At 38.2% G+C, this 57,535-nt stretch overlaps 3 protein-coding genes across 6 annotated transcripts; 1 reads left to right on the top strand and 2 right to left on the bottom strand.

Moving 5' to 3' along the window:
• Positions 1 to 15,765: 15,765 nt before the first annotated feature.
• On the bottom strand, positions 15,766 to 39,469 carry LOC108669881 (ornithine decarboxylase). Of its 4 annotated transcripts, none has more exons than XM_047884224.1 (12): positions 37,458 to 39,469; positions 25,105 to 25,369; positions 24,629 to 24,799; positions 24,164 to 24,349; positions 23,301 to 23,469; positions 22,614 to 22,786; positions 21,146 to 21,373; positions 20,562 to 20,699; positions 19,352 to 19,585; positions 18,906 to 18,968; positions 18,326 to 18,474; positions 15,766 to 17,231 (listed from the first exon to the last, which is right to left on the bottom strand). In XM_047884224.1, the coding sequence occupies exons 4-12, from the start codon at positions 24,239 to 24,241 to the stop codon at positions 16,895 to 16,897; spliced, it is 1,569 nt and encodes a 522-aa protein (XP_047740180.1). In that variant the 5' UTR covers positions 24,242 to 24,349; positions 24,629 to 24,799; positions 25,105 to 25,369; positions 37,458 to 39,469; the 3' UTR covers positions 15,766 to 16,894. The 4 variants fall into 4 exon arrangements, with proteins under 4 accessions (XP_047740180.1, XP_018012800.1, XP_018012799.1 ...); XM_018157311.2 differs by lacking the exon at positions 37,458 to 39,469 and adding an exon at positions 29,639 to 30,044; XM_018157310.2 differs by lacking the exon at positions 37,458 to 39,469 and adding an exon at positions 28,805 to 29,049.
• LOC108669880 (mitochondrial fission 1 protein) lies at positions 39,460 to 42,958 on the bottom strand. The gene is made up of 4 exons (XM_018157309.2): positions 42,825 to 42,958; positions 42,598 to 42,689; positions 40,253 to 40,433; positions 39,460 to 39,591 (listed from the first exon to the last, which is right to left on the bottom strand). Exons 1-4 carry the CDS (start codon positions 42,873 to 42,875, stop codon positions 39,460 to 39,462), a joined length of 456 nt encoding a protein of 151 aa, XP_018012798.1. The 5' UTR covers positions 42,876 to 42,958.
• Positions 42,959 to 52,245: 9,287 nt separating this feature from the next.
• LOC125179076 lies at positions 52,246 to 52,974 on the top strand. The gene has a single exon (XM_047884223.1). It carries the CDS (start codon positions 52,246 to 52,248, stop codon positions 52,972 to 52,974), a length of 729 nt encoding a protein of 242 aa, XP_047740179.1.
• The last annotated feature ends 4,561 nt before the right edge of the window (positions 52,975 to 57,535 follow it).

Genomic DNA, 57,535 nt, shown 5'->3' with positions numbered 1-57,535 from the left:
ATTGTTCAATAAATTGTTAAATAAACACAAGGAAAATTCTAATAAAAAGGTGGTTTGGGATGGTTGTAGGGGAGGTGGAGACCATCACCAATTCCTTGTTTTCTTGACACCCTTGCAGCAAACACCCTCAGGCCCAAATGTGGCTGGTAGCACAATAAATATAGTTCTACAACAGTACCTTTAAAATATCCCTGAAAAAAGTGTGTAAAGTGCAATTTTAGAAAGCCTGATGCGGTAGTAAGGGACACCCCCCCCCAGGGTGATAAGAGACACCCCTAAAAATGCATTTACAGTAGAACCTCAGTTAGCAAAGGATCCAGTTAACCATAAATAAATTAACAACAAAAATTTTGATTGCATTTACCTTGCTCAGCAAAAAAAAACACTTAATGAAAATTTAATGCATCATTGGTCATCACAAAATTGTGCATAGAATGTCATAGATAGATTTGCGCACCGGGCAACATAAAATGAAAAGCAATTAACCTAAACTATGGTTTATTTCTCAAAAAAGTATGATGGTTGTGACTAAATATTCCTTTCCATTTCAGGCATGTTTTTACAATCTTTTTTTTTTTATAGTGAATTCACTTGGTTCAATTAAAATGGTGTGAAATCACAAGCTGTCCTGAAAGCTTACAAGTACAGAAGAAATGCCGTATGGCTGCTGATACGGAGCTTGCAGTGGATGAGGACGTTGTAAATGCACAATGGCATGTCCATCAATAATGTGATAAAAATAACAAATAAAATTCACAGAAATATCATTTGTTCTGTGAGAAGAACATTCTTTCTACACAAGAAGAAGAGGAAGACTTCAGAGCACTGTTAGTAATGGATGAGTACACATTGCATGCTTCAAACATTTTAAAATGTAGTTTTATTTCAAGTGTTCCGGATTACTGTGTCCCCATTTGCAAACTATGACAGTTTCCTCAAGTTTGTCATTTGCATATGTAACTAGAAGAGTTCTACTACAATACACCAAAACCTGGAGTTAATTGAAGTTATTTTACCAAAAAATATAATTGATTTTACCACCCAGTCTAAGATACCCCAAGAGCTGGGGTAACAAAGACCATCCCTTTTTTTTAATTTCATAAAAACTATGTGAGGCAGGAGCCAGCAATTTATGGTGAGGGAACCTAGAGTATAGACCTGTATTTTGCATGTTTAAATTCAAGTTTAATTTAGCTAGTATTTTTTAAAAAGTGGTCTAAGTTACCCCATTTTACAGTATTTAATTTCATAACTATTGGTTATGAATTGAGGGGGAAAAACGTGGCTATGGGACTGAATTTGCTCATTTGCACCCGTTTAGCTTTTTTTTGCAAAGGAGATGAGGTAAAATTATAAAAAAATCATCACCACTATGCAATAAGCATGTGAAACTATGTATTCAATTTCATAATTATTGGGTACGAATTGAGGGAATAAAATGTGGCTATGACTGAATTTGCCTGTTTGCACCCGTTTTACCGTTTTATTTGAAAAGGAGATGAGGTAAAAATGTAACAAAAATTGTTGCCTAGTGCGCAATAAGCATGTGAGACCATGTATTTAATTTCATAATCTTTGGTTACAAATTGAGGGAATAAAACATGGCTAAAGAGAGAGCAGGTGTAGGGCAGGTTCAGGGCCTTTTTACAACCGGTTCAGTGCTCGAAGTCAACATGCACATTGCATGCATGTTTGCAAATGCTATTCACAAATTGTGAACATAGGTAAAAGTGCCTGAGCTGCACCAATGAAGAGCTTTTATTTGCATCAAGGGTAAATGGGACCTTGTAATTTTACTGTCTTATAATTGGCATTCTATAAATAGCCATATATTCCAATTATATTTCACTTTGCAGTCAACGAATATGAAAAAATGTACGACGCTTATTACATCAGCACAGATACCGTCAACCGGGGCTACTCGGGACGGTTTTGAGCGTTTTTTGTTAATAACTTCTTACGATGAAACATTTCATAAACAAGTTTACGCTCATTTTATAGCTCTTTGCGAGGGCTATCGAATGGCATCTTCAAAAAAATTCCATATGCTATTCGTAAGGTGCCAGATACATGCTATGCACAATTTTGTGATGACTGATGATGCACTAATTTTTCGATAAGTGAAATTTTTTTTCGCTGAGCAAGGAAAATGTGATCAATATTCTTTGTTTTTAATCAATTTTTTTCGTAATTGGAGCTTTTGCTAACTGAGGTTCTACCGTAAATGCGTTTTTGGAGATGTCCCGACTAGCCCCGGGGGGGTGGCCCGAGTAGCCCTGCCGTGCGGAAATGGCCGCCATTTTTTTTTGGAATGAGATAGGCAAAATCTGCCAATTACATTTTCAAGCCGACACCTGGGTGCAACTTTTATGTAAGTAAAATTTTTTAATACGGCGAATATTTTTTTTGCTACAGACCTTAGCATAAGTAACTTTTCAAAACAGCGTTTTTCACCATTTTTTTCAGGAATTTTTCAAAGCTAGTAAATGTCGTATTTTTCGACTGCCTTTATACTACATAGATAGGAAAAATGTTGACGTTTACGCCACTATATTTAGTTTTGCAATATTCCAATTAGTTTCGCTACTATAACAGTTTTACGCCGTGCCGGAGGTGCGTCCCGAGTTGCCCCGCCAGTCCCGAGTTGCCCCGGTTTACGGTACCATAAGTAATTATTTCATCTTTGAATTCATATATAAATTAAATAAATTAAAGCTAAAATGTTGATCATTGATTTATAAATTGATCAATTGATCGATAGCATCTTAACTACCGCATATGACTTACATATATTAGGTTAGCACAGTGGTTCTCAAAGTGGGCGATATCGCCCCCCTAGGGGCGGTGGAAAGATTTTGGGGGGCGGTAAGGAAGAAGAGGGCGGTAGGGGGGCGACGGTCTGAAGTCATTGTCAGAAGTTCCAACGTTTGTTTGACGATTTGTACACAACACGCGCAGCACATGACTCCCCGCGATGGTTTTTCACCCAGATCTGTTTCTTCAACTTCTCCTGGGTTTACGTCTCAGACAAATTAACGGCCGGACTAGCGGCCAATTTCCAAATTCAATAATCAAGGAATATCGCTCAAACTAATGAACTTAACGATTAAACTTGGTACACGTATTCATTAGGACCTAGCGGTAATGTTTAGCTACTGAATTTTTTTTAGTTTACCTTCATTTGTTCTGCCATAGTTATATGCAATACGGGCCGAAATTCACAGTGATTAAGAAACTTCTTCCAAACTATTGAACAGATTCGAACGAAATTCTGAATTTACAGTCATAACTACCAAACGATAATGTTTAGCTCCTGAAAATTTATTAGATTGTGCCTTTGTTTGCGAGTTTTTTTTTTCATTTCACCTTCATTCGTGATTTCAACAGCAAGATGTGCTGAAATTCGCAGTAATCAAGAAATTTCTTCCAAAACTACTGGATGGATTTGAACGAAACTTAGTATTTAAATACCTAACCTCAGCAACGGTGTGATGTTTAGCTCGCTAAATTTTTACATTTTGCTTTTGTTTGCGAGTGATACGGCTATATTTATACGGATATACGTAAACGGCTCTTGGTTAAATCGGCCGGTAGAAAAGCCGGTGGTTCCTCCTATATCTGTATAACTCACGAACGAAAGCAAAATAGAAAAATTGTCACGAGCTAAACATCACCATTGAGAGGTGTTTCGTTGAAATCTGTTCAGTAGTTTAGAAGAAATTTCTTGATTGCCGCGAATTTAAGCAACAAATTATTTGGCGATACGGGCCGAATGTAATGAAAAGCTGTGAAATCAAGAATGACGGGGTAATGAAAAAAAAAACTCGCAAACGCACTTAAAATCGGAAAATTATTTTAAAAGTAAAAAAAATCACCGTTTGGTAGTTAGGAATGTATATTCAAAACTTCGTTCAAATCTGTTCAGTAGTTTGGAAGAAATTCTTTGATCACTGTGAATTTCGGCCTTTATCGCAAACTCACGAATAAAGGTGAAATTTAAAAATTTTTTACGAGCTAAACAGCGCCGTTAGGTCCTAATGAATACGTGTTCCAAGTCTCATTGAACTGAGTTCATTAGTTTGGGGAATATTCCTTGGTAATTGAATTTAAAGATTGGTCGTGCAATTGGCCACAAGTCCGGCCGTAAATTAGCCCAAGACGTCATATGTTTCTATCCCTGAAACTGTTAAAACAGCTGAAAAATATATTAGTTCACTAAATGGGGTTCTATTTGTGAAATAAACATTTGTGTTTAACCTTTATCTTTCAAAATTGCAGCGTACTAAATTTCAAGAAAGAGGCGTATGTTTTTATATGTGTCTGTGGGGGGTGCTATAAGTTCACTAGGAAGCCAAAGGGGGCGCCAGCCTGAAAAAGTTTGGGAACCACTGGGTTAGCATAATTTCATTTTACTGTACAAACTTGAACAAATCATTAAAGGGTCAATAAAATGCAAAATTATATTTCCAGTCCTTATTTTTCTGTTTCTTGTATAAGTGTGTAATTTATTACATAAAAGCATTGCCATCCATGATTTAGAAATTGTAAACATTTCCTGAAGTACAATTCACTGGATCCAGCACAACAAGAACGAAGGTTGCAAGTTCACTACAAAATCTGTGTATGTTGGCCTTGCAATTGCATCATTATGCAACAATGTTTTTAGTTCTGTCAACTTCTGTGGAAGTGATAGTCTGATAGATGATATTTCAAGAGAATTTTGCCCAATTCCAAGAATGAATATAGATATTCCTATTTCCTCCCAAATCTGCACTGCACTCAACTGCCATAGGCTAATTCCAGGCAAGCGCATGTACAAAATTTTAGTAGGTCTGACCGTCTGACCATCTATGTCTGTCTGGAAATTGAAATTTCCACCTGGGTGGCTGGGCATACAATTGGATCTTTTATTGCTCCAAAAGGTGAATTTTTTATTCCCTCAGGTAGGTCAATTGGATCCTTTAGAAAGGATAGGGCATTGGGTCCTTGAGGCTTGAGCTTTTATCAATATGGTCTGAGTCTGACCACATCCACATCCTGGACTTTAAGCACAAAGAGTGGCATTAGTTGGAAACTCAACATTTGTCAGATTATTATGAGTGAAAACAGAAGCCCTTTCCAGTTGCAACCTATTGCTAGGCATTAGGCAACTATGCACCACATGGCTGAATACTTGGCCCTAGCTCAACCAAGGCTTTCACTTGACACTTGGTAAATCACTTCATCCAGATTTCTCCAGAGCCCAACATTTCTGCAAACACCAACAGCCTCAACCTCCACACTCCACAGTGGCACAGTGCATAGTGGCAAACCAGAGCTTTATTAGAATCAGTTCATTTTTAATTTCCTCATTTACTCAAGATTTAAACCAATTTCTTAAGTATGATAATGCTGGTACAGTATCCAGGATACTTTACTGTTTACTGGTCTACTTATAGGACTCAAAAATGAACTTGCTCTTGAAGGAGAGTCTAAAAAACTCTCTGGCACAGTGCCACAGATGCCCACAGTGGCAGCAGGGGTTGCTTCTAGTTCTAGGTATGATGCCATGCAGCCATCAGAGTCCAAATCAGTGAAATCACCAACCACCTCCACGGCTCCACCATCCATAGTCACCGTCCTCCTAATTGTCATAACTCCTCAGTTCTCACCATGTCATGTCCTCTTCAGTCTTCAGCAGCAAGCAGCCTCTCCAACGTTAGATGCTGCAGGTGGGGCCAGGCATGGAATATATCTACTTGGCGAGCCGCGACTGAATTTTTCGAGCCGTGGTTTTATGGATTTGCCAGCCGTGATTCCATTTCTATGAGCCGTGATTCTAATTCACCGAGCCGTGAATTCCATATCTCAGCCATGAAAAGCCATTTACAAGGTGCGAATTTATTTACAAAGTCCATGCACGTGTTACCCCAAATCTCTAATTTTACCTTTAAACAGTCAAACGGCCATGGTGGTTTTTCAGCATATCCTTGGGCATTTAGATCCAGCACTCCAGCAGGCACTCCGCAGGCACTGTGGCGCTCTGAAGCAGAAAAAAGCTAGATCTAGGTTTTTTGCTTCCCACTAGGTTTCTAGGTTTTTCATTAACAAACTGATCCTAATCTAATTTTTTTCAGAATGGTGCACTGAAAGCAGAAATCAGTCAACAGTTATAGCCAAGAAAGGGAGAACTGCTACGAGACTTACGCGATGGAGCCATTTACAGGAGATATGAAAGTAGATTACTGGATGCAATTACCTATTCAGGAATGATCACGATTCACGAATAAATATTACTTACTAAGTTAGTAAAGTTACTATGCTCATAAAATGACGACTAGCTTAGTCAGTTATCACTTATCATTAATCAGCTTGAGGAGAAACTGGAGATTGGAGTAAGAACAGCACTTAGCAGTCAACGCACTTCAAAACTGTTACAATTTACGCGAATTAATTAGGCGCCAGTCGTGGACTATAGATGTAACGGACTATAAACAAAAGACAATAAGGTAGACAACACTTAAAAGAATTTCGCACGCGTTAAAAGGGTTGAAAGCCTTAAATTTACATTAATATTTTCGCTTTCAAAAGATACATTTTATCTCCTATGTATATTGATTATCGGCGGCCATTCTGCAACAAAATAATGTGTCAATCAATCTAAATAGTCATGGCAACAACTCATTGCTATTTAAATTAAAAACTCATTAAGCAATTCAAGTGTTTTTTTCCTTCCTAATTTTTATTTGTTCATAATTCTCTCGTTTAATAATTTTATCACAACAGTTATACCCTTGACTTAAGGTTTGTTTGAAGAACTTCGAAAGGCGATGTAGTAAAACAAAGCTATTTATTGACATCTAAATAAGTATTGGGAAGTAGTCATTAATTAATTACTATCATTAAATAAAAAATCTAAGGAGATTATTTAATAATGTAAGGAATAATGTAATTCTCACATGAACATGAACAATCATTTCCAATTTTTTCAAGAGAACTCGATCGTCAAGTTGCATCCTGATCCTTTTATTTACATTAAGTGGTGTCAATAATCTTCTACCAGTGAAGTGTCATTAGAGTGGCTTTTCTATTTTTATAATTTGAAACGTGCCATAGGTAATGTTTAAATAATTTCTTATGAATTTTTGAATTATGAATTGCACCATGCAAACGGCAACAATAAAATTTGTTTCTACTGCAAGTTCAGCACGTGTTAATACAGTCTGACCGCTTTGACATGACGGCAACTATGCGCAATCTTCAACAAAACGTTTCGTTGATTGGTTTACATTACAATGTTCATGTTTTTTTTCTGCAAGATATTTTTGGCGGAAACGGTAAAGCAATGCGCAGGCATGGAATATATCTACTTGGCGAGCCACTACTGAATTTTTTGAGCCGTGGTTCTATGGATTTGCCAGCCGTGATTCCATTTCTATGAGCCGTGATTCCATTTCACCGAGCCGTGAGTTCCATATCTCGACCATGAAAAGCCATTTTCAAGGTGCGAATTCATTTACAAAGTCCATGCACGTGTTACCCCAAATCTCTAATTTTACCCTTAAACAGTCAAACGGCAACAATAAAATTTGTCTCTACTGTAAGTTCAGCACACGTTAATGCAGTCTGACCACTTTGACATGACCNGACAAGTTTTTTCAGCAGTAGCATTGGGCTTGCCAGACGTATGCACATTGTGATCGGGTGACAGATACAAGCAATCAAACAAGCTGAAGATGGGCGCGGTGACAGCGGGGCTGATCATGCAATCTATAGTTTATGGTCGGTCATGGCTGCCTGAGCCATAGTTTATGATCGGCCATGGACGCCAATTTAAGGTCGATGTGGCTGATGGAGAGCTTGAAAAGACGCCGATATCTCGAGCTAAAAGGCCCTACTCTACAGCCTGGATGCGGATTGCGGAAGTTGAAAATTTTATGAAATGACAATATGACATGTTTGTGAAGCGCAAACCGCGATTTTTTAATCAAACAAAAATTTATGACATTCGAGCCGCGAGATTTCATACCTACTGAAATTATATGATATTAGAGCTGCGATATTTCAGACAAAAATAGGACTTTTCCAGACTAGCTATCCAGGATACCAGCATTATCATACATAAGAAATTGGTTTATACCTTAGGTAAATGAGGAAATTAAAAATGAACTGATTCTAAAAAATCTCTGGTTTGTCACTATGCTAGGCAATGCGGATTGCGGAAGTTGAAAATTTTATGAAATGACATGTTTGCGAAGTGCAAACCGCAATTTTTTGATCAAACAAAAATTTATGACATTCGAGCCGCGAGATTTCATACCTACTGAAATTATATGATATGAGAGCCGTGATATTTCAGACAAAAATAGGACTTTTTCAGACTAGGGTGGGGCTGGCCGGCTGGTCGCTGCTCGCTGGTGGGCCAAATGACAAATCAATGCAGCAAGGGCTGCCGGCTGCAACCTGCAAGTGCAAGGCTACCAGAGTCATCCATTCATTACAATTACCAGGTATTGGCAGGCAACAAAGCCAAAATACGAACAAGTGGGGCCCGCCTGTGGGGGAACAAAAGCAGCAAAAAAAGAACCAAAGGAACAAACTACAGAACCAGCAAAACCAAAGCGCGAAAGCCAAGCTGCCAGCTGTGTCTTAAATGAATTTTAATTGTCAACATGTTGATTCTGAAACTTACGTCCCAAATACTGTCGAAAAAATTATTCTTGAAAAGTTGAGACTGATGTCCGACCATCTGAGAGCATTAATCACTATTCACAAACGTGCTTTCGCCACGAACGCCACATACGAAATTGTTGTTGTTTTGTCTGCTTCTTGAGGAAGTGGAGTCGTCCTCCATACACCTCACGGCTCAAAAGGCTCATACGAAATTGTACTTACCATTTATTTATTTCGTCAATGGATGAGTGAACTATCCGCAAACCAACTCTCCTAACTACATAGTGTACGTTCAACAAACTTCATCCGCTGCCGTCCTGCAGAAATAGCAAATTCATTTCTTTCTATTTTTTTACAAAATGACAAAATGTTTCTTACCCTTTGCAAATCTTTCACATACATTTAAATACGGTCTCCAATTTTCTATTTATTAATAAATGCTATGAAATTTTTCCAAGTGTCATCCATATTATCTCTTCATATACATAAATACAAGATATTCGACCATTGCCCTTTGCGAGCTAATTCTGGAGACAATGGGAGTAAGGACCATCGAATAGTTCGGAGAACATTCCACCAATCCATTGAGAATTATCTTGCATTCCTGAAATCACGAGTGATCACGGGCAGTGTGGCCCAGTGGTTAAGTTAAGAGTACCAGGATTGGAGCAGGGAGGTGAGGAGGTAAGGAGATGCGGGTTCTATCCCAGCTCTGTGCGACCGAATCGACACTTCAGCGAACTCGACTGCGCACTCGAACGCAAAACCCAACTTGATATTCAACTCTGCCAGCTATAAATCCATTAATCAATCGTCAGTTATGGAAAGATCGTGTTCCAAAGGCCGGATCCCTTGAGAATCAAGGGGAGCGCAGCCGTGCACCACCAATTTTGTGCACCAATGAGCCCTGAATCGAACGCCTTTGATCTCTCCGGACATCCACCAATCAGCCGTGCACCACTTGGCTTTGTCCTCTTCCGGCCTTGACCACCACCTGCCGTGCACCACCAGGCCGCGGATCGAATATGACTTCCGGGCATCGTTAAATTACGTAATTTTACGTTCACCGTATCTGAATCTGAGGTTAGGTTTCAGATAGCATAGTTCTGTTCCAAAATTTATCGTCCTTCGACAAGTGGCCGTTCGACCGAGGGCTGGTTCGACGGGATGCATGCCAGAGGCCAGCATTGCCCAAAACCAGCATATCTTTCATCCTCCTTTCCGTGCGTAAGCCTGCTAAAGGGCAGAGTAGACTAAGGGATTATATGTTAAAAGCCAAAGGTACAAATCCCCTTCATGGAAATTAACCAGGGAGCTCATGAGAAGTAAGCCACCAATACAATCGCTCTACGCCGAATTTAAAACGGCCCAACAGCTCTATATCATGCCGTCTAACCTCCTCACGATTTTCGGTAAGCAACTCCCTACGCCATACCGCTGTTGATACACAGCCAGCACTCCAGCCCGTCCGTTCGTCGCAGCTGTTTTCCCCCAGCATAACTCTACCTCCACGCTTACCCCGTCTCCCCGCCTTTTTTTCACCGACTGCCGGACGGCTTTTCTTAGTTTCTGCTCACTTGACTGCATTGCGCTATGAAAAGAGGATCTATACAAATTGTAACCTAACCTAACCTAATACGGATAAGCATCAAAGGTCTGCAAGAAAAGCCTCCAGTTAGCCATGCGATAATGGTGGATAGTCGGGGTAAGTGTGGGGGGAAGAAGATGCTGGGGGATAGTAAGGCAGGGAAACAGTGACGCGGGGTTAACGTCTTGCGGAGTAAGTAAGGTGATGACGCATTACCGTTTGGTACAGTTCACATTTGCGGTAATGCAGTGTGGTCAGCGGACACTTAGGACAACAGCATGTGTAAGAAGTGATGGTATATGTTATAAAGCATTGGAGAACAACGTGTTGACTCACTTCAGGCTAGCCGTTGCACCTGGACATGACAAATGTTTATGAAGTTTCTAGATTGTTTTTCTTCACTTCACTTTATTTCTTCTGGTCCTTGTACAACATCCATGTCCACCATTGACATAATTCTTTTCACGTTTTATTGATCCAGCCTGATAGGAGATGGCTAACGGTCAAGTGCTCGATAATCCAATCCCCCGGAATAGATTCCATTACCTTACTAACAAGGGTGCGCAGCCGTAGACCAGCAAATTAACGCTCAAATCAGCCCTGGAGCCAACATCAACCATCTAAATGCTATAGATATTGTCATCCTGGCACCTAAGCAGCTGTAGTCAATTGACCTAGCTCACCACACGAACTTCAAACCAACACTGCTTCAGCACACAAGCTGCTCCTTCACATAGTTAACGGTCAATACGTTGTTCTCCAATGCTTTATAACCCATACCATCACTTCTTACACATGCTGTTATCCTAAGTGTCCGCTGACCACACTGCATTGCCGCAAATGTGAACTGTAACAAACGGTAATGCGTCATCACCTTACTTACTCCGCAAGACGTTAACCCCGCGTCACTGTTTCCCTGCCTTACTATCCCCCAGCATCTTCTTCCCCCCACACTTACCCCGACTCTCTACCATTATCGCATGGCTAACTGGAGGCGCTTATCTCGCAGACCTTTAATGCTTATCCGAATTAGGTTAGGTTTGGTTAGGTTACAACTCGTATAGATCCTCTTTTCATAGCGTAATGCAGTCAAGTGAGTGAGTAGAAACTAAGAAAAGCCGTCCGGCAGTTGGTGAAAAAAGGCGGGGAGACGGGGTAAGCGTGGAGATAGAGTTATGCCGGGGGAAAACAGCTGCGACAAACGGACGGGCTGGAGTGCTGGCTGTGTATCAACAGCGGTATGGCGTAGGGAGTTGCTTACCGAAAATCGTGAGGTTAGATGGCATGGGATAGAGCTGTTGGGCGGATTTAAATACGGCGTAGAGCGATTGTATTGATGGCTTACTTCTCATTAGCTCGCTGGTTAATTTACACGAAGGGGATTTATACCTTTGGCTTTTAACATATAATCCCTTAGTCTACTCTGCCCTTTAGCAGGCTTACGCACGGAAAGGAGGATGAAAAATATGCTGGTCTTGGGCAATGCTGGCCTCTGGCATGCATCCCACTAACACCTGCCAGACTGACAGAGCGATAGTTACCGGGACTATCTTGTCACCTTTTTTGAACAATGGTGTCACTTCGGCTACTTTCCAATCGGCCGGTCATTTCTTTCGTTTTTTTAGAGAACTCTGTCAAAGGGCCGGCCAGGACGGTTGCTGATTACTTGAGCAATCTAGGGTGGAAGCCGTCTGGTCCACATGACTTGGGATTCAGAGCGCCCAAGAGCTCTATATGATTAAGCACGTGCATTTTTTCTGATGCATTCCGGACTGTAGTGACGACTGACATTTACATGCTACTTACATAAAAATTTGCCTTAGTAAACTTAGTCAAATTCAGTCATTCAATGCTCATCTTACTGTCAATAATGATCAATGCTAACCGTATTTAAAACGAGAATCCGTGAGAAACTAATTCTCTCTACAGTAAATATTTGAATAAATATGACTAAAATAGTGTTGATTGCAGGCAAGGGCGATTAATTTTAAATCTAGAATCAATGAGTATTGCAGAGGGTGCACATCGACGTAGTCTCTCGCCTCTAAACATTGCTAGAACCAGAGTCCTGGCAACCGAACCGTCTTCAGAACATTAAAATGCGTATCCTAAGGTTACAAATTGAGAAAATAAAATTATAATTGAAATTTTTAAGTTGAATATTGCTGCCACTATTGAAATTATTACTACCTGATTCATCAACACAATCATGTCGGTCACTCGGCAACTAGTCGCCACAGTCGTAGGAATACTTGTTAATAAACAGGGGTTCGTACCGTCGTAGTTGCTTATACACGGGGCTAGTAGTCGCGTATATTGGTTGCGTGGGACGACTGAAATAACCCAGCATTGCCCAATACCAGGATAATTTTCATACTTCACCCCGTGCATAAGCATGCTGCAGAGCAAATTAGCCAACATGATTACTTGATGAAAGCCACAGGGACTAAATCCCTTCATGGATGTAAATCAGCGAGCCAATGAGCTGCAAGCCGCCAAAACAATGGTCGTAACCCACACGCTAAACCCCCAAAAATTTCTATTCCATGCAGCCTAACCCTTTCCCCACTTTCGATAAAGAACGCCCTGCGCCACAGTGCTATCAGTACACTGCTACCTCTCCAGCCTGTCCGTTCTTCTGGAGGCTAAACCTCCACGCTTACCCCCTGCTCCCCCTCCTTTCGGTACCAGCTTGCTAAGGGGTTAGGTTAGGTTAGGTTAGGTTTGGTTAAACTTCTTCCGCAAGCTGGTACCGAAAGGAGGGGGAGCAGGGGGTAAGCGTGGAGGTTTAGCCTCCAGCAGAACGGACAGGCTGGAGAGGTAGCAGTGTGGCGCAGGGCGTTCTTTATCGAAAGTGGGGAAGAGGCTAGGCTGCATGGAATAGAAATATTTTGGGGTTTAGCGTGTGGGTTACGACCATTGTTTTGGCGGCTTGCAGGTCATTGGCTCGCTGGTTTACATCCATGAAGGAATTTAGTCCCTGTGGCTTTCAGCAAGTAATCATGTTGGCTAATTTGCTCTGCAGCATGCTTGCGCACGGGATGAAGTATGAAAATTATGCTGGTATTGGGCAATGCTGGGTTATTTCAATCGTCCCGTTTTCGATACACTGCGCCCGCGTCAGTACGACGTTGGGAGTTGTCGAGTAAGGGTGTGCACGGTGGAGGCATGCGAGAGCACGATAGCAGTGCACGCTTCAGTGAGCGAGAGAGAGAGAGCGACGCAGCTCTGCTCGGTATTACGGCCGGGCGGCTACTGAGCGCAATAGACTGCTATAAATAATATAATATTGCGCTCAGTAGCCGCCCGGCCGTCATACCGAGCATAGCTGTGTCGCTCTCTCTCTCTCGCCCACTGTAGCGAGCACTGCTGCCTTGCTCTCGCTTGACTCCACCGTGCACACCCTTACTCGACAACTCCCAACGTCGCACTGACGCGAGCGCAGTCAGCAGTGTACCGAAAACACTATACTCGTGTATAGGCTCGCGACCTGCAAAACTGTAGTAGACGCGGGACGCAGTATAGACCCCTACATAGCCCTTGCCTACAGTTCAATATCTATTCCTTTCCGCTCGTTATCACGCTAGAGGGCATATTAGCCTGTGTGATTAAGTGCCTAAAGCCATAGGTGTCATTTCCTTTCCTGGATATGAATCAATCAGCCAGATAACATCAAGCCACCGAAGCAACAGTCGTGGGCAAATAGCCAAACTGTTGCGTGCTTGTATTAAACACAGCCTGGCGTATTCGCGGCTTTTGAAAATAAGCGCCCGACATAACAGCGCCGTTACGTCACAGCCACTGCTTCATGGCGCTCTACTCCACAGGCAAAAGCGCAAACCGCAGTCCCTATAACGCCATGCCCCGGCTCTCCTTCGCAGCCAGCAGAAGGCTTTTCTCGTTGCCCGATCAGTAATGCGCCTGGCGCGATGGAGGGACCTAACCTAACCTAACCTGGCGCACAACTGATCAGCAATTGAAGAAAGCCTTATGGCTGCGAAGGGGGAGAGCCGGGGCATGGCGTTATAAGGACGGCGGTTTGCGCTTCTGCCCGTGGAGTGCGGCGGGATTACGCCAGTCCTGCAAATAGCAAAGCAGGTTTACGGTGATCCGGCGTGGTCTGCGGCCAGTAAGGCTTACGGCGTGTGTAAGAAGTGATAGTATGGGGTAAAATTTTGTGGAGTAGGACCTGTTGACAATTGACTATTTGATTCCGCAGGCTGTGGAGTGAGGTAGGTGTTCCTTAAAGTTGGTGTGGGGAGATGACTCAGTTACCTACAGCTTCTTGGGTGTGAGCTGAGTTTAGTTACTTATTGCATTATAGGGTAGGCGTTGGCGCTAGGGCTTGTTTACGAGCTAAATTTGTGGTGCAGGGCTGCGCTCCCGTAGACGCAACCAATATACGCAACTACTAGCCCCGTGTATAAGTACATTGAACTCTATTACTGCCGTTCTAAAGACGCAATTTGAATGGTAGAGTTGAGTACCAAGAAGTATTTTTAGTACTTACAAACTAGAATAGAGTACTACCTAAGAAGTATTTTCTTAAGTTTGAATAATGAACCGTGTCTCCTTTACATTTAAGTGTAATTAAAAAAATTAAGTGTAATTAAATTTAAACTCATAGATAAATCTGCATACACTCTAGTCGTATGACGACAAGGAGACGTCTCCATTACGAGTGATATCTTCACTTACACATCTGTTACGTTTGATTTGTTCAAATTTTGCAACCCAAAATCTAAAGCATTATATTTGATAAAAAATAATAGCGCGATTTTCATGTAGCGCAATTTTGGGAGCCTATTTTTTCACTAGATGTATCAAGACTTTTACTGGCTCATCAATGATATTGTGAGTTGTCAACAGTGAAGCCTGGATTTATTGATGAAGCCTTTTGCAATTGAGAAAATTAAGCTTACAAGTAAATTTCGCTGTACCATATGGTTTATTAGGAGGGAATTGATTGATTTTCCCCTCTCTCAGCCTTATGCGAAATCCTAATTGAGCTGAAAGTTATGTTTAATTTTATCTCTGCTGGCTGCGGCTGATAATCTGGGGAATCAGTAGCAAGGCAGTCCAGAGGACGGCAATGACGCCGTGCTAGGTTAGTACCCACAGATCTCAGAAGAGGTTGATTTAAGTAGTCAACATCTTCATGAAATTCACAAGAACCTTGTTCTCAGAAGAACGTTTGCATATATGAGAAGTAAAGGAATGCATGCACACGCTTTACCAGTGCAGAGTGGGAAAAAAACTCCGATGATTTTTCGTGGGTTACATTAAGTTGTGTTTTGTATTGAACTGGTGAGCACGGGCAGCAGTATGATCAGTACATTGACCTCAAATAGAACTATTCAGCAGAACTTGTTATAATTATACATCTTCGAACACGACAAATTCAACTAGGCCGTTTTTTTTAATTATGAACTTTTTGAAGTTCATTTCCGCCGACGGTAAGACGCCGACATGTGAGGGAATCTACAAAAGTAGCATATCAATTCGAAGGAAGGAATAGTCACCAAGCAATTAAACCCGTCATTTTACTCAAGTAGATTTAGTAGAGTAAGCACATACATCAGTTCGAGGGAGACGTCGGAGCGCTTTTTCAGCATTCTGATGTATCAGCTTGCGTTACTCTGCAAAACACACAAAACGGAAGCACAATTGTAGTCTACATGAAATCCCAAACAAATTGTGGAACACGCTTGGTATTAAAACGAATTTGGTTAAAATGTTGCCCATAACACGCAATACAATATCAAACTGATGAAATTTTAAGGATATACACAGAAATCATTCTAACAATATCTTATGGCGTCGAATTTGTCCAATGAAAGGCAACAGGTTATAACTTTGCGATCTCAAGTACAACCTAATACAAAGAGTGCTAGGTTGCATGCAATAGGGCGAAGTAAAATCAATGACATTCGACCAATACTCGGAATTCATGCATCCGACGATACTAGTTTAATATTTACAAGCGCTACATGGAGATATTAACAACTTGTATAAAGAAACAAATCGGATAGTTTGGATCACAAGCGGTCGATATCAAATAGAAGCAATTCTACGTTTACAGCATAAACAATGTCAGCGAGCGAAGTAACATATGCTGTCAGGTGAGATGCAAGAGCTACCTGAGCAGGCTCTTAAATACAAGCCGAGTTATAACCAGGTGTTATCTAAAGAGATAGGAGTCCATAAATAGTTTAAATGTAATAAATAACAGCAGTTGAAACCAATACCGAGAGGACAATTATACAATTAATGACGATAATTTTCAACGCAAAACTAACAAGAAACAGAAAAAAATGTGATCAACACCAAAATAAAGAGAGAATGATGATCGTGGTGCATACAAATAATGAGAGGTAGTATCTGATAACATAGTCACCTCTTCTGCTTTTTAAGCAATGAATTCCAATTTCTGGAGCGGTGTTATTGAATAGAAATGCAAGCCCCCTGAAAGACAACACACTACAGACAACTGACGCTTGGAAAATACAAATATATGGTAATGCAACTGATGAATGGTAAGCTCTCAAAGGAAGCCGATGTAAGCAGCAAGCTCGGGTTCTGCTAACTGAATAGCCTGAAACCTTCGCGCGCAAACCCATCGCAGAACCTGTGAGAACCTAGCCTGGCCCAAAGCTACGCATCACGGTCATCCTCAGACTCAGTGGGGTCAACGAAGTCAATGAAGGAGCAGTTGGTGGTCTTAAGACGACGTGGGGACGCTGCTCTTCTCGGCTGCAATGTCTCGGTGAAGAGCATATTCACCAGCTGCGTTCGGCGTACCTTATCCAGGTCCAGTGAGTCCATGAGCTGATAAGCGAGCTCCAGAGGCTCGCATTTGGTTCCAGGGAGGTCACCTGACGAGGACAAAGACGCGCGCGAGCTACAGTCATCATCGGAGCTCACGCCAGATGACAGCTCGCTGTCTACCGTACCTGAGATGAGCTTTTCGTACTCGGCTTCTAGGAGTAATCTGAAATGAGAATCAAAACCATTTTTTATCAATTATATCATCCGTATTATACATCAAAGGGAACAAATGCCACCATTAACACTTCGGACAGCGTCGCGCACCCTACATTCTATACGATTTAAAAAATATATCTTTTTCAACAAGTTTTATATAACATGAACCAGATCACCAACTAGTGAATGATTGATAGTGCATTAACAAAAAGGTAAATAAAAGCTAATATCAAAATCGGACAAATGAATCATCAGAATATTAGTACCTCAAATTGAGCACTAAATATGAGTCTGTATATAAACAAATAAAAACATGAACCAAAAAGATGATTCCCTAGTCCAAAGATTAAAAGTATTTTTAGCGCATTTTCTCATTTATGGAAAAATGCACTATGTGCTAGCCATGTCCGTCCGTCCGTCTGTCCGTTTGTGACTTCAAGTTTTCGTCAACGAAAAAATGCGCTCTCTTTCACTCACTGCAATGGCCAATGAGTACTGAGTTATACTTTTTAGGCTATGCTATGGATTATCAGAGTGGAACGGGTTCTTAGTACGGCAATTGCCAATGACGGACTAGCGTTTCAAATCTCTTCAGCACTACCTTCCTTTGTTGGCAATAATGTCGCCAGGACCCGTAGCATAGCCAAGGCAGGCCATCCCTCGTCATGGGCCTGCACCTCAAAGTTTGTAACTGACAGGCCGCACCTCGTCATAAGCTAGAGGTGCAGTAACATAAGCTAAGGTTTTGCACTAACTGAAGTTTAAGGTTTTGCACCAACTGAAGTTAAGGTTTTGCACTAACTAAAGCTAAGGTTTTGCACTAACTGAAGCTAAGGTTTTGCACTAACTGAAGCAAAGGTTTTGCACTAACTAAAGCAAAGGTTTTGCACTAACAGAAGCTAAGGTTTTGCACTAACTGAAGTTAAGGTTTTGCACTAACTAAAGCTAAGGTTTTGCACTAACTAAAGCTAAGGTTTTGCACTAACTGAAGCTAAGGTTTTGCACTAACTGAAGCTAAGGTTTTGCACTAACTGCAGCTAAGGTTTTGCACTAACTGAAGCTAAGGTTTTGAGTTTTGAGTATGTTACCGCCAGGCCGCACCTCGTCATGGGCTTGAGGTGCACCATAACCTCGGGCAGCGGGAAGCCGTTAAAGTTGCCAGCGGCGGCGAGTGTGTAGGCGCCCATGTCTTCCCACACCAGCCAGTCACCCACCGCCAGCGACTTCGGCAGCAGCATTCCTTCTATCACCTGCACAACAGAGAACACAAGGGTTTTATTTATTGCATGTAACTGACCTTCCAACGAGCCTGCAACCTCTCGGTATTAAGTGAATCTTGAAAAGTAGAACTAACAGCCTACTTCACTCTTCACGCTGTATTTTTACCCAAATTCGTTTAAAATGATTGAATGTCATTTCCATTCACAACGAAATTATGAAATGATGAACTATTGCATGTGAAAGGATATGGTTTATTGAAAAACATGCAATTTCACCCTTACGTGACAGTGAAAATTGTCCAGTCTTGCGTCAACTGTATGAATTCCACCATATTAAGTTAGTGAATATTAATAAAGGTAATCCAGTAAACTAAACCACATCCAAGTCAACAAATAAGTACGATCGCAAAAATTTTGAAGGAAGACTTGCAGAAAACTATCAGTGTCTAACATAAACTCACCCGGTCAAAGCCATCACAAGTTGGGCCCCACACGGACGAAAGACGATCTTCACCCAACTGCATCTGATCAAAGAGTAACAAGAAATTAAAAAAAAAGATCTGGCCATGTGATCAGCCTGTCTATTTATAAACATGATCAGAAGTGATCAACCAATACATTCGTTTTAAAAAGTAGGCAAAATAAGTAGCAAGCTAATGAGCTGCCATTATAAGCTACTGTAGTTGCGATGTAACTAATGAGAGAACATCAGCTACGAGAATATAACTGAGCAGAATGTAACTGCCAGTGTAAAGTATGGACTCTACGCCATCAGACTTCAAGTCTAAAATTTAAAAACTCGATCATTTATGGCAGAAGCGAGAGTTCTACATCAGCATCAATCTATCCTGATCGCCATCGGTCCTTCATTACCTCATCCGGCCTTGCCGTCCACAGCCTTACTCACCTCCAGCGGAGCAGGCTTCACGACTTGATGGTCGTACAGGACGCAGTTGAAAGAGCCGTAAAGACCATCATCAATGAAGTACATGACGGACTTGACGGGTCCTGACGTGGACGGAGGTGAGACCGAGGCGGGGTCGAGCAGCACCTTGCGCCTGTTGATGATGGGCGTGGCGAGTGTGAAGGCCGCCGACACCATGTAGCGCCCCGGCTCAGCTATCACACGCACGCCCGAGCTCTGCAGGCACAGCAATAGCCATGACAGGAAGCGAGATACGTAGACACCAGCTATGGCGGGCATGACTAGGACTCTAAACATAACGTGCATTGAGGAGCATAACTTATTATAAGCGCACAGCAAACGTGCTGCGACAAGAAAATGCTTGGGTTTGTGGGGCAGAAATATTTGGGTCATTGTTAAGAGCACAACTGAAGAAATGCATTGATGCGAAATATTAGACGCAAAGGAATAATAATGCCCGTGTTGTAACATGATCTTTAGATTGTCTAAAAAGAGGTCTTTAGGTGCACATATGCAACCAAGACCATGGATGCGAGCAATAAACTTTTAGTAGCAGGTATAGAGTTACATAGAAATGGAAATTTCTGCAGCTAGTACATGAAAGCTTGCCTAATGGTGTCAGAGCCAATTTGTAACAAATGCCTAATGGTGCAAAGACTATCAATTTTGGTGTCAAAGCCACAACTTCTTCCACTTGCTCATATTTGAATTTTTGGTAGGAACGTGAAGCCATTCATATCATTATAGATCATTATACCATGATAGAACGTGACGCCATTTTATGGAATGATCGGCAGTGGATTAGTGATAAACCGAGACATTGTAACTTAGCCACAAAAGCAAACCGAATGACATGGAGGGCTGTTAATGGCCAAGATTACAAGTTACAGTAGATGGTTATTTGTTCTACAAAGGGAAGATGCTCATAATAACGTCTTGATCACTGTATTGGTCGTGTCATTCCTCTGATGAATATCTGAATTCAGCCTGAATAATCTCCACGAGACACAGAGTATAACAGATATCATTCGTTCAAACATATTGGATAATTGAAACCGCCAATTCTCTAGTAAGTGTCTATACATTTCAGGGGACATAACAAGATATTCAAGATTATCGTAAAATGCGGAAGGCGTTTACTAGCCTGAATGGGAGACTGTTAGAAATAAAAGCAGCGACAGCAAGGCAATACCTCAGGAAAGTGGAGCTCGAGCGCATTGTTGATGCAGTTTGCAGCCTCGTCCAAGGAGGAATGCTTGTCACCGAGGAAGCCACCGCCCAAGTCCAGCAGATACGGTGAGTGGCCTTCCTCAACGGCCTCAATGAACACCTACACCACAACGGACAGGTCTCGTCAACCATAAAAAACTAAGAACTTGGCATGTGTTCTAGATAGTCAGCTCCTCCATTCTGGGTTATGTTAAGCAAATGGTATTTCAAATAAACTTGAGCTTTAACGTCGATTAGTAAAACGTTCCGTTTCCACAGGTAAAAAACTTCAATCAAGTTAGTGATAGTTTATGATATACTTTATTTAAGCAAGTCTTCGACAAATATATTTCCTCAACATTTGTTAAACACTTAGTAATTTTCGCTATCTATATTTAATTTTTGCACACAATTCAAATCGTCAATTAAAACTGGTGACAAAAAAAAAATAGAATAAAAATAGAAAAAAATATCAATCGATCAATCCCATAATATATATGACTAAAAACAAATTTTCAGCGAGGCTTCAACGAACCAGTTATCATAGTGATATAAGGGATAACTAACCTGTTTTGAGGCTTCAATGGCTCGACCAAAGACCTCAGGTTCAGAACACCCAGACCCGACGTGGAAGGCAACACCCACGACCTTCAGATTGAGTTGGGCCGCGCGCTGCAGCAGCGCACGAGCTTCAAAAGGTTGCGCCCCAAACTTCACCCCCAACTGGCACTGGACGTTGACAGCGTCGCATCTGATGCGCAGCACAAGCTCAGCATCGGGGTATATTACGGAGATCTGCACAAATAATTTCGCAATTATACATGTTTATTCAAGGTAAAATGATCAAGAATTTTAAGCAGAATGAAAAAAACAGGGAATATGCAAAACAAACTCCAACATATAAGTTTCTACCAAGATGTGTGGTGTATGCTAGCTTTCATACAAAAATTTGAAAACTTATGGTACAATAAAACAAGCAGTTGATAATTTCATGAAAAGATAAATGGCAAAAATTGACACAACTAATTGACGGTCTTTTACAAAAAGACAAGATCAATTAACACTACTAGTTGATGAATTGATAGCAAGATAGATAGGAGCCATTAACATTATCAAGGAACCACGAGCAGAAAATCTGCAAGTTATTAATATTCATATTGATGGAAAGATATGCACTGCAGGCCGCTCCGACGGAATAATTGGCAGCGGCCAATAAGAATTATTACTTAATTATTAATAATTGGAATGATTACTTTATCATGTTTTGGGGGGATTATAGAAAAAAACGATACAATACCGATTCAATTTTCTAATTTGTGTCCAGATAGAACATTCACAATCCATAGGGTTATTCTAAATGATGGACCCGATTTGATAAATTCGTATTCATTCATGTATGAATTTTGAATGAATATTTATACACCAATGGAAAGAGAAATACTTTTCCATATTTATTAATATTCAATATGTCCCCTGCAGCTGCACCACAAACTTCTAATTCTAAATGGTAGCCTAACTCGTCCCACACACGAGAAAGCATATCGTGTGTTATTGAAGGCACCGTAGCAGTGATACGGTTAATCAGACCAACCAGAGTTGCAGAAAGAGGCGGGACGTAAAAAGCTTTCTTGACGTAACCCCATAAGAAATAGTCACATGGGGTGAGATCAGGTGATCTTGGTGGCCAGAAGTGTAGAGCCAGATCTTCATTTCCTATGTGCCCTAGCCAACGCCCAAGAAGTGACCAATTCAAAAAGTTTCGGATATTAGAAAATTTTCTGTAACTACCACAGCTGCCACTGTCCAATTCCACGTTTCAGTACACTAAAAAAAACTTTGAATTGTTCGCTCACCAACGGTGACAAAATTATTCATTCCGAATTTATACTTGAATACATACAAATTTATTAATTTGGGTACATCATTCAGAATGACAGGGTACACTTCTCAATTAGGCTAATTCAACAATAAAAAAGTTGCAATAGAGCACAATCTTGTCTCTCCCATTGAGACAATAAAAAAATAAATGTCCTACCTTGTCGAGCTCCTCATAGCTGTCAAAAGTCATGAGGGAGACTCCATGCGCATGCGCAAACTTGAGATGGCTGGCGATCTTGCAGGGATGCGCATAGATGATGCGAGGTGCAGCCACTCCCAGCCCCAACACCTTCTTCATCTCCACGCGTGACGCGCAGTCAAAACCAGCGCCTGATGTGCCAAACAAACTTCAATATTTACATGGCAAGTTATTTTGTCACAAATTAAAAAAAACTATGAGAACAGTGTTGACAGGAGTAAATACGCAGATACTTCATGCTTTGCTTCTTTGTGTATCACTTTTTGTGGATTCACATCTTGATGTATTTTAATGGTGTGATCAAAGAGTCTGCTTGGGTTGGACTAATTTTAATACAGTGATGACATGACTGCAAACCAGCTCATGTAAAACTGAGGGAGAAAGTAGCAAAACTATTCATAACAATATTTAAGCTTCATTGCAAATATATATCGGTTCCAGAAGCCTCTGTGTATCTTTTGTAAACCATTCCAATCACATAAAACTGTAATCTCATGCTAAATGACTCCAACACAAATTGTAATTTAACCCAATGAGAGAAGGTTGACATTCTACATTTTCATTTCTCCCTAGTCTTTCTGGACACTCCGTACCACCTTTTGTTCTTATCACACTTACAGTGGCAGGCAACAACAAGACACTGACCGAGCAGCGCGAGAGCGGCTAGCACGGCGGGTGTATCGTTGCACTTGACGGCGTAATGCGGGTGCACGCGCGGCATCTTGAGACGCCACTGCTGCAGGCGCCGCACCACCTCGTCCAGGTCTACGTGGTAGAAACTGCGAGGCTCGCGGTCATTGCGTCGTGTGATGCTCTGTGATCAAACATACATATGAAGCTATGGTGCTCTGCAGGACAATGTAGTGCATAAATTAAGAGAATTTGGAGCTCTGTGTGCAGTCATACGTTATGAGGGTATTGCACTCTGTATGACAACGGAGAAAATTGGAGCTGCAATAGTGCAGTGGCACGAGACTTTCTCTCACACCCAGCTCCCAGATTCAAGTCACACTGAGCAGGAGTTCTTCCAGGAAGCTCAGCTCATGGAAAACTCAGCCATTTATCTTATTCTAGTTAATCAAAAAGTGCCTGGCTTTTACAGGGTGTTGTATACAAAAGTGGTTCTGGCGAGTCAGCAAGCCAGAGATGGTCATAGAACTACCTGTGGCCAAAGTGCCTTAAAAACTGACCTATCACGCTCTCCCAAGTAACAACCACCCAGATGGGCATTTACAACAACAAAGTAAATTCGTTACAAGAACTGATGCAACAAAATTAGTAACTACCGACAAATTCCCACAGAACATTGTTAAATAAAAATGTAATGAAATGCATGTCCTTTTTCATATAAATCATAATCAAAATTTTAGTTTGTCTAGTTTTCTGTACCAGATTAAATTTCAAGAAAAAATAATACAAAAAATCATAAAAATGTTCCAAATTCAACCAATAAGAAAATTTGATTGTGAAATCATAAAAATATTATAAATGGTTAAAATGATACCAACCTTGATGGCATCCATAGTGGTGCTCTCAGAGTCAATGGATGAACGGAAAAGGTTTTTAATATCCTTAGACATTTCCATGGTAGCAAATGTGACTGAGTGCACACGCTTACAGATGAGTTCACAAGCTATTGGTTGTGAGGGGTTGCTCTTGAGGCTGTGTCAGCAGTGAGCAGGATATGCAGTTGTCTGCAACATGATTACAGTTGATATTAAAATGAAAAATGATTCAGAAATGAACTTATTGAATAGAATAGGAATGAACTAAGTTGTCACATAGTAGTACCATTTGAACATGAACATTATTGTGATCAGATTATGATCAAGATCATATATACCGGTATGCTAAGCATTTTTACAGCAATTGTTTGAAACTCATGAAATTATTCAAAGAATTATGGATATAATTGATTGATTACTAATTGGATTGGAAAATAAATTACAGAGTTTGACCTATAATGGACTAACCTGTGTGTTTGTCTTCAGGAGGCTTGACACAAGTAATGTTTGTGGTGGGAAGGGATAAAATAGAACAAGCAGCTAGAAAGCCCAGGGCGGAAGTGCGTCAAGAGTGAAGCGCCAGTTGCAGGTGTAGAGGCCACACGAACTCTCGTCAATATGTTCAGCACACAAATAAAGCTGCACAAGAAAGCCATCAGTTGTATATTTGTAATGACTTATTCATTAGTCATTGCTGAATGCACAATGATTTTAAAAATATTAAAAATCAATCAATGAGAGCATTGATACAACTTACATTGAAAAATAAATCCTTTTCACCACATAGGTATGAAAAATTCTGAACAGCTGAGAGAATATTCATAATTTGCTCAGAAAATAATGCACGTTTATGATTCCAATGAGATAAGTGTATTGCAGTCAAGATCTATTGTGGGAAATGAGAGTGCAAAGGTGTATTTTATAGACAGTTATCTAACACATACCTTACAGGAACTGTTTGGAGTCCAGCTAGCCATCTAGGAGAAGCTCAAATCTGAATACATTAAAGATGTTTTGGATAATAGAGTCCTAAAAAAGTATTTTAATGGTAGCCTAGTTAGCAATTTGCTATTACTAGCGGTCAAAAGTTTCCCTGCTTGCCACTGAGCAGGGAAATGGCACCCATGCGGCAGAGGTTCTCTTTGTGCTTGTTATAAGATGAACCAGGACATTTGTCTCCTGCAACTTCTGAAGACAAGCTGGGTACAACTGCACAAAAAGGTAAGAAAATCTTTAATGAATGGGAATGCATAATTTTAATAGAAACAAAAAGGTGTATGAATATATGAAAGGACAAGCCAGGATACCTAAACATAACAAAATAAATTAATGTATCAGCCTACCATTGTATGAATTAAAAAACAAATGACTATGATTGACAATTAGATTCTACAATGTTTTAATATTTTGAAAAACTGGGTTATTACACATCAAGCCATCTAAAATAGAAAAAAGTTCCCACCACAATGGTATCTAATTTTCTCCAAACATTAACTATGGCTATAGACAAGTTTTAAATTGATTCTCCCAGATTTCAAGCCTCCAGCAGCAATAAATAAAGATCAAGACAACCATGTATGATGGCTGGTGAGCCTTTGTGTATGCAACAAAATGCCATTGTTGGGGTCTAATAAAATTGAAAATAATTCAGAAGAATTGCTGATAAGCAAAGATCCCCTTAAATTTTTTTTGTGTGTGTGCTTATTCAAACAAAATGAATTGTAACATTATTGATGCAGAATTTGGTCAAAGAAGTTGACTCAGGTGTACCTCTAAATTATTTACAACTGAAGTCTCAATGCCATAAATTCTGACCATTATTGGCTAGCGATCAGTGAGGGCTGCATCTGGCAACTGCTATGTGAGGGCGGCAATCATTTCCTCATAGATAAAGATAGGGTAAACGCGGTATATTCTGATATCGTGGATAATTCCGCCACTTTTCAACTTTTTCCTTTATATTAAGCTTTGTCTTAGTTCCACGCATTTGTTGATGACGTTGAAATAGTGACATCATACTATTGTACGCCATACTATTGTGCGCCATACTATTGCCAAAACACTAGGTCTGGGCCGTCTGGCGGGAAAATGTTAAGATCCAAAGAGAGACAGTGCAGGTCACCCAGTGAGAACATCGAAAAACGTGTCAAAGTTGATAGTTGACCTTGCTCTACCAAATAGTGATAAACTCTTTGTATAGAAAGAATATTATGGTTCGAGACTTTTAAATAAGTCTGTGAATATATTAGGAATTCTTTAAGTATACTTGTATTTGCTGATTTCAAGTGGTAAATAAATTAATAGATGATTAAGTTGAGCAACAGTTATAGACACATAAAAACTAATTCCGACAGAGCTTGGAATTAGACACACACAGCTTGTTCCAAGCTGTGTCCAAATATTAAAATTTTCATAATTAAAAGCTTAATAGCTCTTAATTAAAAGTTCAATTAAAAAATTAAAATTTTTTAATTGAGCTCGTTCCTAGCTGTGTCATATTCCCATACAGCTCACACAGACACAGGGCATCGGAATTCCAACACAGGGCGCCGGAATTACATATTAATAGAGTTTGAAGCACTGCCGGAATTAGTCTGACAATATGCCGAATTTAGTCACACACAGCGTCGGGATTCAGAGATTTTGTAGGTTTGAATTCTAAAGGCTTTTAAATAAATATGTCAACAGTTTGTGACATTTCATCATTGCTGGCGGGCAGTGTGGTGTTTTGAAAGTTGTAAAGCAATCAGAACTTGAGTTGCGCATATGGTGATATTTTCATAGCCGTTCATTTCTTGCTACGTCCTTAATGTGTTGGAATATACAGCGTTTACCCTATAGACTTGAACTTTCAATCAAGCTTTATATTCTTAGAGATGTATAATGGCCAATGGACTAAATTTCAACTTGGACAACAAAATTGCATTTTTTCAAATGATGAAAGTAGTAATATTTATTCAATTATCCCTAGTTACTTGAAAATGAAATGAACCTTGATGAAATTTAATTAAATTGAAATTAAACAGTAACCCCTAAAATTGGTTTATTTGGTTAAAGACCACACTTGATACATTCTTCAAATGCAATTTATATATGTGCTCATCCATTAGGATTATCAATCTGAAATATTGGGCAGAATTATCCAAAAAATTATGGTACATCTAATAGGTTAAAAAATTAAAAATGTGACCCACAAAAAAGAGCTATTATTTAATTTAATTTAAAGCCTGTCAGAGTACCCCCTCCAATTTTTTCATTTTTGGTAAAATAACTCCAGGTTTTGATGCATTGTAGTAGAACTCTTCTAGTTACATATGCAAAAGACAAATTTTAGAAAAGTGTCATAGTTTGCAAATGGGGGGCACTGCCCCCCAATGGGGTAACTTTGACCACCTAATGGCTCTCAATATTTTCCCACTAGATGGCCAAGACCTAGTGTTTTTGCAGTATTTCGACACGCAAATGTATGATGTCACCATTTCAACCATCAATGAACGCATGGAACTAAAACAAAGCTTAATATAAAGGAAAAGCTGGAGAGGTGACGGAATTACCTACGATATCGGAATATACCGCGTTTACCCTATGTAACTAGAAGAGTTCTACTACAATGCACCACAATCTGGAGTTATTTGGAGTTATTTTACTAAAAAATAAAATTGATTTTACCACCTGGTCAAAGAAACCCCAAGAGCTGGGGTAACAAAGACCATCATTTTTTTTAAATTGCATCAAAACTATGAGAGGCAGGAGGCAGCAATTTATGGTGAGTAAAGCTAGAGTATAGACCTGTATTTTGCATGTTTCAATTTAAGTTTAACTTATCTAGTAAAAAATGACATCATTTTGAAAAAAAAAGTAGTCAAAGTTACCCCATTTTATGGTAGCCAAGTTAGTAACTCACAGTCTCTGAGTCTCAGCCTCAAATCACCACATAATTTTGGACCAAATACAAAGCCAAAGGATACACCAATTTTTTGCAATTCAATAATTAAATTAAATCAATGTTAGAGACAAACACGCAACTTGACCCAAGTTGCCATTCACAAATACATAGCTAGGACTAGGTGTACCTAGGCTAAAGTCTAAACCTGACTCGTCAGTCACCCGTCGGCCGTCATCACTAAAAAACGAATATATCTTAATATATATAATCATAATGCTAGAATTACAGTTACTTATTATTGTCTATTCGATGGTCTGGCTCTGGTCAGACCGTCAGAAGTTACCTAACTTTAGTTAAGAAATAAGATTTGTTTGTAGAATGTAGAATCCGTTTGCGGTTTGCCACATAATAACTGAAGAGATTTTTGATCGCACTAGGAATATATAGTTCTGTTTTGTTAGTAACTTAGTAGAATAGGTGGTCCGTGGTTTCAATTTAAGGCCGGCGACTTATCATCACTTATGAGTTGTGACGACGTGATCGGCATTGATGGTAGGCTACTCGTAACTCGGTAGCACTACACAACGGAGAAGGCATTTAGGTACTTACTGAGTTGCTGCTTTCGCCTTAACCGCTTTGGGATTGCCTTTGGCAATAATTTAACTACTTAGTATAATATTTGATAAAATGTTGCATAAATTCCACCTAAAATGACTTTTATTCATATATAAAATAAATGTAGTGAGTTTAACACTTACCAGACTAAATTTAGAACACTTTTTAGAACGATAGTCCGAGCAACATACAAACACAACTAACCTCTAACAACCCAACTGCAGCACTGAGCAGTCAGGCGAGTGACGGAGTGAGCACTGAGGCTTGAGCAGTGAACACGAGGAGCAGCAAATTGTGAGTTTGTTACTACTTGAAGTCTAGAATCTAGATAAGCTTGACGAATAACCTAAAGAAGCTAAACTAAATACAGTTTGGCAATTTTTTTGCAATGAGGTCAAGGCTATAATTAGATGCAAATGTGACGGAAAAAAAAAATAAAATATCAATTAAATTTTAATCGTACTTTAAATAAATTTCGATTGGGAAGTATTCGGCACACCTACATGTTACAAGTTTACAACAAAATAATAATTCATTCAGATGAGGGGTAGATTAATGCTACACATGAGTTAGTAGTTAAAAATTGCCTAATATCCTTGGAAATATTCAAAATTTTCATTTTTGTATTCAACCAACTGATAGCAGAAATATTTTTCAAAGTAATTCCTAATACAATGTAAAACATCATTTGTTCGAATTAATTAAGTTCGGGAACTACAAATAATGTAAACACTCTATCATACAATCTTAAACTTTGATTAGGTTTCAGCTATCGCAATTTAAGTTAATGGTCGCACAAACTTATCGCGTGTAAATGGTAGGTACTGCTTCTTCTACCAACAACAGGCACCTCCAAATTGTTCATGTAAAGAAGATGAATGTACTACAAAGCATTCGGATTTATTTTTAAGGTGAAATATCCTATGATTATTATAAAAATACATTTAAATGAAGCGAGTAAAACTTCATAGGCTTACTTCGAGAATCGAGACGACACTGGAGCTGCGTAGCGTACCGAAGTTAGACTGCTCGTCGAGTATAAAATTAGATAATACGTTGTGATAAGAGGCAACTGAATTTGTGAACCCAGAAAGTGTCAATAAGACATTTGAAAATCTCAAATGTATTAATAATATTTATTGTATACTTATTTAAGTTATTTTTAATAATAGACTTAGGAAGAGTTCAAGTTCAGACGTACAAAATTTAACGGGATAATTAAGGTTTTTCTAGCACAACGAAGGCTCTAAGTGGATGGCCAATTCCAAGAACAGACTTAATCAGAAGAAGTAACTGCACGGCTTAATGATTTTATGATTCCCAGGATATTTAAAGTGAGCGACCTAGCTTAACACCTCGCGCGAGGGCTTCAGTCCGACTGAGCGCCAACGCGCCTGTGACACCGCAGATCAACTTGCTCCGTGTGAGGCAACACGCCTCGCATTGTATTGCCCCTGGACTCTCTGAAGGTCACGCAACCGCCGCTGTTTAGCATCGAGTGCTGCACAATGTCTCATGCTTTGCCCGTGAACCTGAAAGAATCACAACACAAGCTCCGTGATGCCTGATACAACAAACACCAAGACGCAGGTCGCAAGGCCGGGAGTCTTGGAGCAAATCTTTTCAAGGCCTGCATAAGCAAGTTTGTTTTACAGACTCAGATGATGTGAGATCAACTTTGGTCTTGATTTGAGCTAATAATGCTCGTTAACTCACTTTTTTTGTTTGTCTTAACCTGCATGATGTGAAATTATTGACGCATAATTAAATGCCAAACACACTTATTTTTAGGAAAACTTCTGTTTGGGCGTTTAATTGAAAGATGCAATCCACTCGTGATAAAGAAGCGCAACTTTTCAATGATCATACTCTTAAGTCACTTGCTTCAAACGGCCAATGATCGTCCCTCAGAGCTTTCACAGTCAACTTGTTTTACTCTCAAAAATAATTACGAGGTAGTAGCCAGCCGCTCAGCTAGAAAGATTATTTGTGCATTGGCCCTGCCATTCATTGCCGTGAAAGTAGCCAGACTTGCTCATCGTAAAATTTCTGACCGATCTTGTCTTTCAGAGACAATGCGGTAAAGATACAGGAAAACGGCTAATTCATTGGATGAACAGCCTGAATAACAATTCCCGCTTTTAACATTACAGTAGTAAAAACATTGTAGCCCAAATTATCTTAATTTTTAAAGTAGGAGATACTTTACTTGCTTAAAGTACCTTGGGTGTACAATAAATAGTGATTTTGAGACTAAGTTGTACGTAGTATGTTGACAGGAAGTGGTAATAAGTATGTAGCTCGCCTGCGCAATTGCCGCTGATCACGCGACAAGACCTAAGATCCTTGGGCTGTCCAGAGGACGATGACTTCTGACGGTATAGTAGTCATTGATTCTTCTGCCAACAATAAGTAAATTAAAAAGAAGTCATTGATTATTGGACTTCAAAAAGTTGACTGAGTTGAAGTTGTTGATTTATGACTAAAGATACGCAGACTGTGTATTATGCAGGAGTAATTGATTACAAGAAAAACACGCAGCTTTAGCTCCAGTCACTGAATGTACGTCGTGAGATAAGTCAGCTGTCCATCAAAATTATCGCCGAAAAGCACATTACATAAGCAAATATTCCTATTGTTTCAGTGGTGGAATGTGTTAAAGTCCATAGCTGAATACACGTCGATTGAATGCTCGGTAAAGACTTCATAATTCAAGACCCGTTGATTATCAATTAGTCGTGATAAGTGGACAATATCCATTACAACGTCTGCCCATATCTTAGAGAAAACAGTTGCGTTATCAAAAATGAAAGTACTATTCTACCGTGAATGACTTCAATTTGATAATTTATTACGTCCTATAAGCATAACATTTGTCTGAAAAATAAATAATAATAAAATCCTAATCGCCAAAGAGATATATATTCATCGAAGCCGTTCATAATGTATTATTCTATTAAAAAAAACGTTTCTGTGTCATTCTATAGTACCACTAAGAAAATTTCAAGTCTTTGAATTACGGCATTCAATAATGGCTAACGACAATAAAAAATCTCCCTTCAATAAACGGCATGTCTTACATGCACTGAGCGAAATGCGATGACGTCATTTTCCGGTGCATGAGGCGTCTGGGAAGTGGGCGAACAAGATTAAACTGGTGCCGACTGGCAGCAGACATTCCAAGAAGAGCGTCAAGTCGCACGCGGGGCCTCGTTCGTTCACACTCCACGAAAATGTCTTCCGTCACAAGCTCGACCACACTAGCGACAACTCAAGTGGCCTCGGCTGACTTTTTTATATTGCCGTCATCTCTTATCAAGCAATATTTTGAAAATCTGGATCTGGAACACTAATCACCGGGACCCACACAACAATGATTGGTTAAACAAGTTTTGGTATGTCAAAGCGATGTTGTTTAACTGTGCTTAACCAGATATTTCTGGCTGGAATGGTAAAAAGCAGACGCCGAAGGCCCTGATACGGATGGACTATGGAGTGAAACACGTCTCGACCCAGGGCTGGATCTTATGCGAGGTTAAACTGGATTTTGCCAGTATAATGGAAAGTATTAGCGTACACAAGTGTCTGTATGACATATCAAGCTTTATAGTACCTTGATGTAAACCCCGCATTTCATTTAGGGAAGGAAAAGCCATCCTGCGTGGGGAAATGCATCACGCAACTGCTGTATAGGGCGCAATAATAACATTTTTTTTTTCAGAGGTATGATACCGTCCAATTTTGTCATCAAGACGATAAAGCAACTCGAATTCAGGTACATACATTATGAATTTTTTTTCTTGTGCAAATTGATAGGGTTTACTCTAGCATAACGTGACGTCAGAGGTGCATAGTCATGAATTCATCATAGAAGACTCAGAAGTAAATGCGAAGGTATATTTTACTCCATACTTCCGCAGCTTAAAATCTTTCTTGATTATCGCAAACATAGCATTGAAAAATTAATTTAGTAAAATTCTTAGCTATGTGAAACTTCGAGGTTATAATGGACAATTTTAACGATTAATGTTTGTCAACTTTTGGAACAATGCTAGCCAAAATAGAAGAAATTCAAGTCATTGCAGAGTAATTCGCTCGGGTTAGAGGTGTGACATATCACGTCCAGCATTTCGTAACGTGCTGAACTACGCTTGGGGGGGGGGGGTTGTGTATATATCTGGGGGGTTTATCTTTAATTCTGTAAAATACAGAGGAACGAAATGAGCCAGGAAACTAAATAAATTAAGAAATAATGAATGAATTTCATGAATGACTGAAAAATTTGTAACAATGCCGAGGCAAGTGACCCTAAGGTCATACCGCAAAATCGGTTTCGTTGCGTAATTTTTTTTACTGGACTTTAATCAGGAATAAACTTAACAAGTTTTATATGTTACTATTGTTTAAGTTAAATGCCGACCAAATAATTGAGTTAATTTATATAATAATCTTGAAGGATCCCAGATAAAAAACCCCTGCCTAAACGAAATAATCATTTTGTTGTTCCGAATCCTGCCTTGCAAAATCTACCTACTTATTAATATTAACAATTAAGCAACAGTCAATACATAGTATTCTAACTCAACTACTTTTTAAAATTAAATTGAATAGCTAAATTGTGTTTAAAATTTGCTCTGACCGAAGCAATAGTGACATAAATAGTATGATCTCGCCCCAAAATTTACCTTGTCCCATGAACCAGCCACTAAAAGCGAAATTAATGTGTATGTAACAAATATGTATCGTGTTAACGCACCCGAACAGCACCTATAAATTACCTGCGCCGGACGGTATAACAACACATGAACTTTGACAAAAATATAACAGATTATTGCTTCTATATAAAATATTTTGGACTCCGTAACTTGCTTGCTGTCTTGCACACAGCTATCTAACTTAAGGGTTAGTTTAACCATAATGAATAAAAAGATGTTGTGAGTTGTCATTAAGTACTTTAATTCAATCCCTTTCAACACATTTTCTACGTATTACAATCACTTGACTGCTTAAATCGCAAGTTTATCAAAAAACATAAGAAAACGTGTTCTTTAACATTTTCTACGGCTTTGCTCACACAATTTCACTCGTGTCCATCACACGGCCAGCGAAATAACCATTAAACAGACCGCAACAATTCTCTTGAGGTTACATCAAAATGGCGTGGCAACTGCCAACTTTGCTCCCAGTGAAAAAAACTGAGTGCAATGCTTCGCATATTGCGGGTCGCTTACTACGCACCTATACAGCCATTGTCAGGCTCATAGGCGCAAAAATAACCTTTAAGTAGGAAAACGATTGACTTGTCTTTTCGTGCATTTAACACATCTAAAAACAATGAGTTGTAGGTGACATAACAGAAAGTTGTGCTTCGTTTCGATCCCTGGAACAATTGAAGGTGACACGGAACAACAGTTCTTTACTGTTTCGAAATCCAATGACTGACATACGTTGCCACTTCATTTTGCCGGCCGCGTTTGAATAAATACGGAATATTAAAGACAAAAAATACATTTGTTTGTGTTCAAGTGATACAAAAGAGTTTCAAAGATGGTTCACAACACTCTAGTGATTGTTGCATTTCATTTTGATACGACGATAAAGTTTTTATATTCGACTTCAATGGTTTAAATGAGGTGAAGTGTGTTTGATGGCACACGAGTCGTTCATAAATATTCTGGCCTCACATCGACCAAGTGTGACCAAAACAACGCGATTACTAAGCGAGTGTTGATCTCGACGTCACCGATCGGAAAACCGATCGCACAGCTGCGCCTGCTTAACGTTTGTTGGAGCATTCAACAATACTAAACAATCGCAATGGAATGCTAGATAATGATACAGTTTACTGATAAATGTGAAATTATTGTAGTTAAATATTAGGTAAATGATACTGTTATTGCTGAAATTTGAAAGCATCGTGGTGAAAGGCTAGATACTGAAAGGCCGAAGACTGGACAAGATCGCCCAGTCTTCGGCCATGGTAGTAGTTATGCGACTGGGATCGTTGTTCTCACTGATCTCTGCGAGTTCACTGAAGTTAGATATCGTGGCAACTTACGGACTAACAGTTTTCCTAATTTGCTTGCTTGATACGCGTAATTATTTCCATTTTTAGGGCTGCAGCTATTGATAATGGTGAACTTGCCTTAGAAATAAAATGCAGCTATTTTCGTAACATCGTGAAACATTTAATTTATTTAGTAATTAGCGAAATTTCCAGTGCTATACTAGCTAGATCTCTACATTCATGCATATATTGGACATGCCTGCTGACACCAAAGAGCGTGAAGATTACTCTCTAGCACCAATATTCAATTTTCATCACAACATTCCAGAAGCAAAGAATAATCTCTTTTTATATTCGTGTAAATTGATAGCTTAATTCTCTTCATGCGTTTAAAACGCGCCCTTCCTCAATCTAGCGATTATGTTCAAATGTTAATATGAATGCATAATTTGATTACTCAACCCTCGTCACACTGCATAACTTTACAACTTTATAATAATCGTACCGAGTTTTAGGTACTATTGTAGCTACACGATTCGTCAAGGGTTAAGTTCGTATTGTTGAATTCAACGCTCAATTAAAGATTCAATTTTATGGACATAAAAAGTTTTAGGCCAACGAAAAACTACTACCATTGATGGTAATCGCCAACGCTATTGTCTTGGTCCTGCCGTACCGTATCGTCAAGGACGGCGATACGTTAGATGTTGGACGGAAGAGGAACCAATGAAGCAGACACCATTCTGCAGACGGGAAGAAGTCGATAGCGCATTTATTAGAAAATATTATACAGTTTCAAGCTGAGTGCTTCCCGTACGAAGATCCTCATTTCTTATTTGATGACCTGCGAAGTTAATCGAGCAGGTGACAATATTATTTGTATGGAGCATGTAAATGGTACTATGTATAAGTACATTTCATTGTTCTCACATTAGTTATCAGTAAACTTCCTTAATATCAGTACAATCTAGAATCTATATGATGTCACACCGCAAATCGTATTTACTATCACGATTGGACTGCGCGATGTGGCTGCTTCAGTCAACCGACCATCGCGTCATCAACACAATTAGGTCAGCATGCAGTAGCGTCCTCCGCACGAGGCCTTGCATTCCTTGCCCGCAGTTTGGAAAACTATTATTCGAGATGACATCTGTTGACCTGTTTCCAACTTCAAGCTAGACAGCTGTTGACCTGTTTGCACCATCAACAGCGCTCAGCCTTCTCGTGGCGTTCGACATTCAGTTGGAATGTATGTTAAAAGAAAGCAAATGACACGTTGTAGTCAGGAGCAACGTTCATTTACATGTTATCCGAACTCAAGCGATGAAAAATACAATCCATGATATATGAATACTTGGATTGCAGTACTGAACATTAACTGAACAGTCTGGACGGGACTTTCAGTAAATGAGAGGACAGGAGGAAGATTCATCTTGACTTCCCTTTGTCCAACGGTCGAAAATTTTACTGAAATAGACAGTCGTCGATGATAACATATCAGATACCTCAATGTTGCTGCACGTTTTAGTCAAAGTTTATTAATCCTACAATACGATATAAGAACATTTTTAAGACACCAACTGTGAAAATTTTTCATCCAAAATGCTAATAAAAATCTCTCCATTCTCCGGAAATGAATATTAAATAAATAATTTTTCAAAATTATTTATTTGACAATTGATTCATGCATTGTCTCCGACTTTACGCAAGTGTGCAAAATTTTCAGACCGATTTGAGAGGTAGAAGTGTTTTAAGTATCGATTATAACATTTGTAGCAGACAGACAAACAAACAACAAGAAGTGTTGTAAAAACAAGTTGTCTTGGTCTTGTAAAGTAACGAGTATAATAGTTTCTCATCGTCTCGACGGATGCGTTCGATACATGGTTCTACCATGCGTTCCATAAAATTTGGCGCACCGAGCCCGCAAAATAAAAGGTTATGGAATGCCAGACTCTTTTTAATAGGTTTATTGATAAAAGCAGGTGAAATTTTTCTCGCCATAACAAATTTTTGTTATTTCTTCATTTTAATAGGTTAATTTTCGCATTTCATTCAGGTTATATTCAATTTCGTAGTTAAAGTAGGTAGTCAATTTACTCAGGGTTCATTCATTCTTCAGACAGCATTCTACGCTGCTCTAGATAAATTATTTGATCAATTAATAAATTAAATCAATCAATAACTAATCAATTGAAGTTTAACCTCAATGTAGGGCGACGTGTCAAAAGTTTGCTGAAGAACACGTTTCCTTAGCTGAGACCAAGGTTTTTTCTCTCAAATTCACTACCTCAATACTTCAAATATTATTTTCTACTTTCCGTGTAGAGTAACTACATTCCCAATAAAAGTTTATAAATTATTTCTGAAAATGCGTTCGTGCATTCATTTTCTTTATATCTTCGACATATACGTAAAATTATCCCATCACTTAGTGAACATATTTATATTTAATTGACAGGATCAGAGACTCAACGGGGCAACTTAAAAATTATTCGAGTGCCTGTTGCAAATTTGACGGCATTCGAAGTAATAATAATTGATTTGAATAAATATATATTAATTTCAAAGCTAGCTCAATTTGATCCAAATGTGAGAGGCAATCAACATTCCGCACACAATTAACTATTGAAAAAGAATGTTGATGGGCGGAAATGTTTCGTGCCTATGCATCGATAAATGAAATTCAATTGCTCAGAATAATTTATTAATAGAGGAATATTCATCTTTGTGTTTAAATAAAATAATTTACTCTTCCATCCTGACCGAAAGAGGAAATATCTCACCTGATCGACGCACTTTTTCCTTCGTGCGAGAAGATTTTCTTGCTGATCAAGATAAGATAGCCTGGAAGTTCCAGTTTATTAGACAGCTGTGCAAAATACGAGCAAGAATAAACGACAAAAAGATTTGATACGCATTTATTGAAACTAATCAAGATAATAAAATAGAACGTTATTAAAACTCGTGCATACAAAAAGCTATACTGTTGAAATTGTGTCTTTTAAATCAAGCACTGTGATAATGACTCTGCAAATCAGCCCTGCAAATCACAATCATTGCTATTGAAGTTATCCACATCGCTGACAACTTCCTACAAGCTGTCCTAGAGTGCCATTATCCTTAACAAGCACAATATACAAATAATCTCGGTCACGTCAACCACTAAGACACATTCATGAATGTCGCTGACATCACAGTGGATAAAACACGAAATTAAAGTTAATAATAATCTTACACTCACAATGGTATTCCATTTACTTCTCGTTTACCAAATCCACATCAAGTTTTACTATTAATGAATTTCAGCAAAGATCGAGATGCGAATAGTTTTAAAATTACACCAAATCAATGCGATGAAGTGCAGGAAAGTAAAGGCTCCCGACTGACCTTCTGTAAAGGCTACCTAAATTTACAGAAGGTCATACAAAAAATATCGTACCAATGAAGGCTTCAGAATCACCAGCATCAAGTTCAGCAGGGACAGTTCTAATATAAACACGAGCAGCGGGCAAAGAAAAAATTTCATACTCAAAAAATTTCAACTCCATTTGGGTAGTTTCCAAATGTGCCAACTCAGGTAAATGCCCTGCATGGGCTCAAACATTCTAATCGCAATTTTCAAATTAAACATATCATATAGCCTATCATTCTGGAAATACTTGTAATCTCTATTTTCATGAAGTGAAATCTCGGTATGTACACTTTACACCAAAAATACTCGCTAAAAATTAATATTTAAAAATCACTATCTTATCTACACAAAACGTAAAATGGTTGACACAAAATATGTGAGTACCAATTGAGCAAGAAGAATAAAGCTAGTATTGACAAGATTTGAAATAAAAAAGAAACCTTGCCTGGAGAAATGATGAAAATAATTATATGGATACATTATTTTTAAAGAGAATGAATAGAAATGGGTTATAGTCATATAAAATAAATTCAGACAGAGAAGGAGGGCACTGGGTTCAGTGACAACAAAACGCATCTCAATTCAGGGAGAAATGTTGCGAGACTTCAAACATGAGCAGCGGCAAAAAAGAACATCACAGCAAGGGGAACACGAAACAAAAGCGGGAGACTGGCCCACCAAACTACATAGGTTTTTCCACATCAGATAAGAGCAAATCAATCTACTGATAACACGAAGCCATGTCATCAAAGATAACTAACGGCTTGCACCCTCAGACCAAATAGCCCTACAAGTAACTTGACACTCCAGAATTTCGCCAGAATTCTAGTTTACAAACCACGAGTTATCTCAACCTGAGTACTGAATACTAAATTACAGACTAATCTTTAAGTGAACTGCGATATTTTTGTAGAAGTATCAAATATAGATGCAACAGCTTGGACAGAAACAGAAATTATGCAGTGCAAATATGGCATCGAATTTTATGATGCCATATGTTCTCCTCAAAAACCACTAGGTTCATCCAAAAACAAACTTTGTCTAAATTAGAGTTTAAAAAGTATTCATATGTATTAACTTTCAACACATAGAGAAACCAAAATTACTCATGGCAAAATAATTTCCCAGTTAAATTTATTTCACAACTTTTCCCTCAACGAGTTCATGAAAGGAATATAGAAGATACCTTCTAATTTTTTCTAGAATCTGGATCTAGTAACCACGCTATATTTGAGTCATAAAACGATCTGAAGAGCGCGAAGACCGTCAAAGGAACAACTACTCGGCCACTCGGCCGTGGGAGCGGGGAAGTTGCTGCCGCTTGGCTAGGGCAACTGGCTGCCGCTTGGCTAGGGCAACTGGCTGCCGCTTGGCTAGGGCAACTGGCTGGCAATACCGAGGCCCACAATGGCGCCCAGGCCCACCAGGACTCCTCCTGCGACTGCAGCTCCCTTCACTGCTTCACCCCTCATTCTTTTTTCAATTATAACCTTGAGCTCTTGCACCTGCAAACAAATTCATATAATCTAAGAAGAAAATAATGTACAAAATTCAATTTGCTAATCTTCAAAAACACAAGACTTCAGACAATTCTAGTACGTACCTATTTACAAATACTTTCTAGAATTCTAGTCAGTGGAGCCTCAGCATAATAAAACGTAGACAATATCTATGTGTTTCTTTGACTGAATGATAAGACAGTTTGGAATTAGACAATTTTGGTAGTTAGCTATCAGTGATCACAACTTTTCAAAGACACATATAATAGACTGAACACAGAAGAACAAATGCTAAAACAAAAAGCTAAAAATATAACTCAGTATTCACTGCAGTGAGTGACAGAGCGCGCATTTTCTCGTCGACGAAAACGTGGTCACGGACGGACATGACGAGCACAATAGCGCCTTTTTTCCATAAATGAGAAAATGCACTAAAAACGAATCAAAAATTGCGATCTAATACTGCATGAACCTTTGGTAGTTCAGAAACATAAAGTACTAGAAGACTAAATAAATAAAGGCTGAATAAAACTATGCACGTTACATGAAAAATCTCAGATAGTATAATTTAAACAATGTTAGCATACAGTCTCACTTAGTAGTAAGGAAGAAGATACCATGCTTAATAAAACAAAATTTTTCAAAATAAATGCATGTTTCGACTTACCTGTTTATTGCTACGCTCTACAGCCAGCAGACCATTGATGTACTGCAGCGCCTGGTTGTAGTCCTTGAGTCTGGCGTTACCTACAGCCAGGAAGTAGACGTAGTCCCTCTTGCCGCTCTCGTCAGGGTTCTGGTAGAGCTCCTCCAGGAGACTGATGCCGCGCCGAACATCGCCAGGGTATCTGAGCAACAGCAACGGCTCACAAGCAGGTAGGGAGAAAATATCTACACAATCCAAGTTTTTTTTTTATAATAGCTAATCAACTAATTACTAACCTGAAGAAATCGAAAATATTTCAATAGGAAAAATTCCTGTAAGAACTTTAAAAAAATATGCAAGTAAGAATGAGCATTCAAACTTGTGATATTCACAAGTCTAACCTAGTGAAACTGAGTGTTTTTCGAATAACAAATTACAATTTTATTATTGTATCATTGTAGTCATCAAAGAGGACATAAATGCATCTCATAGATTATAACTACAATTAAAAAACTAAAACTTGAATTGATGGAAATAATGCAAGTGATGGAGTTTTTTGGTAGACAATGCAAGTTTCCTTTAAATTATCAAGTAATTCAGAAATTAAAATTTATAATTTAAGAATAAGTGTAACGCAAGAAATTATTAATACAAATTGAAATATGTAAAGATTCACATCGTCAATATTTATTCAGGTCAAATTAAATGCTCTACTGGGCTACATCTGGCCTGCACCAGTGGTGCAGGCCAGCAAATAACCACATAGCAAATAATCTTTCCTGGAACATAGAATAAAACTTTAAATCCACTAACAAAATTTATTAAGATCATTCATTAGAGTGTCCCACTTGAGTGTGGAATGAGCTAGGCAGGAAATTCTATAATCATTGGAAGCAATTTTGTGATTACAAAATTTCATCTATTACCACGTTTTTCTTGACTTCGTTTCGTGTCTGTCTGTCATCAACGATCTAACCTTAATTTAGAGCACTTCTGAACATCCTAGAAACTTGAAATTTGGCATGCATGCTTATGCTGCCTAACAATTCAAGATTTGATCATCAGAAATAATAATAATACAAAAAAAATTTTTAGAAAAAATAAAAAAACGCAAAAAATTCACGGTTTGGAATTGAGTTTTTTCTCAAACATCCACAATTGCCAACCCTGGGAATTGATTTCAATTGCTAAAATTGCTACTAACTAAAAGTAGAAAATAAATAAATTTAAAAAAATATTTTTAAAAACTATATTTTTCTGGTTTTTACTTAACTATAAATAATGAAATAAAACAAATAAAAAAACTGTTAAAAACATGTTTTCTTAACGGACAAAAAAGAAAAACATTTACTCTTGCATAACATTACATAACATTTTATATATGTAACTTAAATGTTATGTAAGAGTAAATGTTTTTCTTTCTTGTCCATTAAGTAAACAAGTGAACGTAGTTTTTAACAGTTTTTATACCAAATTTTTCTTGACTTTGTTTCGTGTCTGTCTGTCATCAAAAATTCAAACCTTAATTTAGAGCACTTCTAAACATCCTAGTGAGCTGAAATTTGGCATGCATGCTTATGCTGCCTAACAATTCAAGATTTGATCATCAGAAGTAATAATTTAAAATTTTTTTTAATTAAAAAAAAACACTAAAAATTCATGGTTTGGAATTGATTTTTTTAAAATTTCTAACTAGAAAGTAGAAAATAAATAAATATGAAACTATTTTTAAAAAACCACATTTTCTGATTTTTACAAAATAAAAATAGTGAAATAAAACAAATAAAATTTTTTTTAAAAACCACGTTTTCTTAACAGACAAAAAGGAAAAATATTTACTCTTACATAACATTACATTACATTTTACAAAACTTAAATGTTATGTAAGAGTAAATATTTTTCTTTTCTGTCCGTTAAGATAACGTGGTTTTTTTAAAGTTTTTTGTTTGTTTTATTTTAATTTGTTTTATTTCATTACTTTTAGTTTTGTAAAAACCAGAAAAATATGGTTTTTAAAAATATTTTTATATTTATTTATTTTAAGTTTTTTTATGTTTTATTTAATTATTTTTAGTTTTGTAAAAACCAGAAAAACATGGTTTTTAAAAATGGTTATTTATATTTATTTATTTTAAGCTACTTCTGGAAATGTTAATACTTACACTCATTTTAAACTAATAACAAACACATTTAAAAATGTATATGATTAAAACAATTTTTATTTGGCAACAAAATTCAACTCAATTGGAAATTAAGAGTAGAACTTCTACCAATACATGATGCATGCTTTTGAGCATTTGTTCTTTAACTGGTCTAAAGATTTCAAAGCAACATGCAATAATAAATACAAGATAGAGCTGCCTCACTTGCTCTGGATGAGAAAGCAGGCATAGTTGAACTGAGTGCTACTGCTGACTGGCCCGCTCATCAGTTCTTTGTTGTAGGCTTCTTCATGCTTCTGCACAGAAATAGATCTTTGTCACAATAATGTTAGGGAAAACTTCAAGAACAGATGAAGTTAAAGACAATTTTAATCAATCACTTTTTTTTAAATCACTTCATAACACAAGTTGATTAACAAGTTTACACTTACTCTGATGTCATCAGATGATGATGTCCATCCAAGAAAATCATCCATGTCCATGATTAAAGAAAACCCTTCAGGAAATTCAACCTATTAATAAATATAAATAAAATTAGTAAGGTTTAGATGATTAGCTAAAAAATTTCAATCATTAGCCAGTCCAATTTACAATATGATAAATAATTATTACTGATTATTAATCTTTCCCTGGCAGGCAAATCCAGAGAAATGAATCCTTGAAAGGAAGCCCAACCATCTGTTTTTTGTCTTGTTTTGCTAGTTAAAAGTTTTACTTATCATTCTTATTCTGTTCTTTCTAGGCATTGAATTCCTGTTTCCTAAGGCTCAGTAAATGATGCTAGTGATTGGAGAGGCAAGCAGGTGAAGTTCCTCCTTTGCTGATAGCACTTCAGGTAAAACTGCTCACAGTTGTTGGAGAGTTAGATTAGTGTGGACTGTCTATCCTTGTATGTACATGTACAAATGTTTATATAAATTAGGTCAATCATCTTCAGTTGTGGTTCAATTCAAACTCAATATTTATTACCAATCTCAGTTCAACTGCCATTCAAATATAAAAGTTTTGAAGCCTTTATTCTGATTATAAAGCTGCAAGCCATTCAATTAATACAAGTAACTAAAGAGTTTGCTCTGATTTATGATTAAATTCTACTTTGCAATGAAAGGTGAGTCAGCTTGTCTTGCATACTTGTTGCTGCAAATCAATGCTTGGAGTTTCTCATGTCTTTTAGTGTGTCAGTTTTAAAACACAATTCTACATACCTAATCAACAGTCTGAAAGAAATAGCTTGATATCATTAAATATTTTTTATTACTTTCAATATTTAGCAACAATTGTCAATTTTTCCCCATGAAACTTGTACTTTCTAATAAAAAGTGCAGAAATCTATTAAAGGTAAAGTTTTAACTGAAAATTTATGGGGACATTCATTGAATAATTGAAACCACTCAATGGGTTTGAAATTTTAGTACTATTTTTAAGGTGCTTTTGTCAAGCATTTGTATTCCACATTTGAAATGAGCTAGAATTTCAAAGGCCAAGTTGTAGTATGGCATTGGCATCAGTTGCTTGGACATGGACAGCTCCATTGTCCACTGGGGGAGAGTAGAGACAATGGAGGATATTTTTGGTAACTCAGGGGGAAATTTTTATTATGAAAATATAACGAGGAATAAATGGTGAAAAGGCTCTGGCATTGGTGGGGCTAAAGGCCAAGTTAGGGAGGTACAAGGAGTTTTAAAAAACTATAAATTTCCTAAACCAAAACAAGACATAACTAGAAATTATTTTTTATAGCAACTAAAATGCATTAAGGACTTAAGGTAAATAAATAGTTCAAAACAAGAAATAATCATGCAAGGAACACAAAAAAATGTAGATATTCCAATTCTAAACTGAGTAAAAGAAGCATAAAAACTCTCAGTAAATATTATGAGACAGGAAAGTGCAGTTATGCAAGAAGGAAAAGTAATGTGAAAGAGTGACTTTCAGTCCAAACATTGAATATATCTACTTTCTGAGGTGTAACCAGAAAATTCTTGCCATTTTTGGGAGCAGTCAGATTTCCACTACCATCAATGCTGACAATGTCATTACAGCACCTAAATTGCTGGCCTTCAATAAAAAAGATCTTTTTACAACACTTCTCTTTAACTTCACTTCATATTGTTTGTTTGTTTGTCTGCTACAAATCTTATAATCGATTTTTAACACACTTCTACCTCTCCAATCGATCTGAAATTTTGCACACTTGCGTAAAGTTGGAGACAATGCTTGAATCAATTGACAGAATAAATAATTTGAAAAATGTAATTTTTTAATGTTTCAAAATAAAATAAATTCATTACAACAAGTACATGTGTAATGTTAAGAGACACTGGCCCTTTTAGAAGTGTTGTCTTTAAGAAGTAATTTTTAAACGCATATTTTACTACACTTCTCATTAACTTCACTTCTTGTTTGTCTGTTTGTCTGTCTGCTACAAATCTTATAATCAAAATTTAACACACTTCTACTTATCCCATCGATCTGAAATTCTGCACACTTGCATAAAGTTGGAGACAATGCATGAATCAAATGACAAAATAAATTATTTTAAAAATAAAATAATAAAAATTCTTGAAATATTAACAAAATTGAAAAAATAATTTTGTCAGCTGCAAATCTAATAACTGATGTTTAACACACTTCTACCTGTCCAATTGATCTGAAATTTTGCACACTTGTGTGAAATTGGAGGCAATGCTTGAATCCATTGACAGAATAAATAATTTTGAGAAAAAAATTTATAATATAAGAAAATTGAAAAATTAATTTTTTTAATATTCAAAAATAAAATAAGAAATTCATTGTACATCTTTAACATTGGAGACACTGGATTCTTTAGAAGTGTTGTCTTTAAAAAGTAATTTTTAAACATATATTATTTATGCTTGCCTTTTTGTGATACAAATATGCACATAGTAAATGTACGTACTACAGTCAAACAGGGTAATAAGGGATGGGCAGGGTAATAAGGACAGTCCTCCAACATTTTGTAGAAATGTTGTAGCAGCTAAACTAATCAAAATTTTGCAAAACTAGAAATAGCGGCATAAAGTTCAACATTTTTACTATCTATGCAGCATAAAGCAAGTTGAGAAATCATACATTTATTACCTCTAAAAATCCTTGAAAAAAAGTGTGAAAAGCAAGATTTTGAAAAAGTACCTCTGCTAAGGTCTGTAGCAGAAAAAATATTCGTCATATTGACAAATTTTAATTACATGAAAGTTGCACACTGGTGTTGACTTAAAAACGTGATTAAAAGAATTTGCATATCTCATTCCAAGAAAAAATGGCAGCCATTTACACAAAACAGGGTAATAAGGGACACCCCTAAAATTGCATTTACAGTAGAACCTTGTTAAGCAAAGGCTCCAGTTAATGATAAAATAAATTAACAACAAAGAATTTTGATTACATTAACCTTGCTCAGTGAAAAAAAATTTCACTTAACAAAAAATTACTGCATCAGTCATCACAAAATTGTGCATAGAATGTCATAGATAGAATTGAGCACTGGGCAACAAAGAATGAAAAGTTTAGCCTTCAACTGGTCAAGATCGCTGCCATATCTACTGCTCACTTTTATCAAACTACATAATTTTCCTTTCCTTTGCTATTTTGAAGGATTCATTATAATTATTCCCATATATTCTTAAGTTTGATTAGCGCGGTTTTGCTTAACACGGTAAAACTTGGGGATTTATTAACCGCGTTAATCAAGGGATTGCTGTAGTGAATTCACTTGACTTGATTAAAATTGTGCAAAATTACAAGCCATCCTGTAAGCTTACAGATACAGAAGAAATGCTACATGGCTGCTGAAATGAAGCTTGCAGTGGACAAGGTCATTGTCAATGCTCAATGGCATGTCCATGGATACAGTAATATCACATTAATAATACAATTATGTATGGATAAGGTAATATTATATCAATAAAGAAAAACCAAGTAAAATTCACAGAAAATGTCATTTATTCTACATTTACATCATCTAAAAAGGAAGAGGAGGACTTCAGAGTACTGTTAGTAATAGATGAGTACACTCTGCATGCTTCAAACGTTTTAAAATTAAGTTTTATTCCAAGTGTCCCTTATTACCCCATTTTTAGATTGATTCAGGAGCCTTTTATAGTGCGTCTAGCACCTTACAACTAGCATATAGAATTTCTTTGGAGATGCCATAACATAGCCCTTGCATAGACCTTTAAAATGAGCCCAAATTTGTTTATGAAATGTTTCATGGTAAGAAGTTATTAACAAAAAACGCTCAAAACCATCCCTTATTACCCTGTTTGATGGGACAATAATAAATATCTTTATTGCATTTGTAGGTTATCATATTTTATTTCAAGTGCCAACAACACAATTTTCCCACTTTTATCATGAACTAGATTGTTTTCATTAAAGGTCAGCAGCTTAAGTGCTGCTGGCAAGGTGGTGTAGCACTAGCAAAATATTAAACAGCCAATTTGTTAGAAAACATATATACAGAAAAATTTCTAATTTAAACAAACAGTTTGCGTAATTCTAGAAACTAAAGGGCATTTAGGTTAGGGTTCAGATAGCCTTCTAAAAACATATTCTTATCCTAAGCTTGATCAACAAGTTTTGTGACAAGATAAGAATTGAATGACAAATGGAATCAAAAACTATGCACTGTAATTTTCTCTAAATTTTATGGTAATGCTGTAAACAAGCACAACATCACAGTGTCATAGTGTCTAATTACCTAGCCTTAACACATTGCTGGAGGTGGAGTGGAATATATCTACCATTTAAGCCAGGATTAGAATTTTCCTACTTGTTTCTGAAATCTCGCGGCTTCAACGTGACAAATCTTTGATACATTTGGAATCTTGCAGCCTGATTGTGCATTTTTGTTAACAATTATATAAGAGGTAATTTATCTGGCAGAAATCTCGTGGTTCTGGAAATGGTTGGAAAGCTCTAGTTGCGGCCCTAAGGTTAGAAGTTTTCTATGCTTGGTTTAAGCCACCCCTGCAGCTTAGCCACCATTTTCAGAGCTGCAATATTCCTATTTACTGCTACATCAATTACCGTCATACGGGATAAAAAGGGACGGTTATGAGGGTTTTTTGTTAATAACTTCTTACCATGAAACATTTCAGAAACAAGATTAGACTCATTTTATAGGTCATTGTGAGGGCTATCCAATGGCATTTTCAAAAAATTCCATATGTTACGGTATTCGTAAGGTGCCAGATGCAAAAGAAAACCATCCCGATTTACCCCTGGGAACGGGGTAATCCGGGACACTTGCAATAAAAGTTAATTTTAAAACTTTTGAAGCATGCAGATTGCAGAGTGTACTCATCCATTACTAACAGTACTTTGAAGTCCTTCTCTTTCATTGTAGATGATGTTGATGTAAAATAAATGTCATTTTCTGTGATTTTTACTTGTTTTTCCTTTATTGAAATTATATTACCATATTCATTAATTACTGTATTATTAATGTGATATTACTGTATCCATGGACATGCCATTGAGCATTGACAACAACTCTGTCCACTGCAAGCTTCATATCAGCAGGTATGTAGCATTTCTTCTGTATCAGTAAGCTTACAGGATGGTTTGTAATTTCGCACAATTTTAATTGAGTCAAGTGATTTCACTATAACAAAAAAGATTGTGAAAAACATACCTGAAAAAGAAAATAATGTTTTAGTGACAACCATCATATGTTTTGGAGAAATAAATCATAGTTTAGGTCAATTACTTTTCATTCTATGATGCCCGGTGCACAATTCTATATATAGCATTCTATGTACAATTTTGTGACGACCGATGATGCACTAATTTTTTGATAAGTAAATTTTTTTCCGCTGAGTGAGGTAAATGTAATCAAAATTCTTTGTTGTTAATCAATTTTTTTTGTTAACTGGAATGGAAACTTTGCTAACTGAGGTTCTACTGTAAATGCATTTTTAAGGGTGTCTCTAATTAACCCCAGGGGGGTGTCCCGAGTAGCCCCGCCAAGCAGAAATGGCTGCCATTTTTCTTTATATGAGATAGGGAAATTCCGTCAATTACGCTTTCAAGCCGTCACCTGGGTGCAACTTTTATGTAAGTAAAATTTTTTAATACAGCGAATATTTTTTTTTTGCTGCAGACTTTAGCAGAGGTACTTTTCCAAAATTGCACTTTTCACACTTTTTTTCAGCAATTTTTAAGAGATAGTAAATGTTTGATTTCTTGACTAGCTTTATACATAATAGATAGTAAAAATGTTGAAGTTTACACCACTATTTTTAGTTTTGCAATATTTTAATTAGTTTAGTTGCTATAACAGTTTCACGAAATGTGGGACGCGCGTCCTGATTTACCCCGCCCGTCCCTTTTTACCCCATTCGACAGTATCTCTGATCTAATTATCAAAAAACACTGCAATAGGGTTGAAAGATTTGACTGTTTGACATGTATCAAAAATGAGTAGGGTAAACGTGATATATTCCGACATCACAGGTAATACCGTCACCTATCTAGTTTTTCCTTTATATTAAGCTTTTTTAAGTTCCATGCGTTGTTGATGGTTGAAATGGTGACGTCATACATTTGCGTAGAAATACTGCAAAAACACTAGGTCTTGGCCATCTAGTGGGAAAATATTGAGATCCAAAGAGAGAATGCATGCCACCTGGTGAGATCATCGAAAAATGTGTCAAATTTGACAGTTGACCTTGCTCTACCAAATAGTGAATAACTGTTTTTATAGGAAGAATATTATGGTTTGAGACTTTTAAATACATCTGTGAATATATTAGGAATCCTTTAAGTAAACTTGTATTCACTAATTTCAAGTCATAAATAAATTAATAGATGATAAAGTTGAGTGATGGATTTAGACCCATCAAAACTAATTCCGACAACTTGAATTGGACACACACAGATCGTTCCAAGCTTTGTACAAAAATTGAAATTTGCTTAATTAAAAGCCTAATAGCTGTTAATTAAAACGTAATTAAGTAGTGTTCAATATTCGTTAGTGTTCTAATTCAAAGCCGTGTTGTATCCCAATACAGCTCACACAGCAAACGGAATTCAAACACGTGGATGTCGGCATTACGTATCAGTTAAATTTGAAGCGCTGACGCAATACGACTCACCAGATATTGCCACACACAGTGACGGGATATAGGGATTTGGTAGGTTTCCATTCTTAGCATTCTAAAGGCTTTTTTATAAATATGGCAACATTTTGTGACGTTTCATCGTTGCTGACGCCTAGTGAGGTGTTTTGAGAGTCACGTGAAGCCAACAGAACTTACATAACGCATATGTTTTTTTTATAGTTTTTCATTTCTCGATGCGTCCTTAATGTGTCGGAATATACCGCGTTTACCCTAAATTTGGAGCACCAAAATTTCATTCATTGGTAGCAGTTAGGACAATTCCAATCCAGATCAATGCAATGCATATATGTTAATATAGCTAATTCAGAAATTATTTCATTTATATATACATATTATTATTCTGCAGCAGGATTGAAATTTTTTTCAGATAAAGCTTAGCCTGCTTAGGGCAGGGCACTGAGGGGAGGATAGGGCCCCAAACTAGAGAAGAATTATTCTTCTTATTACTGGAATCTTGTGGAAAATTTATAACAATTTTGACAACTTATTGTTGCATTAGCCTACATTTGGAAATTTGAATCTCACAGCCTGGCCTGAGGCCCCTGATGAGTTATTCTTCTTCTTTACAACTTACAAGCCTACAAGCCTCCGGCTTGTAGTACAAGGTGTCCACGGGACTACATTGGGCGGACTCAGGACTGAAAGACAAAGCACAGGAGTGACAGGACAACCACAAGGGTCAAGGATGACCATTGGGCCTGAGAGGCAAGAGCTTAGGCGGGCCTAGATTATTAGGCTAGATACAGTTGCATAGTGGCAAAGCAGAGAGTTTTTTAGACTCTGTCTCAAGTTCATTTTTGAGTCCTATAAGTAGACCAGTAAAGTATCTTGGATACCAGCATTATCATACTTATGAAATTGGTTAAAATCTTGAGTAAATGAGGAAATTAAAAATGAACTGATTCTAAAAAATCTCTGGTTTGTCACTGTGTACAGTTGTACATATATAAGCTGCATTTTGATATTTTGGCACCTATATAAAGTTTGCTGAGCCTTCCTGATTTCAAAATGTAAAGTCCATAGTGGCAAAGCAGAAAGTTTTTTAGACTCTCCCTGAGACTCCCTCAAGTTCATTTTTGAGTTCTATATGTTAGATTGTAGAGATTGTATACCAGTAAACTTGAGTAAAGTATCCTGGATACCTGCATTTTTATACATAAGATATTGGTTTAAATTGTGAGTAAATGAGGAAATTAAAAATGAACTGATTCTAAACAATCTGTGGTTTGTCACTATGATGTAAACAGTCAAAAATTGAAAGATATTCATTAGCACATCATCATTAAAGTTCCTGCCCCCCAGAAATTCACACAGGAAAAATTGTATATTTATACGTCTTTAATTAGTTTCTAGACTGAATTCCAGTTTTTGTCTAGGCTGCACATGTTGCTGACAATGGCCTGATGAGTGATGACCCAATTGTGCACTGTGCAGTTTTATTAGGCAGGAGGCTAGGTCTGCTAGGAGCCTAGGACTAGGAGTAGGACTTGGTAGTAGGACTAAGAAATAGGACTAGACTCACTGGGTAGGGTAGAGCACTGCCCTACCTTGCTACATGGCACACCTACGTCTCAGGCTAGGAGGTAATTTATCTACCTAGAATCTAGTGAAAATCTTGTAGACCATTGCCATTGGCATTGGAAAGCTCTATTTGCAGCTCAAAATGTGGATATATTTGGTGCCTGGTCACTCAGTGGTCAGTGTCAGTGGATCAGGCTGGTCTGTGGTCTCTCAAGACTTTCATTGCTCCTACCACAGAAAAGATTAGGTACTCTCTAGTCCCGCTTATAGAATTTTTACCATTAACATATATTCAATTATTTTTACGGCAAAAATGCATTATTTAGTACTAATTTACTGTGATTCTGCTAAAAAAAATAAAAAAAAAGTTTGTAAAACGCATAGCTGTTAGCCTGTTACGAAAAGGTTATTAAACTCGCACGTTACAAAAAGAATACAATTGTTTATCGCTATTAAAAAGGCGATAAATACATTGCAGTTAAACGATGGAATCATTTACATTGTTATTACACCGTTTCAAGTCAGACACTTTGTTCCCGTCCTCCGTGTGTAACAGGTGATAGGTTTGTTCTTTGTTGCGTCACTTTAAAATTGCTATAGAAGCCGATCAAAGAAATCATGACACGGGCACAGTGTGACAGCCTTTAGTAGTAAAAATGTATATTAATTGCTGACAGTTTTTTTTAATTGCGTAGTGGTGTTTATGACTGGAAACGGTATTATTGCAGATTAACTACATCAAAAAAAAGGGTGTTTTTTTTTTAATTATATGTTTTTTGGGGTGTAGATTACGAATCTGAAATCCATTTTTGGCGGTCGGCATCGGAAAACCGATTTTTTTTGCAGTGCAACGGGTAACATTTTCGTCTTCTTTACCCGTTGCAGTGCAACGGGTAAGTTTCATTCAAGATGTCGTGCGCTACGTGTGATCTCTCGATGTGGCAATGTATCTCCAGATTTATGGACAAAGAAGACGAAAGTGTAAGTTATTTAGTGACTCATGGTATACTTAGTGACAAACCTCCTACCTGCCCTAAGTGTAACAGTAAGTCGTAAGTGTGTGTACAGGGCTACAAATGACGACTGGCAGTGTTTCAAAAAAGTGGTTCCGGGAAAGAAGAAGAAGGAAAAAGTTTGTAACTACTCCCGCGCAAGAAGGATTGGAACCTTTCTCCAGGGTGTAAGAATGCCTGCATGGAAAGTACTGCTTTTTTGCAGGGCATATCTGGAGAAGAACTTCAGTGTTACTTATGTTAAAAGTCAACTTAACATTTCAGAACACACTGCTATAGACTGGACCTCTTTTTGTGCAGAAATATGTGAATATTGGCTCCAACAGCAGAAGCCAATCGGAGGGCCAGGAGTTCAGGTTGAAATAGATGAAACAGTAATCAGCAAACGAAAGTACAACCGTGGACGTATGCTGAAGACAGTTTGGCTTTTTGGAGGGATTGAGAGAGTGGGGAAGAAATTCTTCATAATCCCACTAATCACGGAAGGAGAGGAAGGAACGGAACCTGACGTCGTGCCAAGATCTGCTGAGAATCTCGTTACTCACATTAAGCAATTCATTGTTCCTGGTTCTGTTGTTTATAGTGACATGTGGAAAGGATACGACTCATTAGGCAAGATAGGATACACGCACCATAGAGTCAATCATTCAAAGGAGTTTGTGTCAACAAGTGACACCAGTGTCCACACACAAAACATTGAACGTCTCTGGCGCGACGTGAAGGAGTGGGTTAAAAAGCCTGGTATTGTGCTCTATCACGTCAAAAAGTACATCGCCAGGTATGTCTTTTGCAAGATGGTGACTGAAGAAGCAAAATTTCATGAATTTCTCCTCACTGCTGCAAAGATGTACCCACACGACGGTAATAAGATAAGACCAGATCCACGACTGACTGACGCTTAATAAGAAAGCTAACCACGGTCATAGGCCTCTTGGGGAAAGGCCCGTGGTATATAAATTAAAGCCTTAACGCGCCTAAGCTGAAACCTCCTGGGTGGTGCGGAATAGCAGCCTATATCGTAACCTAACCTAACCTATGAATAGAATAGGCCCGAGAACGCTTCCTTGTGGCACGCCGCTGCGCACAGAAGCCCAGTCTGATACGGACCCATTAATACTGACACGTTGAAATTCCCCTCCCTATTAGAAAATCTCTGATCCATTTGAGTACATTACTTTCAATTCCCCAAGACTTCAATTTACGCAACAACCGCTCATGTGGGACACCGTCAAATGCCTTGGTCAGTAAGTAAGTAATATTGCAAAGTTCCTTTGGCTGACGTGTGCAATAGCATATGATAACATATGCTATTGCACATATGCTATTCACAAAGTTCCTTTAGATAACGTGTGCATTAGCTTGTAGCTTATAATGACATATCAGAAATATTCTTTGGCTATATAACGTGTGCACTAGCTTATAATGACATATCACTAATTTCCTTTGGCTGACGTGGGCACTAGCTTATAATGACATATCACAAAGTTTCTTTGACTAATGTGTGCACTAGCTTATAATGACTTATCACAAATTTCCTTTGGCTGATGAGTGATGTGTGCACTAGCTTATAATGGCATATTATGAAGTTCCTTTGGCTAACGTGTACACTAGCCTATAATGACATATCACAATAAACAGCTAAAATAACTAACTTATCACAATAACCAGGTAAAAATATATTCCTTTGGAGTTAACATAGGTGAAGCTACACTCTACTACAATTTATGGTCTTTTATTGATGTGCGAAAGGCAAGCAATAATGCAATCAGTGATTATTATCAATGCAGAAAGTCGTTCACTGATGAAACTCTTTGAAGCAGTTTTTTGCAGAGTTACAGCGGAGATGCAGTTTGCACTGCTCACATTCGGGAGCGCAGCCGCGCACCACCAATTTTGTGCACCAATAAGCCCTGAATCGAACGCCTTGGATCTCTCCGGACATAATCCAATCAGCCGCGAACCATTCGGCTTTGTCTTCTTCCGGCCTCGCATAAAACCGGCCGTGCACCACCAGGCCGCGGATCGAATCTGATTTCCGGGCATCATTAAATTACGTAGTTTTACGTTCACCGCATCTGAGGTTAGGTTTCAGATAGCATAGTTCTGTTCCAAAATTTATCGTCCTTCGTCAAGTGGCCATTCGACCGAGGGCTGGTTCGACCCACGGCCTAGATAAGGACGGCTTGAAGTGTTGAAGGCTACGTTCCGAAAGGCAGGAATCATGATGGTCCATTACATCCAGGGCAGTGGTGGTCTTCGGCAGGCGGCCCTTCACATTCTTCGGCAGGTCTTGCTTCTTCTCCCTTCTTCGAGCACTCTGGGCACCTGCCCCTGGACACTTTGAACTGAGGCCAATGTTCTCCTACATTGGACAATCTCACTGAAGCTGGAGTCGATAAGTCACTCTTTCTACGTCTCTTGCGGCTTGCTGTTGGCTCTGTTGCAAATGTCAGGAGTCCAGAGCCCAGTTCTTTCCAGTAATCCAGGAGACCAATCGTTCGGTGTCCAGCATTTCTATACGGTATAAATGAATTGATTGTGGCCATGTCTAGCAATTAAAAGAAGATCCGATGCCAGCATTTGACGTTTTTCTTGTTGATGCCATACTGATACAGCTGACGTAGTTGGTCATGCCTATCAAGCCCTCTTATCATGTGTTCATTGTAGTCTTTGATGGCGAGAGGATCCTTCACAATGATTTTTTTACTATTTTTCGCTAATGGGAAACTGTGGGGGTTTCAATTCCATGAAAGTTTGAAATAAGATGAAGTGCTTTCGAGTCCGTCCACTTGGAACAGTTATTCCATCTTGCGTTGTTGGGATGCAGCTATCAGTGGCATTTTCTTCAGAAGTGATCTGTATCACTAAGTGTTCATCATCGTTTCGTGCGTCGTTCATCGTGAGAAAAGAGAAAACACTGTAATGTTCTTTGTAGGTTCGTGGTCACTCTCAACATCAGCATTAGAGCTGAAATCACTTTCAATTTCCTCCAAGAGTTCCGCAATCTCCTCGTCCATTAGATACCTCCACGTCATATTTACCTGAAACCAAAAATATTTATCATTACAGCGAATAAACTGATCGCTCTCAAACCATGACATGGTATAAAATGAAACCAAATGATGATCATCTGTATAAAATTCATAACTGAAGCGCATATACGGAGTGTTATCATAAAATATAATTCATGAAAATTCAATTTTTCTATACGAGTTTGTTATTGAAATACGTAAACTGCCATATATCGGTCAATAAATATTATAAAATTATATGGAAGAAATTCGGAATATATATGACTAAAAAACATATACCGAGTATTCTCAATCGATAAAGCAATATAATATACAACAAAATTAGATCATTATGAATGAGTTTTTGGAGGGAGGGTTTAGGTTTTTCTAAACTGTGGTTGAAATTGAATAAGATTTTGCCGTCCCTCCTCCTTTAATTGATGGATGGTATTATATCGATTAGGTTGGAGTGAAGATTGTGAAGCTCAGATAGTTCATTGGGGTTGAAGAATGTCGCGCACTAGCACGGGTCTCCAGAAAATGGAGGCGGTCTAGACGCCTAACGATGGCTTTCCGTAAAGGTCCAGGAAAAAAAACTTGATGCTTCAGTGAACATTTACTTCATAAACCACCGTGAATCCTGCACGATCAGAAATAAATGTTCTCGCTCCTACTGGATGTCAAATACAATAGTTCAGGCACAATTTAAATGATTGTTTATGCTAATAACAAATTTTAATCGCGAACTAAGAGCACAAAAAGCTGCAGCGTTCTCGAGCCGCAGAGCACGTTCAGTTTGAATGAAGGGCGGCGTCGGTTCTGTTTCCAACTCGCGGGAAAATCCTCGAGGTTGGCGAGAAGTTTCTGTTTCCTGTTCCTTCGCGTTAATATTTATTTTATAAACGCGACAAAGAAGGAATGCGCCGATCAAAAAAAACATGTATCAGTGATGATCGTTAGAATCGACAAGACATGAACACGATGGAATAACAATATAAAAACACAGAAAATACAAATGATTCAAGTGTGACAGTTACAGTACATTGAAATGTTTATGGCATGAAAATAATTGAATTGTAGTGAAGAACTTGGCGTCTTACCCCGTTTAGATGTTCACTCCACGCGTTGTTCAGAAAATGACTCTATAGCTAGTGCGCGCTTGGCAAATGGTTCTCTGCTGTCGTTCTTAAGAAATTTCACAATATTTTTATGGTACGATTCAACATAAATAATTTTGACATTTACTAAACTTTATCATTTAGTAATTACACGAGTTTTATTCGTGCTCAAAATTGATGATTACCTAACTGTACACTTCTACAATGGTTTGAAATGAAATTGATGAAATATGAAATACATAATCGAGATCAAGATAATTAGGTAAGATATTGTTACAGAGGTCGATAATCACGAGTTTGAAGGTTTAATACAATTAATTGACATTCGAGAGAAATGCTAGTGCTAGATGTGAATTCGAGTCACTACAAGTTCATGTCATCATGTAACGTTGCAACCTCCTACCACCGGGACATCTCAGTCCCGCCTCAACCACAGGGATAAATTAGTCCTACTCACATTTATATATATTGAATTATTATTGGTGTATTACACTTGACGTAACACAGATCTATCCACTTACCAATACTTTAGCAGTAAACTTAAAAAAAATAGTAGCAGTTCACCGTATTGGCTAAAAAATACAATGGGCAAAAAACATACTCAGCGTATCCAGAAACCACTCGATGCTCAATGATGTTTGTTGCGGTGAAAACCTCACCAGATGCCAGATGTCGCTATATTTTGGTGCAAAAGTGTTTCTAAGGAGAGCGCAGCCGCGAAACAAAAATTTAACTCATAAACAAGCCCTAGCGCCAACGCCTACCCTCATAATGCAATAACTATACTCAGCCTCATTCCCTAGAAGCTGTAGGTAACTGAGTCTTCTCACCACACCAACTATAACGCACAGCTGCTTCACTCCACAGCCTGCTGCATCAAATAGTAGGCAAGGGCTGTGATGCCTCGGGTCGCCTGCCGAAGACCACCACTGCCCTGGATGTAATGGACCATCATGATTCCTGCCTTCCGGAACGTAGCCTTCAACACTTCAAGCCGTCCGTATCTAGGCCATGGGTCGAACCAGCCCTCGGTCGAACGGCCACTTGTCGAAGGACGATAAATTTTGGAACAGAACTATGCTATCTGAAACCTAACCTCAGATGCGGTAAACGTAAATTACGTAAATTAACGATGCCTGGAAGTCATATTCGATCCGCGGCCTGGTGGTGCACGGCAGGTGGTGGTCAAGGCCGGAAGAGGACAAAGCCGAGTGGTGCACGGCTGATTGGTGTAGGTCCGGAGAGATCCCAGGCGTTCGACTCACGGCTTATTGGTGCACAAAATTGGTGGTGCACGGCTGCGCTCCCGATGCCTCTAGCATGCATCCCTTTCT

The sequence above is a fragment of the Hyalella azteca genome, unplaced genomic scaffold, assembly GCF_000764305.2.
Source record: "Hyalella azteca isolate HAZT.00-mixed unplaced genomic scaffold, Hazt_2.0.2 contig14917, whole genome shotgun sequence".
In the NCBI taxonomy this organism is placed as follows: Eukaryota; Metazoa; Arthropoda; class Malacostraca; order Amphipoda; family Hyalellidae; genus Hyalella; species Hyalella azteca.
This window is presented reverse-complemented; position numbering and strand designations above follow the sequence as displayed.

Coding starts and splice junctions, on each gene's coding strand:
- LOC108669881 (XM_047884224.1), bottom strand. CDS start 24,241: ATGGAAATGTCTAAGGATATTAAAAACCTTTTCCGTTCATCCATTGAC. Junction 22,787..23,300: donor AGCCGCTCTCGCGCTGCTCG/GTCAGTGTCTTG, acceptor TTGGCACATCAG/GCGCTGGTTTTGACTGCGCG. Junction 19,586..20,561: donor TCGAGCTCCACTTTCCTGAG/GTATTGCCTTGC, acceptor CTGTGCCTGCAG/AGCTCGGGCGTGCGTGTGAT.
- LOC125179076 (XM_047884223.1), top strand. CDS start 52,246: ATGCCTGCATGGAAAGTACTGCTTTTTTGCAGGGCATATCTGGAGAAG.
- LOC108669880 (XM_018157309.2), bottom strand. CDS start 42,875: ATGGACATGGATGATTTTCTTGGATGGACATCATCATCTGATGACATC. Junction 42,690..42,824: donor CATCATCTGATGACATCAGA/GTAAGTGTAAAC, acceptor ATTTCTGTGCAG/AAGCATGAAGAAGCCTACAA. Junction 40,434..42,597: donor TGCTTTCTCATCCAGAGCAA/GTGAGGCAGCTC, acceptor GCTGTTGCTCAG/ATACCCTGGCGATGTTCGGC.